At 33.3% G+C, this 58,786-nt stretch overlaps 10 protein-coding genes across 10 annotated transcripts; 2 read left to right on the top strand and 8 right to left on the bottom strand.

Annotated features, from left to right (window-relative positions):
* Positions 1–4,722: 4,722 nt before the first annotated feature.
* OCT59_019105 (uncharacterized protein) lies at positions 4,723–4,962 on the top strand (the record flags this gene model as incomplete). Its single annotated transcript, XM_066135808.1, has 1 exon — positions 4,723–4,962. The coding sequence occupies one exon, from the start codon at positions 4,723–4,725 to the stop codon at positions 4,960–4,962; it is 240 nt and encodes a 79-aa protein (XP_066005064.1).
* A 2,113-nt stretch (positions 4,963–7,075) lies between these two features.
* Positions 7,076–7,591, top strand: OCT59_019104 (uncharacterized protein; the record flags this gene model as incomplete). The annotated part of the gene is made up of 2 exons (XM_066135807.1): positions 7,076–7,263; positions 7,393–7,591. The coding sequence occupies 2 exons, from the start codon at positions 7,076–7,078 to the stop codon at positions 7,589–7,591; spliced, it is 387 nt and encodes a 128-aa protein (XP_066005063.1).
* Positions 7,592–20,791: 13,200 nt separating this feature from the next.
* Positions 20,792–22,927, bottom strand: OCT59_019103 (uncharacterized protein; the record flags this gene model as incomplete). Its single annotated transcript, XM_066135806.1, has 1 exon — positions 20,792–22,927. One exon carries the CDS (start codon positions 22,925–22,927, stop codon positions 20,792–20,794), a length of 2,136 nt encoding a protein of 711 aa, XP_066005062.1.
* A 2,621-nt stretch (positions 22,928–25,548) lies between these two features.
* On the bottom strand, positions 25,549–25,941 carry OCT59_019102 (uncharacterized protein; the record flags this gene model as incomplete). Its single annotated transcript, XM_066135805.1, has 1 exon — positions 25,549–25,941. One exon carries the CDS (start codon positions 25,939–25,941, stop codon positions 25,549–25,551), a length of 393 nt encoding a protein of 130 aa, XP_066005061.1.
* Positions 25,942–26,050: 109 nt separating this feature from the next.
* Positions 26,051–26,521, bottom strand: OCT59_019101 (uncharacterized protein; the record flags this gene model as incomplete). The annotated part of the gene is made up of 1 exon (XM_066135804.1): positions 26,051–26,521. The coding sequence occupies one exon, from the start codon at positions 26,519–26,521 to the stop codon at positions 26,051–26,053; it is 471 nt and encodes a 156-aa protein (XP_066005060.1).
* An 82-nt stretch (positions 26,522–26,603) lies between these two features.
* Positions 26,604–27,095, bottom strand: OCT59_019100 (uncharacterized protein; the record flags this gene model as incomplete). Its single annotated transcript, XM_066135803.1, has 1 exon — positions 26,604–27,095. The coding sequence occupies one exon, from the start codon at positions 27,093–27,095 to the stop codon at positions 26,604–26,606; it is 492 nt and encodes a 163-aa protein (XP_066005059.1).
* Positions 27,096–32,250: 5,155 nt separating this feature from the next.
* OCT59_019099 (uncharacterized protein) lies at positions 32,251–33,581 on the bottom strand (the record flags this gene model as incomplete). Its single annotated transcript, XM_066135802.1, has 2 exons — positions 32,251–32,665; positions 32,788–33,581. The coding sequence occupies 2 exons, from the start codon at positions 33,579–33,581 to the stop codon at positions 32,251–32,253; spliced, it is 1,209 nt and encodes a 402-aa protein (XP_066005058.1).
* Positions 33,582–35,488: 1,907 nt separating this feature from the next.
* On the bottom strand, positions 35,489–36,172 carry OCT59_019098 (uncharacterized protein; the record flags this gene model as incomplete). Its single annotated transcript, XM_066135801.1, has 1 exon — positions 35,489–36,172. One exon carries the CDS (start codon positions 36,170–36,172, stop codon positions 35,489–35,491), a length of 684 nt encoding a protein of 227 aa, XP_066005057.1.
* A 5,543-nt stretch (positions 36,173–41,715) lies between these two features.
* Positions 41,716–47,035, bottom strand: OCT59_019097 (uncharacterized protein; the record flags this gene model as incomplete). The annotated part of the gene is made up of 15 exons (XM_066135800.1): positions 41,716–42,155; positions 42,216–42,302; positions 42,411–42,603; positions 42,711–42,802; positions 42,869–43,091; positions 43,168–43,557; positions 43,634–43,732; positions 43,795–44,025; positions 44,098–44,469; positions 44,548–44,925; positions 44,996–45,373; positions 45,449–45,823; positions 45,897–46,289; positions 46,369–46,761; positions 46,832–47,035. 15 exons carry the CDS (start codon positions 47,033–47,035, stop codon positions 41,716–41,718), a joined length of 4,248 nt encoding a protein of 1,415 aa, XP_066005056.1.
* A 7,943-nt stretch (positions 47,036–54,978) lies between these two features.
* OCT59_019096 (uncharacterized protein) lies at positions 54,979–56,505 on the bottom strand (the record flags this gene model as incomplete). The annotated part of the gene is made up of 1 exon (XM_025332946.2): positions 54,979–56,505. One exon carries the CDS (start codon positions 56,503–56,505, stop codon positions 54,979–54,981), a length of 1,527 nt encoding a protein of 508 aa, XP_025165002.1.
* Positions 56,506–58,786: the final 2,281 nt, after the last annotated feature.

Below are 58,786 nucleotides of genomic sequence, written 5' to 3'. Positions count from 1 at the left end.
TACAAAGAATGTGGGACCTAAAAATAAGGATAGAATTGATATTAACAGAAGACTTTTTAGGTACATTTTTCGAATTAATGGGACTAAGTGATGAAAAATTAAAAGATGAAATAAATGAATGGTTAACAAAAGAAACATTAATATGTGGAAATTGTAGAAATAGAAAGTTACCTGATATGATAGCAGACATTGGACAATGTAAAAATTGTGAACAAAAAGAATTATTAAAATTAAAGGATGACTTAGAAAAACTAGGATACGAATTAAATGTGTCAGAAATAGAGAGAATAAGAGAATTCAGGATAAGCAATAGTATAATATTAACAACGGAATTTATGGAAAAATATCTCCAGGAAATTGATACGAATGACAAAGAATTAAGGATAAAATTATATGAATGGATAAATGAAAATACCACATTTTGTGATGAATGTGGAATAAGATGGATAAACAATAAATTCGACGAAGGAAAAACCAAGTGTAGGGATTGTGAAAATGATGAAAATGAAATTGATACTAGGGTCGAAAGATTGAAACAAATATGTGATGATAATAAAATAGAAATAACTAATGGAGAGTTATTGAGGTTAATCAGTATGGGATACTCTGATGGAGAAATACTGGATCAAGAATTTATTGAAGTATTCCAGGAAAATAAAAATGATTTGGAGAAAAATTTGAAACGGATACTGGATAAATTCCTGAAACAGCAAGCTGGAATTGAGGATAGTGAAAGTAGTGGAAATAAATCTGATGATGAAGAATCGGATGGGTCTGAAAAAGAATCAGATGGATCTGGAAAAGATGGAGAAATTTTAAATCCAAATGATACCGATAGCAATGAAAATTTTGAAGAACCTTATGAAGAAAACATTATAAATAGACCTGGTTTTGACTCAAGTGAAAGTTCAGAATTAAATTCTGAAAATAAAAGCGAAATATCTGATTATAATATAGAAAATTTATTTGAAGCACCTTTAATACCACCAATACCACCGATAGTACCAATAGCACCAATAATTATGGGAGCAACTAGAGCCGAAGTTAGGGAAGATCTTAGGGCAGTTTTAGCAGCAACATTCGGACATGATGTAGGAAATAATTGGGCTGGATTAGTCGCAGCCAATCCATTAGCAAACGCAATTGAGGATGCAGGAAACGCAGCTGGAGGAATAATTAGTTTGCCACACTTTTATGGAAAAGAAGAAGAAGATGTTAATGATTGGGTAAGACAATTCGAAACAGCATTTACTGCCATAGGAAAAGCAGCAGGAGCAAATGGAGTAAGACAAGCGGCAATGGCAGCCACTTGTTTGAAAGGTGCGGCAGCACAATGGTATAATGAAAGGAAGGAAGCAAATAATGGACATTTAGTAAATTGGGCAGACAATGATGATGATAATGATTTGAAACATAGAGTTAAACAAAGATTTACTAGAGAGGATGTTAGAAAAAGGAAAATGTTAGAATTAAGGAAAATAACACAAGGAGTAAATGAAAATGTTGAAGCATATACGACAAGGTTCAGACAAATATTAAGGATAGCAACTAGAGGCCATGCATTAGATGATGAACTACAAGTAGACAATTATATTGAAAAGTTAACGCCAGTATTGGGGTACCAAGTCAGGAGACAAAACCCAGCAAATTTAAATGATGCAGTAAATACAGCAAGGAGAGAAGAGGAAGCTACTAATGAATTAATGAGAAAAACACTTAATATACCAATTAATACCCAAAGAAAAGGAATCAATATACAAGATGACAAGCCAAAGAATATATTTGAAAAACCATTGGAGAAAAATTATGAGGATGACCTTGCCGACATGTTTAAAAAATTAGAGGTAAAATTAGTAAATCAACTCGGAGGGCAAAAGAGACCACCAAACAATAATAATAGACAAGGACCACCACCTCGAGCATGTTATAATTGTAAACAACCAGGACATTATGCAAATGAATGTAGGGTAAATAATGGTCAAAGAAACTATGGAAGACCAAATAATCAAAATTATAATAGAAGATCAAATAACTATAATGGAAGACCAAATAACTATAACAGACCACCAAACCACCAAAACAATAATCGAGGATTCAATGTAGTGGAATATGATAATTATAATGACCAATATGACCAATATGATTATGATAGTCAGGATTATCAGGATAATTATGATCAAGGATATAGTTATGACGACCCGTATTATCAAGATAATGATGTAACATTTAACCATGTTGATCAAGATTTTTATATTGGTGAAAGACAAACGAGAAGTAACATAAAAAATAGGTCAAGTAATCGAGATATAGATATGGAAATTGACCAAGAACAAACACGAAGAAGGAATAATAAATATGCAAGCCAAGAGGAAAGGGCAGCAGCATTACCAAAAAGAGGATTCACTGATGAAAGTCTGAGGAAAGCACAAGAAGCAAGGAGAAATAATAATACATGTGGAAATTGTGGACAAAGAGGTCACTATGCAAAACAATGTAAAAATGAACGTGTTGAAGGTATCCATAGGACAAGCGCATTTCAGAGGAACACACCAGAATATAACGTAATAGAGGATCTGAAAAATACCAGAGCAAATGCAACCTTTTCACAAATTATAAACATAAGTCCAGAGCAAAGAAAAATATATCATGAAGGAATGAGAAGGTATCCACAAACAGATTGACTACAAGAATCAATGAACAACATTGAAGCAGAACACTTAACTGCATTAAGGGGTAAATTAATAATAAACCAAGAATTAAAGGACGTAATGTTTGATACAGGAGCAGCAGTAAATGTAATAACTAGTCAGATAATGGATGAAATGGACCTAAAAATTGAGGAACCAAGTACAGTAAGATGTGTGATGATAAATGAGGATAAATTAGCATCTAGGGGTACCACGACAATATACATACAATTTGGGGATAAGGAAATACCCATTAAGGTTGAAGTAATTGATTCAGGAAAAAACGAAATTGTGTTAGGAAATGGAGTATTAGATATGTTCAAAGCAAATATAGATTACACAGATAAAACAATAATAATTAGAATGAATGATGAAACTATGGATATACCAGTAAAATACACACAAAGGACCATTAAAGGGTTTGAAGAAACATTTGATGAAGAGGAAATATTAGAAGAATTATACCAGGATGAATTGTATAACATATATGAAGATGACCATGAAGGTCAGGAAGATGAAAATTTTAAAGTATAAGTCTTGGTCAGAATGATACTGAAGAGACGATAAAGAAGCACAAAAGTGACCATGAAAAATTTACTGAAAAATTTAAAGTAGGGGACATAACCAATGAACAAAAAGGTAAATTAAAGGTATTAGTAGAAAAATATAAGGATATATTTGAGTACGATGGTGAAAAATATAATAGGACAAACCTAGTAAAACATGAAATCAGATTAAAAGGGGGTACTGAACCAATAGCCCAAAAGAGGTACAAAGAAAATGATGAAAAAGGTAAATTCATCAGAAAAGAGGTTGACGAGATGTTAAAATTTGGAAAAATTAGAGAATCTAGAAGTCCATGGTCTTCACCAGTGACTTTAGCAGGGAAAAAGTCGGGAAATTATAGATTTTGCATCGACTATAGAAAATTAAATAAAGTTACAATAACAGATGCATATCCATTACCGAGGATTGATGAACAACTAGAAAGGATAAGTTCAGGAAAATGGTTTACCAGTCTAGATTTAGCATCAGGGTTTAATCAGATAGAAATGGCTGAGGAAGATATTGAGAAAACAGCATTCATATGCTCAGCAGGATTATATGAATATAATGTCATGCCATTTGGGTTAACAAAAGTTTTCAAAGGTTAATGGATAAAGTATTAAAGGAGTACCTAAATGAATTTGTGATAGTATACATTGATGATATAATGATATATTTGGAAAATTTTGAAGACCACCTAAAACACATAAAGTTAGTGTTAGAAAAATTAAAGGAAGCCAGTTTAATACTAAAGTTAAAGAAATGTATATTTGGAAAAACAGAAATAGAATTTTTAGGACATGTAGTTGGTAAAAATGGATTAAAACCAAGTCCAGGAAAGGTTGAAAAGATACAAAAATTAACAGCACCTATAAATATAAAAGGTGTAAGGTCAATATTGGGGTTATGTACGTATTATAGAAAATTTATTAAAGATTTTTCAAAAATAGTAAAACCAATAACATCTTTATTGAGAAAAGATGAAAAGTTTGAATGGGGCATCAAACAACATGAAGCATTAGAAATATTAAAAAGGAAATTAACCGAAGAACCGGTGTTAAGACAACCAGATTGGTTAAGGAAATTTATATTAATTACAGATGCTTCAGGAATAGGATTAGGGGCAGTGTTAGCTCAAAAAGATGATAAAGGTCAAGAATACGTAATAGAATATGCCAGTAAAAGTTTAAACAGGACAGAACAAAGATGGCCAATAACCGAACAAGAATGTTATGCAATTGTATGGGGAATACAACATTTCCATAAATACTTGATCAATAGAAAATTTGAGGTAGTAACAGACCATGCAGCTTTGAAGGGATTAATGACTGCAAAAGTACCAAAAGGAAAGAGATCAAGATGGGTCATGGAATTGGAACAGTATGATTTTGAAATAACCCATAGACCAGGAAAAGAAAATAAAAATGCAGATGCCTTATCAAGAATAATATAAATAGATGGGTAAAAGAGTTACTTTTCAAAAATAAAAATGGAACAAGTGGTAAGAAACACAAATCATAAAATAAAGGATATAATCGAAAATTTAGAAGGTATAACAAAGGAATTAAACAGGATAAATTATAACTATAAATTCAAAGCCAAAAATTTTGAAGATAGTGAAGAAAGACCATTAATATTGGAAACTCAAGAGGAAATATTACAAATAGAGGTGATATTAAGTAAAGTAAACAAGCTAAAATTATCAGAATTATGTAAAAATGGGACCTAAAATAATAATCATATGTGGAGTTGATGGTACTGGAAAAACATTCATTGTAAATAAACTTATAAAAGAATTTGAAAAAGTAGGACAAAGTGTGAGGTTTAACACCTTTAAAAGGAGAAGAGAGGACAATGATAAGTATAAAATACCAAAGAAAGGTATAGAATGGGAATTCAGGAAGGAAGTTGTCGAACAAATCAACAGGAGAATGGAAGAACATGATAATGAGGATTGGTTAATATTAGATAAAAGTCCCTATAGTGAGTACTTTTATCAACAAACACCATCATTCGACAGAGGATACATAACAAGATATGAGAACCACCTATTAGAAAAGGAGGTATTTAGGAACAAAAGGATAATTGATGAATCAATAGTGATATTTTTAGAAAATGAAAAATGTTGGGAAAATTACAAAGGTAGAGAATATTCGAAAAAGGATCAAGGACATAAAACATCATACCCATTATTAGATGAAGAAAGATATATGGAGATGGTGAAATCATTTAAAGAATGTCAAGATATTTACGAAGGAGAAAAATATGCTAATATTAAAATATCAAATAATGACACAGATTGGGAAAGAGTATATAATAAAATAATAGAATTAGATGGAGATAAACCACCAATAGAGGTTAAAAATGTTGAGATTAAGGATAACATCAGAGTAACTGATGGTAAAAAGTATATTGAGAAAAATGGTAAAAGCATCAGAATAATAGAAGACTTTGAAAAGATGGGAGCACTATATTTAGCTCACAGTCATGAATTATCGGCACATATGGGAATCAAAAGTACTTATGATAATTTAAAAGATAAATATTATTGGGAAAATATGCTGAATGATGTTGAAAGATATGTAAGGACATGTGACGAATGTCAAAGAAGAGGAAAACCACAAGGGAAAAATGAATTACACCCAATTAAAGTAGTAGAACCATGGTATCAAATCGGGATTGACTTTGTTGGACCATTGAACACAACAACAAATGGTAATAAATACATCATAGTAGCAATGGATTATTTTACAAAATGGCCAGAAGCCAAAGCAGTAAAAGAAGCAACTGCTAAAGAAGTATCAAAATTTATTTATGAAGACATCATTTGTAGACATGGATGCCCAATGAAAATATTGAGTGATAGAGGAAGTCATTTCAATAATGAAATGATTAAAGAATTAATGGAAAAATTCAAAATTAAATGGAATTTTTCTACAAGTTATCATCCAGAGACAAACGGACTTGTTGAAAGATTCAACTGAACATTAGGCCAAGCATTAGCAAAATTATCAACCAAAGATGATTGGGATCAAAGGATAGCACCCATATTATTTGCTTACCGAAATAAAAAGCATAGTTCAACAAGAATTCAACCATTTTATTTAACATACGGAAGAAATGTACGGACAATAATGGATGAAAATATCAAAGAAATTAACCTAAGTAATAGAATAGTTGGATTATTAGAAGAACTACCAAAAATCCGACATGAAGCCAAAGAACAAATACTGAAATCTCAAACAAAACAAAAAGAGTATCATGACAGAAAAATAATCAAAGAACACACCTTTGGAATTGGAGATAAAATACTACTCTATGATAAAGCCAAAGCACAACAACTATCTGGAGTCGTCGGGCTGGTAGTGTGTCTCGCTACGCTCACCCCACCTCAGCCACGCGGCCTCGCAGTACCTACATCCCCCCTTCGTGGGGCAGGGTTACCCAAGATCCGTTACTATCCGTTACTACATCTGTTACTAAAAATATACTAAAAAACAGATAAAATAAGGAAAAAGAGAGGAAAATATGATAGAATCAGAAGGGAGTAACAGATGTAACAGATGTAACAGATATTTCAGAATAATAGGAGAGGACACCCCCTCAGAAAAAAGTTTTGATTTTACCCCCCCAGATCTGTTACATTCGTTACGATCCGTTACTCTTTCAGGATTCCGTTCGTTATCTTATTGGAGGCAGTGAGATAACAAACCGAGTGAACAGGTAGGTTAATAACCCCTAGAAGGCCTGTAGATCTGTAGGAGGATAACCGGGTAGGAGCGCGGATCTTTGGAAAAAACATATTCGGCAATTGAAGATTAGGTAACTATAAGTAACATACAATGATAAACTTACACGCCGCCACTTCTCTTGCCGAAGACCTCGGGCTTGATCTTGTAGACATCTATGGAATCCGTAAATGGATCCAAATTCGGGCATCACCTCTCAATGACCCGGACATAGTAGCAGAGATGGTCAGAAACCTTCCGGTTAAAGAATTCGGAAAACATCTCAAGATTAACAGACTCTGGTATAACTGTTGTAAAGCCGAGTTGTGAAAGCGGCATAAAGAAGCCGAAGAGGTATACAAACAGGCAGTAGACTACTACAAGGAAGCCATTGACAATTTCAATGAAGCCGATCAGAAAAAATACACCAGGTTTGCAGGGATGGTAGTAATAGAAAGAGCACTCCTCAGATGCGGCTTTATAACGCAAGAGTCCGACTGGGAGAAATGGACTCAAATAACGTACAACATCCAATTGCTTAAGGAAGGTCACACTCCTGACGACTCGGATGATGAATCAGATGATGGAGAGGTATCTCTCGATGACTCAGATGATGAGGAATACTTTTAGAAGGCGGTACTAATCCGTCTTCCTCTTTTTTGCCTCCTTAAGGCATTTATCAATACACTGCTTACACGTGTCATCAGAATCTAAGATTTTCTGCCCGAGTTTTTTGCATTGCCGATTGTACGCCGTCTGATGTCTTTTAGCTGCAGTTTCTTTTTTCTTCTCCTTGGTTTTCTTTTTGATAACCCAGTCTATCCCAGTAAAAGTATTCTTATGCATACCACAAACTGTGCAATCACCATGCAGCCGGTAACGCCCATTTGTGGTCATATCTTGTATTTCACTAGCAGTTTCGGTTTCCTTCTTACACTTTAGGCAGTAAAATCGTGTCATCTTAAGATTTGAAGTCCAAAATCTTTCCTTTAATTTGTCATAATATGTCGCATTTAGAGAATTATTACAAATACTACAATCTCTCCGGAGTACCAGCACGAATTCTAAAAGGTGAGGAGCACTACAACCTATACAAAAAGCCCCTAAAGGAGAAGTCATCAGAGCGTCCACGAGTAGTTGTATGGAAACCAAATGCGACGCATCAGGCAGATCTCGCAGAGATGCCAGTCGACCCCAAAGGATTCCACTATTTCCTCGTAGTGGTAGAAGTCGCGGGTAAACGAGTCGATGCAGAGCCCCTAAAGGATAAAACTGCAAATAAGGTTCTCAATGGATTTGTTAAAATCTACAGAAGAAATCGCATTAAGCCACCAACACATCGAATAGAGACAGACTCCGGATCAGAATTCACTAACGACCAGGTACGTGATTTTTTCCTGAACAGCCTAGGGGTAATGATGAGGTTCGGCGAACCAGGAAGACACAAACAGCAATCATACGCTGAACGAGCCATCCAAGCAATCCAGGAACCTCTCCTAAAACGAATGGTGGCACAGAAGTTGAAGATCGGGGTGACATCCGTGGAATGGTCAGAAGATTTCCGTGATGTAGTTAATAAAATAAATGAAATCTGGCAGAGAAATCCCCCAGACATTCCGACAGGATCACCCAAAGTGTCAAAAAAGACGGAACTTCTTTCTGAAGGAACACATGTCCGAGTCAAGTTAGACGAACCTATTTCAGTACTCGGGAATAAACTCCATGGAAAATTTCGTACAGGTGACATAAGATGGAATCCCAATATCCGTGTCATCAAAAAAATGATCCTCTCACCCGAACAGCCTCCTACGTATCTTCTTGATGGGCCACACGGACGACTAAGTGTATCCAGATGTGCGTACACCCGAAAAGAGTTGCAGATTGTTCCAGAAAATGAACATCCCCCACCTGAGTCCGTGATAAGAGGGCAACCCGAAAGATTTGTACCTGAGCGGATACTCCGGCATCGCATCAGGAAGGGTCAAGACCAGTATCTAATCAAGTGGGAACGATACCCAGATACCGAAGCCACTTGGGAACCCGCTAGTAGATTAGAGGAGGATGTTCCCGATTTAATTCGCAAATTTTGGGAATAAAAAATAAATATTCCCTATTTTTTGTCTCCTCGATTCACATCAGAAACTATCGGGATAAAAACATTCTTCTCATTACAAGTAAGGGCGATATGTTCACGTGATTCATGGACATCATAATTGTAACGTTTCAGACACGTCTGGCTCAATCCAATCTCCCTATGCTTGTAATCGCTTAAAACCGCGAGATTCTCAGTGATTACACAATTAGGGGTTAGTTTGATTGACACACCTTTTACCATGCCGAATGTCCTACCAGAACCCGGAGCGCCGGATATGTTATGTGTAATACTCTTGTCGATATCCAACCCTAATTCTTCAGCGGCTTCCCTCTGAATAAAAGACGCGTTAGCACAAGTGTCTGCTAAACACTGAATTGCTATCCCATTGACCTTCCCATCCAGCGCTAAAAGATCTTTAGTATTCTCCAAACGAGCTATGTCAATATCCATCGGGTCATCTTCCCTGATATCCTCTTCTTGTTTTTCCTCAACTAGGTCTTCCGGAATCTCCGTACTTTTACGAGCAGACTTTAATTCTTCCCGAAGAATCTCGCGGAGTAATTTTCTAAAATCTGCAGACCTTAATAAACTTAATGAATCATTTTTGGTGACGGCTTTTATAAGTGTGGGCTTACTACTAGTAACCTTCACAGGAATCTTAATAGGAGTCATTTTAACTGATTTTTTGGAACAGATTTAAGAAGTTTCGAGATACTTACACCCTTATCCGAGTTTACTTTTTTTTGTACTTCGAACTGCACAAATCCAAAAACCACCTTCCTCATCGGGAACAATTTTCAAGTCATCAAAACTCGTGGTATTAGTATCAATATCCATAGCATCATCATTAAGATCGAGGTTTCTCATTGCTCGGGCTAATTCCAGATCATCGCGTCTATCTTTAGCCTTCTGAAGTCTCTTTGGAAATCTTTTAGACGTCTCATATCCCATAATAAGATCAATAACATGTTGATCATCCTCACTAGTCCACTCAGGAGCATCAGGGTCACCAGGGTCATCACCAAAATCATGATCTACATAACCATCATCCCAATCAGGATCCTGAGGATCCTGAACAACGCGTGGCCGTGGCTTTGGCCGAACAGGTTTAATCTGTTGTCTATAGACCGGTGGTTTACGAACTGGCTTAGATGCTTGTAATTGTTTAAATTGTGCCTGGAAATTCTTGGTAAGTTCCTCGGCTTGTGCCTTGAGCAATTCTTGTAATCGTTCTTGAGTAATAACGTCTGTCGACCTTTGTATTACAGCACCTTCGTGTGGAGTCACGGGATGAGTATAGCCAGCCAATTCCTCTTTTTTAGCCTTTTCAATACCCTGGTGCCTTTGTAATCCATAGAACATTTCACCCTTTCATCGCTCAAGATCACTCAATCTATCGATTAATATATTAAGAGGCGCCGCCCCGATTCTGGAAGCTTCAATAACGTTTTCCGGCAAAAGTCCTCTATAGAACTGGTCAGTAACCATAATTCGATTATATCCTACAATATCCCCAGCCCTCTCAACTCGCTTATAGTAAGATCGAACAGGTTCACCTTGTTCCTGGTAAAGATTACTAAATCGTATCTGAAGTCTTTCTTCCACGACAGTTGGAAAATTTGTACGCATATGCATAAATGCTTGATCCAGGAGAATCCCCTGTAAGACTATTGGTTGATTCTGGACAGCAGCATTAAATGGACCTCCATGATTTCCCAACCCATTAACGGGTTGATGAGTAGGACGTCCGCCCGCACGCCTCCACTGCTCTTCAACTTTAAAATTCGTTCTAGCGATATCAGCGCGTGACGGGAAAAATGATTCTCTAACGGTTCGCGCCGCATTAACTCCAATCCTTGAATATGCATCAGCATCAGATCCGGGTAAGTAAGTCCCAACATGTAATCCATTAGCAACTTCAGGAACAGCTAAAGCTCTGAACGCTCGGCGAGTAGCACCGGCTCCACCATTTGCAGTAGCCACTAACCGAATATTCGAGAGTTCCCAATTTTTTCCAGTAAGTTCTGCATCAAACCACCTCGCCGCTTCATCTCTCATACAGCTACGAAGAACCCCCATCGCTCGCACCCGACCAGGAGGCGCACCGGCATCGTCCAATAGATCAATACCAACGGTATTAATATACCCTAAAAAGTTATCAATAAAAAGATTAAGATCTTCATCTTCCCGACCATGAAATATGGGGGCAGCTATACCAACGGCAGCCATATCGTATTTTGTGGATGGTTGAGAGGAGGTGGAGGAAGGTTCAATTGTCTAATCCGAAACCATTGTACTTGGATACGCAGAGCGGCTATTTGTTGGAAAAGTCGATTTCTAAGACGTCCCAATGTCCGAATTCCAAAAAGAACCCGATTATTGGCATATACAAGCCGATTTCGTGCCACATCACGCTCGCCTATAGCTCTATTACGTTCACCTATAGCTCTATTACGTTCTCCTCTCATAAGATTATATTGCTGCTGAAGACGACGATTAGTCGTCCGCATACCACCAAACTCACGTTCCAATTCAGCCAAATTAGCTTCTAAACTAGTAATAGTATCTTGTACGTTATTTAGCTCATCTTGTGTAAGACCTAACAAACCCGTTTGAACCTCGAGTTCATCTTGTAATTCATCACGTTCTTTTCGAGATCGATTACGTTCTGCTTTTAATATATCGCGTTCTTCGTATGTTTCTCTACAGCGATGAATTAATAAATTAAGAGCATGTTTAAGACGATGGTTTGCATTTTGTACATCTCGATTAACAACCATGCGATCACTGACAGTTAAAAAATCTGTTAGATCCTTAATTACCGCAACTAATGGTATATTATTCATATCACGCAAATCCCTAGGAGGCGGTCCAGTAGGCTCTGAAGGAGTATAAATTGCAATTGGTGTCGACATCATATTTAAACTAAATTAGAATAAAATTCAAATGGATCTTTATGTATACAATTTGGACGAGTACACGACCGACTCGAGACAGGGTAATGAGTTTGCCCCATCATGGCCTTTCCGTCTTGCCGTAGCAGGAAGTTCTGACTCGGGTAAAACAACTATGATCATTAATTTGTTAATGGGAGACAAGAAGGCAAAGGAGGATGGCGAAAGGTACATATTATGTGATGCGGTAATTCTAGTTGGCAGATACCTCGATGAACCAAAGTGGGCAGTCGTACGTAAGGTTGCTTGCCGAAACCTAGGGGTTTAGGCAAGATAGCGTTTCGCCGAAAAGCGAAATTCTGCTGAAACTATATTAAAGTTATATTAAAAAACTGGCGAAACTTTGAAGAATGGCAAAACTGCCGAAACTTATTATAAATGCCGAAACTGCCAAAACTCTGCCAAAACTATAATAAATCTATAGTAAAATTTTGACGAAACTAATCGTAGGATTTTGAAGAGGTTTAGACAAGTAACCTTAGTCGTACGTGATTTTTTCAAAGAAGAAGAAATTCCGTTTACCGCAGTATCCCATAGTGAGATTCCAAATGTTAAGGACTTCAACTCCACCCAGGCTACTGTGGTAATCTTCGAGGATTTGATGGATGCGCCTAAAAAAACCCAGGATCTCATCACTGGATTTTTTACACACGGGCGTCACAAAAATATCTCGTGTATCTATGTGGCCCAAAGATTCTTTACCATTCCCAAGGCTATTCGTGAAAATGTGAATTATATTTCCCTACATGGAGGTCACGGAAGTTTGACCGATACTAAGAGGATCATCCGCCAGTATACAGAAGAATCGGAATCACTAGCTCCAGTAATCGATGACCTTACTTTACAACGCAAATTTATAGTATTTGATCTTAGAAGATCCAAGAGCGATCCGTTATCTATTCGGGTTAGATGGGATACTAGTCTCAGTTCGATCACCGATCAATCTCAGTTCGATCCTAGTTCGATCTCAGTTCAATCCCCGTTCGATCCGAGTTTGAACCCAGTTCGATCCCCATTCAATCTGAGTTTGAACCCAGTTCGATCGAAGTTTAGTCCTTATGGCCAGAAAGCCGTAGCTGAAGCAAAAAAGTCCTCCCAGCTAATCGAGTTTGCTCAGGAATATCCATCGCCTAAAGAGAGAAAACACCTTCTCGTATCTGGTGTTATAGCTAAGAACGCAGATACCTGGATTAAGTACGTCTTTCGGGAAGCCTACGGATTATCTGGTAAGACCCTGGGATCAGACTTCCAAAACTTCTTAGCAAAAGTACGGGATAGGACCACGAAGACTGAAATTCCAAAACCTGAGACCGTAAAGGAGTTATTCTCCCGATATGAAGTCCTGAAGTCTAGTCACCCTTTGGATAATAAAAAAATAATAGAAGGCATCGGGGTCCTTTTACAGATCTTTTCTAAGGGTCATATGGACCGTCGAGCATTACGAGTAGGGATCAATAGTATTTTGTAAGAATCTCGCAAAGTTCTTCTGCAGAAGCCCTAAGAATCATGGCGCTTTTTTTACGCCCTTCGAAGTCAATCCGTAGCATCCTAGCTTTTAACCCAATAGCTCCTAAGGCTCGAGAAGCAAAGTTCTTAGTCATCAGATTTCTTACATGACTTACATAGTTCTCATAGAATGTAGTAAAGGGTTCGTCAATACCATCCGGGTATGTATTCCGTAAGAACTGATATAAGGCAATTTCCCCACTGTCACATCCAATGGCTATAAGCTGTTCAAGAAGCCACTTCCTAGTATCCTCGTATGAATCTCCGTCCATAATTTTCATATCCAGTCTTTGTGTGAATAATTGCGTAAAATCCGCATTACTTGCCCGACAGATAATCTGGACCAACTTATCCCTGGCAAGTCCCAAGGCTTGTAAAGGTTCACTCTCGTCGCCAATCTTCTTTATAATCTGTCTATACAACACGCTGGATAATCCTCTATATGCCGCTTTTGCAGAGAATACTCCACAGTTCTGACACTGGTTTATTACGATTGATGTTGACATGGCTATCTTTCTTTGATTATTCGCTCACTTAGTATCCTTCACAATCTTTTTTATATATTGTTATCTTTAAATACCTGTCATTTGTATAAAAAAAATAACTGGCATTAAGGGATCGACTGTTGGAAAGACCGGAGGACCGGAGGACTGGAGGACCGGAGGACTGACCATTAGGAAGCGCAGTCCTTGCACAACTTGTCCGTTAAGTCACTTGGGCTCACAGGCATGAGACATTCCCTACACAACTCAATATTAAGCTCTGCAAGTCTCGGGGCATGGTCCTCCAAAGTTCGTGGATGACCGGAAGGACCGGAGGAAGGTGTCCCATTAGTCGTATCTTGCTGTAAGATAAAATCATCATATTCATCTTGGTCAGCCTGAATAGTGGCCCTGATTTGTTGTATATCATTAAAAGTTAACCGCTGGCCATCAAGATTTTCCTCATTATAGCGCGTTTCATTGATGATTTCCTCTATAAGCTCCTCCTCTTCAGAATGAACAAGGTAGTAGTCCTCAACTACCTCGTAGTCACTCTCAACCAGTCTATGATACGTTCTAGTACCGTGTTGAATATAGCGTCCTGTATCTGTATTTAAATATACAGGTTGTTCCTGGGGTGGAGGCGGTACGGTTTGTCTACGGACAAGCCTTCCATCGATATAATCATGGGATTCCATAACTATTCGATTAAAGGTATCTCCACCAACACGGATTGGACGTCCGGTTATAGGATTAGTTATATAAGGGTATGACATGTCTTTTTTCTGTACGTGTCTACATACCTAATTGTTATCTTCAATTTACAATAACCAAGTGACATCGTCATCAGTCCTTGTCAAGGCAAACATGGCATAGTAGCCTTTATCTTTATTAAATTTATTTAACGAACTTACAAAAATAAAATAAAATTTTCAAAGTACAAAAAAGAAAAATAAAATTAACTAAAAACAAAACTATATAGTCTCCAAAACAGTAATAAAGCTATAAAATAATTCAAAAAGAAAAATCGCATAACACTAAAACTATCCTGATCCCCCGCCTAAATATATTTCAACCTAAGAAGAGGCAACTATGCAAACAAACCAACGAACAATGCGCCCATTGTTAAAATCGACACACCACCCTGCTAAAGCTGTTAGTAAGTTGCACCGTTAGACGACCCATAAAACCCGAATAGTGATTAAACCAAGGCAAACCATATTTCATCGAGTTCTTCAAATAATCAACATCGGAGTCACGTGCAGCGTCGGAAAGGGTCGGAGGAGGTAAAGTTGAGAAAGGTAAGTACGTAGACTTTGGCAAATTTGAAGGCCGAGAAAGTTTGAGTTTATGAGTAATATTCATCGCGTCTTCCCATTTAGATTTATCATAGGAGCGCGGTAGCCAAATTCGTTTTCTAATCTTTTGGATAAAGTGATTGTGGATAGCAGAGATAACCTTCATCGCAGAGTTACGTGGAATAGAAAGTTCTTCAAAAAATTCGACAAAGGATTTCGAAAGGCAGCCACGGACAAGGCTATATGAAGTCCAATTTGAAGAAGAAAAGGACCAACAAGGAAGAGATTTAAATTTGTTAATAATTAAAGAGGGATCTTTCTTAACGAGATCACCAGCTTCTTGAAGTTTGTTGATAAAATGATGTTGGTAGGAGAGGAGAATCCGTTCCATAGCGATTCGTCTACATTTGCACATAAACAAGTGCATGAAATCTTCCTTGGAGTCGAGGCACGAACGACACAATAAGATGTCGATATACAAGTCCGGGCGAATTCTTTTAAGATGTTCCAAGGTAGGCAAATCTTCCAAAAACAGTTTGAATTTGAAGGTGCGATGAGAGGAAGCATGAGCACGAGTAAATGAAGCATCATGCTGAGGTTCAGAATTTAGCGAGAACCAGGTAAGATCCCAATCAATCACGAAATCTGAGATGGAGGATAAAGCAATGGTAAAGTTAAAACGCAATAAACGCGTTAGTCTATGCATCCACAGCATTTGCGAATATTGCTTAAATAGGCGTCGTGGGTTGGATTCGCATAAAATATCATCATATTTTAATAAGAAATCGTGAGGAGATACTTGATCCAGATCAGAAAGAAGAATTGCTGATGAAGAAGTATGCGCAGAGTTGGCCAGAGAGTCCGCGTAGTCATTATAGAAATTACCAGAGTGACCTTTCACTTTAACAACCGTGACGGATAAAGATTTGGAGGAAATGAGATGTTCAATAATAGCCCAGAGTTCAAAATTGGTGGTCTTATAATAAAGCCTACTATTGGAATAAGAAAAGGTAGCACATAGACAAAGACCATCTATGGCAGATTGAGAGTCAGTATGAATAGTGACCGTTGAAGACGGAGGAGTGACTGTAAGAGCAGCATGTATAGCGGCGATTTCAGCTCTTGTAGAAGAAGGCCAATTGTGAAAAATTCCATGAGCGTGAGCAGCGATAGATTGGAAAAAACCAGCACCATCAAGGACTTGTACCCAAGACCAACCCATAGAAACATCAGGAGTGCCAAGGTTAATTAAAGAACCATCAGTATAAAAACAATAATGATTATCAGGAGGAGTCGCTAACGGTGAGGCAGCAAAAGCAAGAGAGGCAGCCGAACCCAAGGAGGGAGAAGGAGAAGGAGAAGGGAGAGTAACCACATCTTCTTGTGAAAAATTAGGTAGAATGTCCAAACGACCATAATAGGATCTAACAATCTCGTCGAGATCCGCCCAAGTAAAAGGAGAAGTAATAGTGGTGGTGTCATGTCTAATACGCTCCTGCGTTGTTGGGAGAAGTAAAGATCTAAGAGGAGAAAGTTTTGGGATGATACATAGAGGAGTAACATCTGTTGGGTTGCTTTTAGTATGAGTAACCGGTACATGTTTAGAACAACCGGGGCAAGGAGTAAGCGTGATAACATCATTAGGTCGAATCACACAATCAGAGGTCCAATGGACAATCTTGCAGGAATATTGTTGTTTGCTAAGTTGTTTTCCAAATAGAGGAGAGCCATCTTCGTTTAAAGTCACGATCCATTTCATGGATTTTCTAGAGGAACCAAAGGCTGGAGCCAAATCAATGTTTGAAGGGATAGCTTCGGAAGAGAATTGATCCAAGAGCAGAGAATTGGAATTTGGAACAGTGACGCATTGGTGGATGTCATTGAACCATTTATGCGGGAGGACTCGATGGCCTTTCCTACTTGATAGATTGGATAAATAAACATTCCAAGTGATCATATGGGTTCCTTGAGGCGTGATGAATTGAGATAGGTAATAGAATTGCAAACTTCTTAAACGTCGGAAGTAGGATATAAAAATTTTTGGAGTCATCACTTCAAATAAAGGCGTGTGACCATCAGGTACAGTGAGGTCAGACGAGGTTGAAAGTTGAGATCGTGACAACTTGAAAGGAGTGGTGGTCAGGAGAGCAATAGTGCAAGCGATATAATCCTGTTTAAAAGCAAAAAGTTTAGACCATAAAGTCCAATCTTTAACTAACAATGGAGAAATGGGAATCAAAAAAGAAAATTGAATTAAACGTAATCTATATAGAAATAAATTTTTCATAAAAAAAGAAGAAGAATTAGCTAATAAAAACAAATTAGTTAAGTGCGTTTGTGATTGGTGAAAAAATAAATTAATCAATCCCAAGCCTTGAGACAAAAAAAGAATAGAATCAGGAAGAACACGTGAAAAGTTGGCCTTATGTTTAACCAAGGAACGGATACTGCTGGTTGCCGAGGCACATTCAGATTCAGAGAGGTGAGTGACTTGCATGCGATATTCCAATTTCGGAATAAGGACAGTGTTGTGTAAATAAACTACTTGTTTAGCAGATAATTTGGCAGGACGAACGGTAGCAGCGAAAGAGTTACATTCTCGAGCAACTTGCTTTCTGACAAAGTCACGAGATCCAGCGACATTGAACCAGACGCCCAGGAAGCGGAAGGAACTATACATGGAAATAGGCACAATAGAAATGGAAGGAACTTTGTTCAGTCCAGATAATTGCAAGTCAAACACGACTGGAGAAGGCGAAGGAGCTGAAGTGGGAGGCAACGAATTAGTAATTAAAACATATTTGCTGTGATTAGCGGAAGTATTATTGATCTGATAAAATTCTTCTGTAATAGAAAGCATCGATTCCATTCCAGATTTAGATGACGAAATTAAAGTGGAATCGTCCATAAAGACCAAGTTGTTGATGCGTAATCCATCTGGACTTGTCTCAGCCAAGGGATTAGATAAAGAAGGAGCATGAAGTATATATGGATCCATCATTTCATTCTTAAGAACAGTCAATAAAGGGTCTATATATATAACCCAGAGTAAAGGAGAGATAACTTCGCCTTGATCTATACCAATACGAACGCGGTAAGAAGGTGTAGTTCCATGAGCAGTAAAAACGCGATTAGAGCGTTTCATAAAAAGGGATAAAATAAACTTGGTAGCAGAAGCAGGAAGCCTAATGCGTTCTAGAGCAAAACGCAACATCTTGAAATCAACCGAGTCGAAAGCCTTCGAAATATCTTGTGAAAGGATCCAAAGCGGCGATTTGTTGACATGAGCATCATGGATAATAGATTCCAGAACGACGATAGGGTCGCGACAAGAGCCACCAGGGAGACCGGCGAAGTTTCCTCCTTTGAGAACTTCATTCGAAGCCAAAATGGAAGCGAGACGATTATAAAAGAGTTTGACCAAAGATTTTCTAATTACTTCAAGTAAAGTAATAGGTCTTGTATTCTTGAGTTGACATTTCCATTCGTGAGGTTTAGGGATAGGAAAAACCATAGCTTGACGCCATAAATCAGGAATGTCTGCAGTGTGGAAACATGATTGGACCAGGATTAAAACCAGAGCAGAAGCGTTTGAACCCAGATGCTTAAGCATCTCATAAGTAATCATAGAAGGACCAGGAGCTTTGTCGTTAGGCATAGAAGAGACCGTAGACAACCATTCTTCAAGAGTAGGAGGATCCAACAAAGAATCATAAATAGAAGAATTCACATCATCCATAGGGCGATAAGCAGAAGACCATTTTGCAGGAAGAGCTGAAATGTTATCAGGAGGAGATGATTTAATAGGTACGGAATTCTGGAAGTGGTTGATAACAGCGTCATCAATATCATGCAGGTTTGTTAGAAGTTTAGGTTGTGTAGGGTGGTCGATAAAGACACGATCCAATGTGATACGACGTCGAGTCCTTGAGAGAGCTGAATTAATGAATGAGGAAATATCAGATTCAAAATTGTTATCCCTATCATCCAATTTGGCGCGAATGGAAGAATCTTGAAAATCTTTTTCTTTGAGAAGAAGGAGGCCATAAAGGGCACTGGAAATAGTCTTTAAGGATTCTAATAAAGAATTAAAACCGTCTTGCCTACATGTGGTTAAAGAAGTAGGTAAAATAGGGGGGAAGGAATAACCTTCTTATAAAGATGAAGAATTTTTTGAAGTCGAATGAAATGAATGGACCAAACATGTTCATATCTATTAAAATATATGGAAGGATATTTGCGCAATAAGCGTATCGAATGCAAAAGACGGCTGAGAAAACGATAATGTTGAGTTAAAGCTTCCAAATCTTTAGGCACCGTAGGTGTGTGTTGATTACCAACCGTGACAGATGGAAGAAAAGCAATAGCAGCTTTCACGATACGAGAATGTAAGTATTCACATTGTTGATTGATGTGCCATGTTGAAAAAGTAGAAGGAAGAACGTCGCAAAGAGAGTCAGTGTGAGTGGAAAAGGATTCCCATTGTTGAGTAGTGACTGAATCAAATTTGAAAATGCGGCGAGTTCGACGTTGAAGTTGTTTAGCACGAGCAACCTTGATAGACGCAGCCAAGAGTGAATCATCAAAATACGTGATGACAGGATTGTGATCAGAAGAGCAGGTATCATGGGCGTCGAATATGTAGGAAGTGAGAGCAAAGCTTTTTAACATCGGGCAGGACCAAACATAGTCTATGCGAGTAATCTGGTCATCACGGTGGAAGGTGCCTAGGGAATCAGAAGCATTAACAGGAATGGTTTCTTCATAACCATGAGATAAAAGATGATGCAACAAACGATAAGACCGTTGGGAAGCAACAGAAGGGCGGTTAAAATAAATAGGGTAATAAGTGTCTAAATGCATATTAAAATCGCCACAAATGGCGTGATAAAAATTTTGTTGTTTAGTTTGCAATAATAATTGTAAAAGGAGATCAATGGTTTCAGATCGTAATTTAGAATCGGAAATAGGAGGGATATATATAACAAAAATACGCAATTTAATGTTGCCTTTAAAATAAAGGTCAACAGATAAAATGCGTGAGGAATGTGAAACAAAATCTTGTACATGAGAAGCAAGAGATTTTTCAATAAAAAGGGAAACGCCACCAGTAGATTTGACTTGTTTAGTTTTATCTATGTCAGAGGAAAAGACAGTATAATTAGGAAGGCGTTTAGATAAAAAATGAATTTGTTTGGGGGATAAATGGGTATCTACGATACCACCAAAGGAAATATGTTTGAGGTTGAAAAAGTTTGAAATTTGTTCAATTTTAACTTGACTATTATGGCGAAGGCCATTAATATTAAAGGATGAAATATTAAAGGAATTGGGGATAGGAGAAGAATTTAAGGTAGTAAATAAAGATTCATGTTCTGAAAAATTATAAATATCTATAGGGTTGGGTGGGTTCCGAACAAACGTATCATAATTAAAATTGTCAATCATTAGAACACAATGATAATAAAGTACGGGGAAAGGAAGTGAAAGATCAGTTATTGCGAAGGAGCAGAAGCTCGATCGGAGGGAGAACCACCAAGAGAAGCAATAAAACCTTGGATGGAACCAGTGAGCGATTGTAAGGTATCTTTAATCGCTTTTTGATCTTGAATAACTGAGTTCAATTCGTCTTGCGGGGAAGGGTTAGGAGTGGAAGTGGAAGCAGAATGCGGAACATTATTGAGTGTAGATTTGGGGGAAGAGGATTTCTTTGCACCAGAAGATAAGGGAGCATTAGGATGTGGGATTAAGGTACCAGTAGTTTCAGGAGGGTCTTCTTCCATCCGATCAGGTTCAGAATTGACAACAGGAGCGGAGGGAGGATTGATGCCTAAATGGGCTTCAATAGCAGATAGCCGTTGATTGTTAAGTTCAAGATTTGAAATGCAGGATTCCACACGAGCAACATCTTGTTGAAGATTCTTTAAAACATTAAGAATCTTAAGGGCAGCCTCAAGAGCATTAGGAGAATTCGGATCCGGGAGTGGAGCACGATTATTGGACGAAAAGGAAACAGATCTATCTTTGCCTTTTCGAGTATTAGAAAGCGTGCGTCCATGAGCAGTTGAGGAGGAGTGAACTTGACCAGAGGAGGAGGGTTTAGTATTGTTAGAGCTATTATTATTATTGCTAGAGCGGTTGGGGTTTGAATTCGGACGTTGGGCAGAGGCAGAACGATCTCGGGATTTAGAGCGAGAGCGAGACCGAGAATTATTACGTGGAGCTCTTTGTTGAGCAGGTCTTTGGCCAATGTTGAAACGTTCTTTAAGGGCGGCAACAGGATCACGTGTACGTGAGCGTCCGCGGCGTTGATTGAGCGGGCAGGAGGTAGGAGCACAACCGAGCTTACCACATCTGTGGCAGAGGGCTTTCAAATCGTTGGAAGTACCCCACCGAAGAGTACGACCTTGGAATCCAATTGTTTGTTCCATAGCGGCATCCATTGTTGCTTGTGAATTGAAAGTAACATAAGCCCATGGTTTAGGTTTATAGGAGTTTAGAGAAAGAGGAATGTTAATAGCTTTAGCTCCATGTTCTTTAACTAACGGAGCAAGATGGATATCTTTAGTGTTAGCAGGGAGTCCAGAGAGGACAGCAACAAATTCATGACGAGCAGCTTTTTGTTCCACTGAATAGTGACAGGGAGTAACGCGCAAACAGGTGGAAAAACAATAAACTGCCCACTGGGTGGTAAAACGGGCGATGGCATCGGCATGATCATAAACGATGCGGGCTTGTTGCATTTTGGCACCTTTCCTTGAATAGAGATGAAGGGATAGCAGGTTGCCAAATTTCTTGAAATAGGATTGTAGTTGGGATTTAGTAATAAAAAAAGGGATATCCGTGACTTGAATTGCACGGAGGTCTTCATCGGACCGGAGCTGTTTGGGATCGTACAGGTGGAATTGTAGGTCCGGAAAATCGGAGTGTGTGGAACCAATACACAAGTCTCGAGCTTCCGCGGTATGGAAGTGAATGATGAGACGTTTAGCGTCCCCTGAACCAGTCATACGAGCCCGACCGGTATATGATTCATATGTTTCTAAAAACAAATTGTTAACGGCATCAATGATTGCCTTATTAGTTTTAAGTTTCTCTAGAGTTTGGGGAGCGGAGTTGGGCGCAGCCGCAGCCAGGAAATCTTGACGATTAATGGTAATGGTAGGGGAGGGATCGACAGCCTGATCGGGCGATGTGCCATCATTCACGTCCATATTAAGGGACACGTTAGGGGATGAGTTATTTTCTTTGTTTCGAGGTGCATGAATAGACGCGTTAGCTCCAGAGGACGCGTCTTGGCCAGGCGCAGTAGGCGCAGCAGAATTATTCGGGGTAGAAGCTTGAGTATTTTCTTGGGCAGTGCTGCGGGAATTATTTTGTTGAGGAATAGCGGTCGAAGTTGAACCAACTAAACCACCGTCAGCCAGCGCGTCGGCAACGAAATCTTCATAGTCTTCATCCATGGAGTCTTTTGTAAGTATACGGGAACGTTTTTGAGTATTGTTATCACTATCAGAACCAGAATTATCAGAGAGTTGTTTTTTGTTATTTTTCTTTTCTTGACGAGCAGCCTTATTACTATTAGGATTATAGCTGCCGCCACCTCTTCTAGCAAGGTTTCTACTAGTCATGTTAGAAGGTATGAGATGGGTAAAATATAAGAGTTGTTAGTACGAAGATATAAAATTTTCTTTCCGAAAATTTTTGGTTAATAGATCGGCGGTAAGAGATCTATCATCAGTCCTTATCATCAGTCCTTGTCAAGGCAAGGCAAATATGGCATAGTAGCCTTTATCTTTATTAAAATTATTTAACGAACTTACAAAAAAATAAAATAAAATTTTCAAAGTACAAAAAAGAAAAATAAAATTAACTAAAAACAAAACTATATAGTCTCCAAAACAGTAATAAAGCTATAAAATTAATTCAAAAAGGAAAAAATCGCATAACACTAAAACTATCCTGATCCCCCGCCTAGATATATTACAACCTAAGAAGAAGCAACTATGCAAGCAAACCAACGAACAATGCGCCCATTATTAAAATCGACACACCACCCTGCTAAAGCTGTTAGTAAGTTGCACCGTTAGACGACCCATAAAACCCGAATAGTGATTAAACCAAGGCAAACCATATTTCATCGAGTTCTTTAAATAATCAACGTCGGAGTCACGTGCGGCGTCGGAAAGGGTCGGAGGAGGTAAAGTTGAGAAAGGTAAGTACGTAGACTTTGGCAAATTTGAAGGCCGAGAAAGTTTAAGTTTTTGAGTGATGTTCATCGCATTTTCCCATTTAGATTTGTCATAGGAACGCGGTAGCCAAATTCGTTTTCTGATCTTTTGGATAAAGTGATTGTGGATGGTAGAGATAACCTTCATCGCAGAATTACGTGGGATAGAAAGTTCTTCAAAAATTTCAACAAAGGATTTCGGAAGGCAGCCACGGACAAGGCTATATGAAGTCCAATTTGAAGAAGAAAAGGACCAACAAGGAAGAGATTTAAATTTGTTAATAAGTAAAGAGGGATCTTTCTTAACGAGATCACCAGCTTCTTGAAGTTTGTTGATAAAATGACGTTGGTAGGAGAGGAGAATCTGTTCCATAGCGATTCGTCTACATTTGCACATAAAAAGGTGCATGAAATCTTCCTTGGAGTCGAGACATGAACGACATGATAAAATGTCGATATACAAGTCCGGGCGAATTCTTTTAAGATGTTCCAAAGTAGGCAAATCTTCCAAAAAGAGTTTGAATTTGAAGGTGCGATGAGAGGAAGCATGAGCTCGAGTAAAAGAGGCATCATGTTGAGGTTCAGAATTGAGCGAAAACCAGGTAAGATCCCAATCAATCACGAAATCTGAAGTAAAAGATAAATCAATGGTGAAATTAAAACGTGATAAACGCGTTAGTTTATGCATCCACAGCATTTGCGAATATTGCTTGAATAGGCGTCGTGGGTTGGATTCGCATAAAATATCATCATATTTTAATAAGAAATCGTGAGGAGATACTTGATCCAAATCAGAAAGAAGAACTGCTGAAGAGGAAGTATGCGCAGAATTGGCCAATGAGTCCGCGTAGTCATTGTAGAAATTACCAGAGTGACCTTTCACTTTAACAGCTGTGACAGATAAAGATTTAGAGAAAATGAGACGTTCAATAATAGCCCAAAGTTCAAAATTGGTGGTCTTGTAATAGAGCCTACTATTGGAATAAGAAAAGGTAGCACATAGACGAAGACCATCTATGGCAGATTGAGAGTCAGTATAAATAGTGACCATTGAGAAGGGAGGAGTGACTGTAAGAGCAGCATGTATAGCGGCAATTTCAGCTCTTGTAGAGGAAGGCCAGTTATGAATAATTCCATGAGCGTAAGCAGCGATAGATTGGAAAAAACCAGCGCCATCGAGGACTTGAACCCAAGACCAACCCATAGAAACATCAGGAGTGCCAAGGTTAATTAAAGAACCATCAGTATAAAAACAATAATGGTTATTAGGAGGAGTCGCTAACGGTGAGGCAGCAAAAGCGAGAGAAGCAGCCGAGCCCAAAGAGGAAGAAAGAGAAGGAGTAGGGAGAGTAACCATCTCTACTTGTGAAAAATTAGGTTGAGTGTCCAAACGACCATAATATGATCTTACAGTTTCATCAAGGTCCGCCCAAGTGAAAGGAGAAGTAATAGTAGTGGTATCATGTCTAATACGCTCCTGCGTTGTCGGGAGAATTAAAGATCTAAGAGGAGAAAGTTTTGGGATGATACATAAAGGAGTAACATCTGTAGGATTACTTTTAGTATGGGTAACCGGTATATGTTTAGAACAACCAATCAGTCCTTGTCAAAAAATGCGAGGATGCCTGATGATGAGGTTACATGGTCATCAGTCCTTGTCGCAAAACACGAGGATACCTGATGAATAAGTTATTGGATTATTGGCCTAAAAAGCATTCATGGAAAAACTATGGATTATATTACAGAAAATGTGAACGGAGTTCATGTCACGTGATACCCTGAACAAATGTGTAGAGTGTCACGTGATTTCATGCGGTACGTAGATCATTTCCTTTTTGGGCGATACCCGTTCCACAAAAAATCGATTTTGGTAAAAATGCGTTTGGAATCTTGTGTAACATAAATTTCCTTTTTCGGTAATTCGGGATTACGTGGTAATGCCGGCCGGATCTAAAAAATATGACTCTGCAGGGTAATTCCTACGAAAGTCAAGTACAAAATGCTTACTCCTGTTGAGTCCATTCATACCACTCCCAGTCCCCAAGGATCGCCTCCCCATCTTTGTTCACTTAATGCATACTCTATGGTTTCCCTCTCTTGGGGGTCCACGACCATCCCATTCCTAAGCATTTTCTCCATAATATAAAGCTGATCCTTGGTGAGGCGGTCTATCCATCTTTTATAGAAGTCGTTTACATCTTCAAATGTTATCCAGTCAACATTCCCTTTTTCGAATGGCTTTCCAAGAGCTCGGACATACCCGATCGTAGTGGCATAATTTTTCCACCTCTTATATGCCTCTTGACGAACTTCCTGCCACCACACTCTATCTACCTTACTCGCTGCAATAAGGTCAGTATCCGGGATCTTTGCGACAATGCGTTCGACTATTTCTACTGGTAATCGGTCCAACATGATGTTATGTTACTTATACTATAGCTATCTTCAATTACTGTATGCCTATTACACATGGATAAAAAATATAGACTAAATTCGTACAGGATCGTAGGACCACAGGAGCCGCTTATGCAAGAAGTTCTGTTAAGGTTTTCTCAGCCTCGTTTTTAGTAATAGCTCGCTTTGGGGGACCGGTTGATGAGTCCTTAGTCGCATTATAATACAATTCGAAGAGGGCCTCAAGCTTATCTAGGAGAGCTTGTTTATTCTTGTATGATTCGCGGATTTTTGCTATCTTAGCAGTATATGCCGCATTATCTGGGAAGAGTTTTCTGGCCACGAACTTCACATATGATACAGGAGAATTTGCCGTCTGGATTCGCTTGATATACTTCACGTGGTCCTGGATGAGGTAACTGGTTTTGCTAAACCCAGATACTAATGCGACTACTATAGTATCTTTTAATGCGCGGATAATCTTGGGGACAGTTTCGTCAGAGATAACACTAGGCTGAATGCGTGATGCCTCGTAAATAACCTCCTCACTAGTGCTGTCAGTGCTGTTAACAATGCTTGTGAATTCGGTATATGTTGACATGATTCTTTGTACTTTGTAAAAAATATAAATCTTCAGTTACCTGTTCATTCGAATGAGAAAAAATAAATATGAACCTCGGGGTTTACACTTGCGATACTGCGAGGCAGTAGAAGTGTCGCTCGGCCTTTTGTATCAATGGAGAGCCTGGTCTATATAACCAGGGGATAGCGACTTTCTGGATAATCCTAGCCGCTTTATTGTTCCTTCTTTCTATATATCTCCTAAAGGCTTTCTGGATCATTTCAGCATGATGAGTATAATAGTCGAAATTAAAATGCTTTGGGCAACTATATAAATGTAGTCGTACCGCTTGATCCATGGAAGCATCGGCTCCCCATCCGCGATCAATAAAAGATTTACAGTAGGTACAGTACCACCTATTTGGTAGTCGTGATACTATTCTCCTAATGTGCACAATATAAGCATATACAGCTTGACGAGACCTTGGATAAGGTGGCCGCTTATAACCTATTCTACTACAAGTATCATAATATTGCACAGCATTCTGAATGCGCCTAGCCCACGTGTGGAAACTTTCGTCGTCTTGTCTACCTAATCCGTCGGTGTTTTGCATTTGGGTATCTCGTAAGATTACATGTTTTATAGGTTTATTCAATTATGCCATCACGGTATGTCGGTAAAAAATAAACCTACCAGTCCCTAGCAATCATGTCCAGATAACCTTGTTCACATTTTTCACATGGCAGTATCCCGCGGTTTCAAACTTGAAAGTCTTTAGAGTCGTATCTGCATTCTCTGAACAAGTGAAAAGCGCGGGGCTATCTGGCTGTTCTTCTAAAATAAATCCATCTGTATGGATACGTCGTACTTTATCCTTGTATGGTTGAATTGCCTCAGATGTGATTTTGCGACCACGTGCTAATAAGAATGGGGCGATCCTGGGATACTCACCTTTGAAGGGATTATCCGGGTTTGTAAACTGGAATCGCCACTGGTCAGATCCTACTGGTATGATAGAGTCGAGTGTATGGCCCTCTGGAAATGTAAATGGGTCTGTTTGATCTGTGGTGAGTGTCTTGTAATTTATACATGGCCTGGTAATTCAGTATTTTCGTATAAATACGTAATTCGTAATCCTGGTAATTAATTACCAGATTACTTGAAAAATACGTAAATACGTAATTATTTACGTATAACGTAATTATTTATATATGACGTAATTAAATTAATATAAATATATATATATAATTAATAGATAATATAGTGCGAAATTATTTTGATCAACTTCCAAATTAATAAAACTATCTAAACCATAAATAGTAATTTATTTATTAAGTAAAAAAACTATAAAAAGTAATCATTCATTTTTTTTTTAACATTTAAAAAAGAATTTATAATTCTTTCGCGTTATAATATACTTCTTTTAAATCTTTTTAAGATATTTTAAATATGGATGACAGTAATGATAATCAAAATACAATTATTAATCAAAATAAAAAAAAACGTGGTCGTCCAAAAACTGATATTTGGGATTATTTTAAGGAAGGGCCAAGAAATAGAGGGCATTGTTCAGCAGAATGTAATTTTTGTGGCTGGAAACAACAAGTAGGTCAGCCTATTGAAATGCAAGGACATATTGCTTTAAATTGTTTAAAGGTATCACCTGAAGTAAAGTCTTTATTCCTGGAAAAAGTAAAAAATAATGGACATCTCGGTTATAATAAAAAAATTAAAATTAGCCACAATCAGCCAAAAATAGATGAGATATTTGATTCAACCAAAATTGATCAAGCTAAAATTGAAATGGCAAATCGTGCTATTGTAAAATTTTTTGCTTGCTGCGGTATCCCTTTTCATATAATTGAAAACCCTTTTTTCATTGATCTTCTTCGTACATTATGTCCGGGATATAATCCACCATGTAGACAAACTCTTACAGAAGATATGCTTAATGCGGAAATTTCACATGTTATTACTGAAATAAATCTTAAATTAAATAATGAAAAAAATCTTACATTGGGTACGTAATAATAATTTATTATAAAATATAATAAATTAAATTATTAATTGTAATTTCTTAATTTTTAAAGGAGTAGATGGTTGGACGAGTACTAGTGGACAATCACTTTATGCATTTGTTATTATTACTGGTGAAAGAAAAGAATATATTCACTCAGTTCAAAATTTATCAAACTATTCACATACGGGAGAGTTTTTAGCAAATAAAATAATTGAGGTAATTGAAAATGTTGGAGTTACAAAATTTGCAGGAATAGTATCAGATAATGCATCTACAATGGTCATGGCAAAAAAGCTAGTTAACGATCGATATGGATTTATAATGCCAATTCGGTGCATTGCACATCATATAAATCTATTAACCAATGATATTTGTAAATTAGAGTTTGCCCAATCAATATTAAAAAAATGTATGAAATTAGTTCATTTTTTTAAAGCATCTCATCGGGCAGGTGCAGAATTAACAGATGAAATAAAGGAAAATATGGTTAAAGGTGGTAAATTAAAGGGGTATTGTCAAACGAGATGGATGACTGCATGTGATTGTGTTTCTTCAGTTTTAAGATGCGAAGAAGCTCTAAAAAATGTTGGTATTTATTGATTATTTTTAATTATTTATTTTTAATTAATTTTAATAAATTTATCTAATTTTAGATAGCAAATAATAACCCGAATTACCTAAAGCAAAATATCAAAGAAATTATTACGAGGCGTTTTTTTATGGATATTGAAGAATTACAATTAATTCTTAAGCCAATAAAAGAAGCCATCAAATATTTAGAAATGAAAAATGCAACGTTAGCAGATTGTTTCTTACAATTAATAAAATTGTCATATTCAATCAAAAGCTTATCAGAAACTCATACTACTTTTCGACAACAATGCATTAAAGCATTTAATAAAAGGTGGATGCAGTTCGATTTTAGGTTATATATGTTAGCCTATTTACTTCACCCACTATACCGTGGTACGTATTTGATAAAATAAAATGATGATTTTTACCTTATTTAACAATTAATTAATTATTAATTAATTAAAATATCATAGGTAAAGGATTCCGAAATCAAGTATGCCGTAAAGTAGTTTATTGGGCAATTGAAAATATATGGATAAAAATGGGAGGCGGAGAAAATTCCAGTTCCAAATTAATTGGGCAAATTGCTGCTTTTCGTGATAATCTTCCTCCTTATAATGATGAATTTGTTCCTAAATATTATACAGTTGAGCGTTGGTGGAGTTATGTAGAACAAGATGAAGGAGAAGAAAATTTTATCCAACAACTTGCATTAAAAATATTTTCAATAACTCCACACAATGCAGGATGTGAGAGAATATTTTCCGTGATGGGTTGGTATATGAATAAAAGGAGAACACGGTAAATATTTATTTTATTGTTGCTAGTTATTAATTTTTTTTTGAATTTTAAATTTTAAGTAATTCCTTTCAATTAGATTAAGTGTGAATCATTTACAAAATCTTACGAAACTTCACACATATTATGTTTCAAACGCGAAAACTGAATTAAAGTATACGGCTAGAGATATGAATGTCAAGAATGATGAAGAGTTTTATCAATTGGTAAGAAATGGTATATATCAAAATATTAATGATGAAATTGGAGAGGAAGAATTAGATAATGAAGACGAAGATTATGGTGATACAGAAGACGAACTTGTTGACATAGAAGAGTATGAAAAATTTGGGCATAAAAGTAACGATAGTGTTTTACAAAGTGAAAACTATTTTAATTTTGTATCAAAGGAGCTAGTGGAATTATTAAAACTTCAGGAGCCGCGAGTAGTTATTGAACCCGTAAATGTTGATCATATTGTTGACCACGGTAACGAAAATTTCGATATAGAGAAATTATTAGACCAACAATTTAGTGAAGATGATGATGTTAACGTTTAGATAGTCCATGACTCATATTCATTTGTTGTATATTTTGATTTGTTTTATTTCTTTCAAAATTTTGAATAAAAGCTTCTAACAATTTTGCGTTCTAACATGAAGAATTTCTTCTTAATTTATTTTAAAGACAATAATTTAATACATTATTTCATTTAATTTATTTTTAACAATTTTGTATAATTTTACTAATGTTTAACAGTTTTTATTTAATGCTTAACGAAATAGATTAATAATATTTAATGATCTAATTTAACAATTTACTTTAATAATGCTTAAGATTTTCAGAAACTGAAATCTACAAAAAAATAAAAAGAAAGAAACGTACGTTTCTTCAAATTTCAAAAGAATCCGCTCTCATACACGTACTTGTGTTCTAAGAAACCGAATCTACAAAAAATAAGAAACGTTAGTACGTTTCTTCAAAGTAAATTTCAAAAGAACCCGCCCCTATACACGTACCCGCGTTTCTTCAAAATAAATTTCAAAAGAACCCGCCCCTATACACGTACCCGTGTTCTTAGAAACCGAAATCTACAAAAAAAAATAAAAAGAAAGAAACGTTAGACGTTTCTTCAAAGTAAATTTCGAAAGAATCCCGCATACACGTACTTGTGTCTTGTGTTCTAAACCGAAATCTACAAAAAAATAAAAGGAAAGAAACGTTAGTACGTTTCTTCAAAGTTAATTTCGAAAGAACCCGCCCCTATACACGTACCCGTGTTCTTAGAAACCGAAATCTACAAAAAAATAAAAAGAAAGAAACGTTAGACGTTTCTTCAAAGTAAATTTCGAAAGAATCCCGCATACACGTACTTGTGTCTTGTGTTCTAAACCGAAATCTACAAAAAAATAAAAAGAAAGAAACGTTAGTACGTTTCTTCAAAGTAAATTTCGAAAGAACCCGCCCCTATATATGTACCCGTGTTCTTAGAAACCGAAATCTACAAAAAATAAAAAAGAAAGAAACGTTAGTACGTTTCTTCAAAATAAATTTCAAAAGAACTCGTCCCTATATATGTACCTGTGTTATAAAAAACCGAAATCTACAAAAAATAAAAAGAAAGAAACGTTAGTACGTTTCTTCAAAGTAAATTTCAAAAGAACCCGCCCCTCTACACGTACCCGTGTTATAAAAAACCGAAATCTACAAAAAAATAAAAAGAAAGAAACGTTAGTACGTTTCTTCAAAGTAAATTTCAAAAGAATCCGCCCCTATACACGTACCCGTGTTCTTTATAGAAACCGAAATCTACAAAAAATAAAAAGAAAGAAACGTTAGTACGTTTCTTCAAAGTAAATTTCAAAAGAGCCCGCCTCCATATACTTACCCGCAGATTCCTGGAAGCCGAAACTTATTTATTTATTAAATAAAAAAAATACAATCTAAAAAAAAGAGTACATTTTTAATGATTGGAATTGATAATCTAATCAAATCTATTCCGATCAATTACGTAATTACGTACATCGTAAATAATTACGGTAAACGTAAATTATTTACGGGTACATTTGATTAATTACGAAGTCATAAATAATTACGTTAAACGTAATTATTTACGGTAAACGTAATTATTTACGAAATACGTAATTATTTACGGTAAACGTAATTATTTACGAAATACGTAATTATTTACGTATTTCGAATTACGAATTACGTTTTTGGCCAATGATTTACCAGGCCATGTATATTGTAATTACGCTTCCTCTGGCATAATGCTCCCCATAATGTGTTGAGGACTCGCTTTGCCACGCGGCCAGCTATGCCACCCTGGTTTTTAATTTTGAAGAGGAAGTGTACATACTCACCGAATATTACAGTTCCAGGGATTCTCGCTTCTCTATCATATATCAATGCATTTGGCTTCCCATCCTGTATTAACTGTATATTGAGACCAAGTTTTTTTTGCTCGTTGTAAGTTGATGAATGTATAGATTCCCCTTTTATTCTGTCGGAAGAGAATATTATTCCCACTTATTTTGGCACGGAATAATCCATACAAGGCATAACCCCTGTGGTCGACAAAGTCATTAAGTGTCTGGAATTTACCCCGTCTGATTGGAAAGTTCGCGTTTGATTGTTGGATACTCGGGTATAAACTTGTTGCGTCATACTGTCTTCCATAGCCCTTCCACTCGTTATCTGCCCAGATTAATCCTCCCATCATTGCATCACTTAACCACTCCGCTTCTATCGGGTCAAGAGGATCATTGGCTGGAATTCCTACACTTAATCGTTCGAATAACCAGAGAGCTGTTCTTTTGTAAGACCAGTTATGGTATGATAAGTCGATTCCTAAACCGAACTTCTTTGTCTCCTGTAGAAAGGAATTCCGCTCCTCGTGGATTCTCTGATATGCTTCTTCGAGAGTTTCATATACCCAGTCTTACGGTTTTTCTCGACGGGGATGAAAGAACTCTTGGAATTCTTAGTTTTTTGAAACTGCCCAATTGTGCAAGACTTAACTGTTTTGCCGTTGTATATTGTGACTACATTATTGGTTCCATCTTCATGGTATACAATGGGTAAATTACGCTTTTTATCTAATTTACTGGGGTGGAGTCTTCCGGGATTTAACATGAGGGAGTAATGGCCTTCTGATAGGATGAGTGTTACACATCTATCGGACTTACTTTTAGAGATTCGGGTAATGTCCCCCACAATATTAATTGCGAGACTTCCTGCGAGTTGTTCGACCTTGTCCATGCATGAAACTGGGATGGGAGCATCGCGATTGAAACCTAATGCCTTTTTGATATACTCGGGCTTTTCGATTGACTTTGGCATTTTAGAGAATGTGCCGTAGATATGTTTCAGGCATTCATACAGGCAATCATTTAGCTTCCCGTTGCATCCTCCTGCGGCCGGTGGGGCATCTCTCACATAAATTATGAATCGTTCAAAATAATCAGGGTCTGCGTCATCCGGTAGTTGTACTTCGTCGTAGTGGTCTAAGAGTGAGAAGAAGCTGGCTGGTTGGTTTCCTGATGTCCATCCACCGGGTTTCCAGTTTTCATAGGGGAGCAGGATCTGAAATTTATGTGTTGGATACCGGGATTGGAGTCGCTGTCCAAGTTTTGCTATTGCTCCTCTGGAAAATCTTGCGCCTGAATACTGTAATTCTTTGATATCCGGTCTTGTAGGTAAAGCACGGACAATCTCTGAATAAACCATTTAATGTATTTATGAATTGTGTTCAGTTGTAATATAGGTTTTTTATACAAAAAAATATAAGATAACTAAGAAGTGCTTATCTTATTAAAAGGAGTCAATCTTGCTGCATACACGATCAAGATCCTCTTCATCCCAGTCGTTGATGAGTCCATTGGCGGCTTCCCATTCACGTTCCATATCGGTTTTTGGACATTCCTCGGGATCTCTCGCGCTTTACCCTTATCTGCCCTCATAGTTTCATAACCAGAGGGGTGGGAATAATCTCGGCATCACGATTATCCTTGTATATTCTTATTAAATCTGCGAGTTCTTTACGGCTAGGTATTTTAGGTAAGTATCCATTATATTCGATCCAGTCCTTGAAGCGGTCTACTACTTCCTTAAGGTAATACTGGTACTCGTCCTCAATACGCGTTGTGGGACATTCCTCTATTTCAAACGCGAGTATTTCCCAGTCATAGTCATCTGACGCGTCTTGGTACTTGGCCCATAATTCCTTACTTGTATTGTAGAGATCATCGAAGGCCTGGTCCTTTGAATTTTTAACCCACGGTTTGCGATCCCATCGGTGTCTTTCATGCCAAGCCCAATGCGCTCGAGTGCCTTCCTTTGGTTCAGGATCCCGGTCAACTTCTGGTTCTGTGTCGGGTTCTGGGATAAATTGCTCTTCAGGAGCCGGTTCTGGGTCAGGCTTAGTGACAGATACAGAAGATTCTGCGGGAGACTCGGGTTGTTGTTCAGAAGTTGGGTTCACGGTTGTAGAATCCGAGTCTGATAACAAGTCGTCTAAGACGTCGTAGTCATCATCTGATTCAGGGGTGGGTTCTTCTTGGTCAGGTTCCTCGTCAGATAGATAACAGTCTGAGAAGTTATCTATAGGTTCATCGGTGTCTGACTCATTAGTATCTTCATCGGGATCCGGTTGTTCTTCCCTTAACTCTTGTTGACGTTCTTTTAAGTGGTCAGGCTTGGGTGGAAGCGGTGGAAGAGTCTTGCGAATTACAGGTGCGGGTTTTTCCTCAGCGGGTTTGGGTTTTTTCTCAGCGAGTTTCTTTTATACGTCTTGTGGATTATTAGCAGGAATGCTATATATATTTGCCAAGAACTTCTCTAAGGCTTTGGGATCAGATGCGGGTTTCTTAGAAGTCTCTACATCTATTCCTTCTATGTCTATCTCGTCTATTTCATGAATCCAGTTTTTTCTGAGGAATTTCTTGTAAAGGTCCTCCCTGGATATACTATAGACACGGGTCGGTTTCTTATCTTTACGAACTAATTTGCTATTTATAGCCAACTCATTTGATAGGATTCTAGAAGCGTTTATCTTTGATAAGGGTGAAATACAATGTGTTTCGCAATATGAAGTATATACCCTATAAAATTCTTGAACAGGCAGGTCGGTCATATAATTTTTCATTACGAGGTATGTGTCCTTTATAAATTGGAATAGCGGTGGAAGAGTTGAGATGATATGTTCCTGTTTGGATGTTGTCATAGGTGGCGGATTTCCATTGAAGTCTGGGTAAGCATCCGCGATGGCTCTCAAATAAGCATAGAACGCCTCACTGGCGCCTGGGTATTTCATAGCGTCACCGAGTTTTTTGAAATAGTTGAGGTCTCCCTTGCGGGATGGTGACACATCCAAGAACACTGTGCGCCTATCGTCATTCTCCACTCTGAGAGCATTTTCGTTAGTAAGGATGATAGTTGACATAAAGTTTTTGTAATGTGTTGGCGTCTTGTATTTTTCGTGGATTTCCATTATATCACTCGTTACTTTATCTTTCAAAGAGCGATACAGAGAATTCCACTGGCTTTTTTCTGTGGGCATTTCCTCGAGAAGAAGAAGAACCTTACCCTGTAATTGCCCATTGAAACTTCCAAGAATCGTCTGAGGATCGCTGGTCTTATAAACAAGTTGAGTGCCTACTGCCTAGGACGCTGCGCTGAATGAAATCTGTTATAATACCTTTGCCCCAACCCTGTCCGGATTTTAGATAGAGAATCGAGTACATCTTCCTTCCAGCTGCCACACCGGCTAACCACTTGATGATATACTCAGTGAGATTCCAATCACCCGAACACCAGATTTCCTGAATGTGAGAGAAGATAAATTTAACCACGAGGTGAATTGTAGACTCAAAGGTGGATATTGGACGCAAGACGTGGAGAAATCCCGGGAAGATATTTAGATAGAGTTGGCCGGTTAAGGATCTGAAGATTCGCTGTTTATGGGGATCACAGGTTGCATTACATACATTGGTATTCTCAACCATAAACCACTTGTAGATGTTGAACTCGGTCTTTTGAGAGGGTCCTTGTTCAGGTTGTGTGTAGAATGCCTTCGTGATTGGACGGATAAGTTTACCAATATTTTTGTCAATAACGTGTTTCAAACTTTTACTATCCGGGTCCCACCAGAAAACCCCATGAGGATCTGCACAGGTAATGAAATAACTGCAAAGATACCTCTTGGCTTGATCGAGGTCACTTATACTCTTTGCAGCGACAATAAGCCGTTTAAGCTCATCGATACTAAAGGCTTTCTTTTGTTCACCGAATTTAGGGATAACTTGAGCTTGAGTGGTCATTTTTTCGTTCTGTCGAATCAGGATCTAATTTATAGTTACCTAATCTTCAATTGCCGAATATGTTTTTTCCAAAGATCTGCGCTCCTACCCGGTTATCCTCCTACAGATCTACAGGCCTTCTAGGGGTTATTAACCTACCTGTTCACTCGGTTTGTTATCTCACTGCCTCCAATAAGATAACGAACGGAATCCTGAAAGAGTAACGGATCGTAACGAATGTAACAGATCTGGGGGGGTAAAATCAAAACTTTTTTCTGAGGGGGTGTCCTCTCCTATTATTCTGAAATATCTGTTACATCTGTTACATCTGTTACTCCCTTCTGATTCTATCGTATTTTCCTCTCTTTTTCCTTATTTTATCTGTTTTTTAGTATATTTTTAGTAACAGATGTAGTAACGGATAGTAACGGATCTTGGGTAACCCTGCCCCACGAAGGGGGATGTAGGTACTGCGAGGCCACGTGGCCGAGGTGGGGTGAGCGTAGCGAGACACACTACCAGCCCGACGACCTGAAAAATTAGAATCAAAATGGTTAGGACCATTTTACATTCATGAAATACTACCGAATGGAGCGTATAGAATTAAAAATATTAAAGGTGTCATCAAGAAGATACCTGTAAATGGAGAATTATTAAAGACTTACCATACACCGATGAGTAAATGATAACTATCATCAATGGACTTAGAAAAATAAAGATAATTTATAATCATGTGAAATAAAATCACATGACATAAAAATAATTTTCGAAAATAGGAAAAACTAATGAAAATTTCCTAAGAAAGACCGAAGTGAAATCCGGTACAGGAAAACCGTAGACTTAACAAACACATGATAAACCGCAGATGTAGACGCAGCAAAAAGGAATATTTAAAACGCAGCTGAGTCAAGTGACAATGCATGTTTGATTTAGTGGTATAATTCGCACCTACCACTTCGAGACACGAGTTCGATTCTTGGAATAAATTTAATGTGGGCATTAAATTTTTATGCGGGGGATAGTTGTAATGCCGTAGTATACCTAGTAAATTTATTAATTGTGGGGCGCAGTATTACATTTAGTCTTAGTGTATAAAATTTTAACTTATTTTTATTTTTATTTTAATTGGACCGAGAAGTCGTTAAACTAATAATCACATGGATTAAGGTAGTTGGTCCGTGATGACCTTAAACTATTAGTCACGAGATTTAAGGATAAATGAAGATCCGAAAGATACTAAATTGAATGAAATCAAGTGATCTGAGGTGTCAAGTGATTAATTTGTTGATCACTACGTTAATATTATAAATCATAATTCAGGAGTTCATGATGATCAAATGGATACAAAATTAAGATAATGGAAATACTTTAAAACAATGGAAATACTTTAATAATTTAAATCCATGAATCGAAATTATGAATTTAGTTACACAAAAACAAACATAAAAGGGCGTGAAGATCACCTTTTGGAAAAGGAGAAAATGGGACGAATTTTGTTATGAATTATTTATTTTATTATTTAATGTTATTAAACCAAGCATATTATTGTATTTATTTATATTATTAATAAAGAGTCATTTTGTTAATACCTGAGGTGGCAAACATAATTCTCTATGGGCTCAGGTGTTACAACGGCTGAGCTGAGCAGCTGAGCCACACGTTGCGGCTTATTATTTTTCGGCTAACTACACCACCATTATTTATTTCACGGGAGTCATGAATGTTAATGATTTTCATGGCGCTGCCGTAAAAATCATAATATTTATGCTAACTCTTTGATCTCATGGAGACTAACGGGAAAGAGTGGAAAAGACTGTAAAATCACGTGAGCATGAAAAATATCATCAGAAAAATTACATCAAAAAAATCACTGGCGACCAATTAGTAAACATGAGATAAATATTTGATATACTTCCTTGAAAAGGAATAAAGGATATCATATGATGTCAAATTGTAATCAAATAGTACATTATTGTAATGTAAATTCTAATAAAGGTTTATCACATGACTGATTTGGAATGTCGTTCTTTCAGGATCATTCTCCCCCTATAAAAAATTTTTATCCGAATATTTCCATTATTTCTCCGTGTCTTCCGTAAAAATTCTGTGAAAATGATACATTCACAGATATCCGTGTTAGCGTGATGAAAATTTCCATAATTTAAGGCTATAAATTCCATTAAAATGATACATTCACGGAAAAAATATGGAAAGATAAAACACAGATCAGATTTTTTACAGGGTTCTGGTTATATAAACTCACTTTTCTTATTTAAATAACGACTACCAAAAAATTAGTTAATGAAATAAATACTATTATATTTATATTTAGGATGCTATAATTTTATTAAATTATATTTAATATGTAATTTAAATTATTTATAATATATCTTCCCTGTTGACCTTTTAAAGATCGTAACGGAAATAATGACTCAAAGAAACTATCTCTTACTGAAGCGATTAAATCAAAATTAGGAACTACCACATATCAACATTTCTACATAATTATCCTATACAAAAGATGTAAATTTTAAAAGTGATACGGCATCTTTTACGAAAGTTTTTTTTAGTTTTTCTGCTGAACTCTAAATATTCATAATCCTTCTTTCTTGAATCTCATAATAAAAGAAACCCTGTAAAAAAAGTTGATCTATTTTTTATATTCCAACTTTTTAACATAAAAGGCTAACCTTATATCACAGAAATAACGGATAAAATTTTTTATAGGAAGGTTCAAACAAATATGTTTGTTAGTTAACACTCGCTCTCGAAAAAAAAAAATTGAAATAAATCTACTCTCCCTCAATAATGTTAAAGAAATTTGCGGATTATACTATTTATGTGCATAAGTTAAATTTCTTTGTGCTGTTGTAAATTTTGGGATATAACAACTTTTATAATTAACATATTTTTTCTTCTTGAGTTGTGAATTGATTCCAAAGAGTAGTTTGGGAATTATAACTATTTTTTATATTAATTATTTACTTTGGTGTACTTGAAAATAACATAGAAAAATGTATAAAAATACAATACATTAAACAAACAAAATTTACGTATTACTCGAATTACTATCTTTATGAATATAAAATCTGTATTCAACACTAATTCATAACATTTTTCGCCATATCTAAGGGAATCCCTATAAGAAATATGTATACGGAAAGGAAACGTTTTGTATACATTTTATGTACGTTTCTATAGATTCCGTATACAAATTCCGTATATTTAATAATTGAACATTTTTTAAAAAAACTAATGTATATGAAATGTATACGGAAAAAATTAATCATACGGAATGTATACGGAATTTTTAAACTTAATATTTTTAGAAGATAATTTTACAAAAATCTCGTAACATAACACGTGATCACGTGCGTGATTGTTTATTGTTTTGTTATGATACGTTTTTTGTTTTTTATATAAACCCTTACTTTGATGAGTTTGATCTTCCGATCTTCCTTTCTGTCTTTCCCTTCCTTCTCTTTTCTCTTGTTTTATTTTTGTTATTTTTTCTAAATTTTTCTTCTTTTTTCGTCACCCCCCTTTTAAAAAAAAATTTTTTTTTTCGTACCTCACTTTAAAAATTTTTTTTGATTTTATTCTTTTATTCCCACTATTCCCACTCTTCTTTTTTTTAAAAAAATTTTCTTCTTTCTATTTCTATTTCCTCTTTATAAAAAATTTTTTATTTTTCTAACTTTGACGTCCTCCCTTTAAAAAAAAAATTTTTTTAACTTTCCTAACTTCGTTACCCTCTTTTTAAAAAAATATTTTTTTTGATTTATTCTTTATTCCCCTTTCTTTTTTATTTATATATATCGCAGATTTTTTTTTGTGAGAAGATTCAGTTTCTTTTTTCTTTTTTGTAGATCAGTTTGGGAGTCCTTTCCTTTTTGTAGGATTGTTTAGGATTTTTTTTTCTTTTTTTAGGTCAGTTCAAATTTTCTTTTTTTTTTTGTAAGTTGGGTTCAAATTCTTTTCTTTTTGTAGGTTGTTTTAGTTTGTTGCTTCAGAGTCTTCTTTTTTTGTAGGTCAGTTTTGGATTTATTTTGTTGTTTTGGTTTCTTTTTCATCAGATGCTTCATAATTCTTTTCATTTATGTAGGTCAGACATTCTGGAGTTCTCTTTCTTTTTTTGTAGGAATGCTGACCTTTGGTGACTTGGACGATTGCAGATACTATATGAAGGGGGGGGTTGTTTCCAATTAAGCTAGACATTCTTATGTTTCTTTTTTTGTTGTTTGACTCCAAATGAACCTGAACTTATAGATAATTTTGGTTGCAATAGGTGGTTTTAATAAGGAGGGAATTTTCATAATGTATTTGTATTTTGTTTATTTTTTATTTTTTATTTAATTTAATAAAGTAAAATTAGATTTATGTAAATATAATTATAGTAAACTGTAATACAAATAGTAAATTCAGTGACCAAATCGTATAAATTTTGTGATAAAATCAGTGATCAAATCATGTAAATTCCATATGAATTCCGTGCAAATTGCGTATCCAAACCATATTTTTAATGATATGGAATTGTGCATTTTTCCGTATCCTATTATGATACGTTATTTCTAAGGAAAAAAATCGTATAAAAACATTATAAAAAACGTATCCCAATTTTTTTATAGGGAATACCTCCAAAATCTTCTGCAATAAGCCTAATTGCAGATTTGCAGTTCCAGATACTAGGATTGTGGAGCATGAAGGTTTTCGGTCAATATTTTAGCCCTATAAAAAAGGTAGATACGTTTTTTATACTGAAAGATACGTTTTGTATACTGAGAGATACGTCTAGATACGGTTTGAGATACGGAAAAATGCACAATTCCGTATCTCACATGATACGTTTTTTTAGTGTCTCCGTATACAAAACGTGTCTTGCAAGATACGGAATTGTGCATTTTTCCGTATCTCAAAACGTATCTAGACGTATCTCTCAGTTATCTTTCACTATAAAAAACGTATCTACTTTTTTTATGGGTAGGTTGAACAAACATTTCATTAGAGGTCTTTAAGATAACTTCTAAACCCGTAGAGCGTACCCGCAATCCCTTAAGGAAACTTTTTGAGCCAATTAAATACTTTAAATTCCTTCACTTCCAAAATATAAAGAATTGCAAATAAACATAAAAATTCATATAAATTAATAAAATTTAGATTTAACAAATGTGTTTCTATAAAGCAATAATCAGAAAATAATTTAGCTGGCAAAATCTATATAATTAATAAAATTTGTAACGTTTAGATTACCTGCATAAATAAATTCTAAATTGTGCAACATTACTTCCATTGGCCAGTTTATTACGTGACGACCGTGACGTCATGATGTTAAACAAATTAAAAAAGCAAAATTTATGTGACGATAATATAATTCCAGCTAGCATTACAGCCAATCCTGGTGCGAAGCAACAGGTTACAACTGTTGTTAAAATATTAATATTACTAGTATTTGTTTATTATATTATCCAATTGATTTTATTTATATAAATAATATTATATATTCATATTTAATTTCTATAAAATAATAGTTATACGAATGTTGAACAAGTTTTATTATACTAATATTAATTGAAATTAATTGGAAGTGCACAATCGTCTAAATATTGAGAATTATAATCATCATCATATTTTGGAAGGTCTTTTGTAAAAGGATTAAGTAATCGAGATGTATAAATAGCTTGTGGATGAGTAACTGTTTTGTAATTTTCAATAGATGAAGGATTTTCTTTTCTATATTCTTCTGCTATCTTAAATTGCATTTCAATTTCTTCATCTTCTACAATGAAAATATCTCCTCCATATGACTTATGAAATGAATTGATTAATTTATCTATTTCAAAAATATCTGGTCTATTATTTTTGTCAATATCCCAACACTTTTTCATTAAATCAATATAACATCTTGGTGCTTCTGGTTCACTTATTTCAGGTCTAACTCCTTTGCAAATATCTAATGCTAAATTATGATCATGTGCACAATCACCAAAAGGTTGCTTTCCAGTTGCTACAAAATACATTATCATACCATAACTATAGATATCTGCTGCTTGTGTATAAGGTTTACCTCTTAATACTTCAGGAGCTACATAAGGCATAACTCCATAAATTTTTGTTTCATCTATATTACCAACTTCTCCACATAATCCCATATCTGAAATTGATATACAATTACCAAAATTATCTATATTACTTAAAAATAAAATGTTTCCTGTATGAAAATCACGATGAACTAAACTTTTTTGATGAATTTCTTTAATACCATTAATAATATTAAGCAATGCAGATAATTTATTTTCCCAAATAAAATATTCATAATTTTCTTTTATCCATTGATTAAAATTGCCATCTTTTGCATATTGAAGAACCATAACATATTCTTTTGTGTTTAGATTTTGAGATATTCCATATATATTGAGGACATTACTTTTTTTATTTATTGAGTATTCTTTAACCTATTAATAGCAAAAATTATTATTATTACATTGTACTTAAATTAAATTATAAATTAAACCCATAAAAAATTATTCTATTATAATAATTTTTTAAAAAAAATTCATACCTCATTTAAAAATTTATTAGTAATATTTTGGGAATTATGTAAAGATTTCAAGGCAATTACTCTATTTGGGTCCCTATTATATATTTTTCTATCTACATCATATTTTAATATACCATTTTTCCAATTTGCAGAATATACTGTAGCAAAGCCACCTTTACCTATTTCCTTAATATTATTAAACTGATTATATGGTATCCATTCAAATACTATAATGTCATCATCATCGTCATTTATTTTTGATTGCATTTCTTGAATAAAATCATCAATTTTTTCATTTCCACTTGTCCAGATAAGAACTAAAATATAATATCCTGTATCTGGATTTTGAGATATACCATACAATACTTGAAATGATTTATATTTTGTTGGATATTTCTTAGCCTAATTATAAATAAAAAAAATTGTAAATATCTTAACAAAAATAAAAATATTTAAATATTTAAAAAAAATTTCATACTTCATTAATTAAAGAATCAATGGATCCTTGTGAATTATGTAAACACTTTAAAGCAACTTTTTTATTTGAATTTCTTTTATATTTATATTCCTGATGATCATAATATAATGGACCATCCTTCCATATTGCTGAGTATACTGTTATAAGGTCATTTTTACCTGTTTCTTTAATTTCATTAAACTGATTGTATGGGATCCATTCAAGCATTATATCATCATAATTATCATCATTTATTTTTAATTGCCTTTCTTGAATGAAATCATCAATTTTTTCATTTCCACTGATCCATATACTATTTTTTTGAACCAATATATAATCTCCTGTATGTTGGTTTTGAGATATACCATACAATACTTGAAAAGATTTATGATTTGTTGGATACTTTTTAGCCTAATTATAAATAAAAAGAGATTGTAAATACATTAATTAAAAAAATGTATTTAAATTTTTAAAAAAAATTTCATACCTCATTTATAAGAGAATTAATGGATTCGTTTGAATTATATAAACATTTTAAAGTAACTTTTTTATTTGAATCTCTAATATAATTTTTACTTTGCATATTCTTTTTGCACAATGGACCATCCTTCCATATTGCTGAATATATTTTCATAAAACTATTTTTACCATTTTTTTAATTTCATCAAATTGATTGTACGGTATCCATTCAAATACAATATCTTCATAATTATTATCATTTATTTTTAATTGTCTTTCTTGAATAAAATCATTAATTATTTTATTTTTACTGATCCATGTACTATTTTTTTGAACTAAGATATAATTTCCTGTATTTGGATTTTGAGACATACCATACAATACTTGAAATGATTTATATTTTGTTGAATATTTTTTAGCCTAATTATAATATAAAAATTGTAAATTTATTAATTAAAAAAATGTATTTAAAGATTTAATGAAATTAAATACCTCATTTATTAAGAAATCAATGGATCCTTGTATATTATATAATTTTAAAACAACTTCTTTATTTGAATCTCTTGTATAATTACTCCATTTAGTCATCTTGCATAGTGGACCATCCTTCCATACTGCTGAATATACTGTTATAAAATCATTTTTGCCTATCTCTTTAATTTCATTAAACTGATTATATGATATCCATTCAGGCATTATATCATCATAGTAATTAATATTTAATTGCTTTTCTCGAATAAATTCATCAATTTTTTCATTTCCACTTGCCCAGATAAGAACCAAAATATAATTTCTTGTGTTTGGATCTTGAGATAATCCATATAATACTTGAAATGTATTATACTTTGTTGGATATTTTTTAGCCTAAATATAAATGAAAGAGACTGTAAGTATATTAATTAAAAAAAGGTACTATTTAAATATTTAAAGAAATTTAAATACCTCATTTATTAAATAATCAATAAATTCTTGCGAATTATCTAAACATTTTAATGCAACTCTTTTGTTTGAATTTCTTATATAGTAATTCCTCCAATTATCCGTCTTGTATAATGGACCATTCTTCCATATTGCTGAATATACTGTTATAAAACCATTTTTACCTGACGCTTTAATTTCACTAAACTGATTGTATGGTATCCATTCAAGCACTATATCATTATAAACATTAATACTTAATTGCCTTTCTTGAATGAAGTCATCAATTTTTTCATTTCCACTTGTCCAAATAAGAACTAAAATATAATCTCCCGTATCGGGATCTTGAGATATACCATACAATACTTGAAATGATTTACGGTTTGTTGGATATTTTTTAGCCTAATTATAAATAAAAAAGCAATATATTAATTAAAGAATATTATTTAAATATATAAAAATAATTAAATACCTTATTTATTAAAGAATCAATGGATTCTTGTGAATTACATAAACATTTTAAAGTAACTTTTTTATTTGATTCTCTTACGTAATTTTTATTCTGTACATTCCAATATAATGGACCATCCTTCCATATTGCTGAATATACTGTTATAACGTCATTTTTTTCTGTCTCTATAATTTCATTAAACTGATTATATGATATCCATTCAGGTGCTATATCATCGTCATAATTATTAATTTTTAATTGCTTTTCTTGAATAAAATCATCAATTTTTTCATTTCCACTTGTCCAAATAAGAACCAAAATAAAATCTCCTGTATTTGGATTTTGAGATATTCCATATAATGCTTGAAAAGAATTATGTTTTATTGGATATTTTTTAGCCTAAATATAAAATAAAAGAGATTGTAAAAATATTAATTAAAACAAAGTACTTAAATATTTAAAGAAATTAAATACCTCATTAATTAAACAATCAATAAATTCTTGCGAGTTATTTAAACATTTTAAAGTAACTTCTTTATTTGATTTTCTTGTATAATTCCTCCAATTCTCCTTCTTGCATAACGGACCATCCTTCCATATTGCTGAATATACCTTTACAAGGCCATTTTTGTCTGTTCTTTTAATTTCATTAAACTGATTGTATGGTATCCATTCAAGCACTATTTCCTCACAGTCATTAATATTTAATTGTCTTTCTTGAATGAAGTCATCAATTTTTTCATTCCCACTTGTCCAGATAAGAACTAAAATATAATTTCTTGTATCTGGATTTTGGGATATACCATACAATACTTGAAATGATTTATGTTTTGTTGGATATTTTTTTGCCTAATTATAAATAAAAAAATTGTAAATATATCAACAAAAAAAAAGTATTTAAATATTTAAAAAAATTTCATACCTCATTAATTAAAGAATCAATGGATCCTTGTGAATTATATAAACATTTTAATGCAACTTCTTTATATGAATTTCTTTTATATTCATATTTCTCATGATCATAATATAATGGACCATCCTTCCATATTGCTGAATATACTGTTGTAAGGCCATTTTCGCTTATCTCCTTAATTCCATTAAACTGATTGTATGGTATCCATTCAAGCACTGTATCATCATAATAATTAAATATTTGCCTTTCTTGAATGAAATCATCAATTTTTTCACTTCCACTGATCCAATTTGCCAAGTTTATAGAACTATTTTGAACTAAAAAATAGTTTCCTGTATCTGGATTTTGGGATAATCCATATAACACTTGAAATGCTTTATGTTTTGTTAAATACTTTTTAACCTAGATAAAATAAATTGTAGTAATTATGATACTAATTAAAAGAAGAAATATTTAAATATTTAAAAAACTTCATTCATACCTTATTCATTAATGAATCAATGGATTCTTGTGAATAATATTTTAAACCAACTTTTTTATTTGAATTTCTTGTATAATTTTCATCCCGCCAATGCTTCTTGCATAATGGACCATCCTTCCATATTGCTGAATATAATGTTATAAACCCATTTCTGCCTGTTTCTTTAATTTCATTAAACTGATCATATGGTATCCATTCAAGTACTGTATCTTCATAATCATTTGCTTTTAATTGCCTTTCTTGAATATAATTATCAATTTTTTCATTTCCACTGATCCAATTTGCCAAGTTTATAGAACTATTTTGAACTAAAATATAATTTCCTGTATCTGGATTTTGAGAAATTCCATACAATACTTGAAATGCATTATGTTGTATTGTATATTTTTTAGCCTAAATAAAAAAAATTGTAATTATACTAATTAGAAAAGAAAGTATTTAAATACTTAAAAAAATTTCATACCTCATTTATTAAATCAATAGATTCTTGTGAATTATATAAGCATTTTAAAGCAACTTTTTTATTTGAAATTCTTGTATAATTATTCCATCTTTCCTTCTTATATAATGGACCATCCTTCCATGTTGCTGAATATACTGTAATAAGGTCATTTTTGCCTGTCTCTTTAATTTCATTAAACTGATTGTATGGTATCCATTCAAGCATTATATTATCATATTCATAGTCGTTTATTTTTAATTGCCTTTCTTGAATGAAATTATCGATTCTTTCATTTCCACTGGTCCAATTTGTAAAATTGTTTCTTAAATATTTCAGAATATTATTTCTTGTCAAAGGTATTTTTTGAGAAAACATTGTTTTTTAAAATTCCAACTTTTTTTTTTTCGAATAAAAACTTATTTATAATAAACTGTGACGTACAAGTAACAGGTAACACACAATTTGCATAAATTACTATGCATTACGAAGTTTTAAAATCAAAATTATTCCGTTTTCAAAATGTTTGAAATTGATGTCGATCATGTAAGGTAGTGACAAACAAATACACATACTGTATGTAATGTAGCAAAATTAATTTGTACAGTATGTCAATCATTAGTAATTTCTTTCTAATACCCGATTTTCATTTCTTAAATAATACTCTTTATGTAAAACCATTCAACACCAACATATTTTAATACATAATATTTGTCCCAAAGTTTCAAATAGCTTGCTCTTATTTGACGCCACGCCAGATTCCCATTTTCTGTTAATCGTTTGCAATTGACTCGTGGATCACGAATTAAAAAAGGTTGAAGATACAAAAACCAATGATTTGATCAGCTTATGAGAACGTAATAAGATTTTTAGCACAAAAAATAAATGTTCTATGATTTTACATTATTTTACACATATTACATATATTTTTTCTTATGTGTTTTTTGCCACAACCTTATATGATCGACAACAATTTCAACCATTTTTGAAAACGATAATAAATTGTTTTATAAATATCTATTTTTAGGTTTAAAGGAGCTAATTGCATCTTTAATAATTTCTAGTACAAATTGAAAAATGAGTTTTCCCGAATCGCCGTCCGCCGAGCGATATTGTCGCACAATTTGTTTTAATTAATTTGTGTAACATGCTTAACATGCTTAATAAATTGACGTGTAACAAAATTAATTCGTGATTTACGAGTGTATGGCAAGCCGAGTTGGACTAAACTATCGCGGGTGAAAAATCAAAGCATGGATTGACAAAATGTTACACCGTGCCTGACATTTTACCTGTTCATGCTTAATCTGATATTTATCTGTACGTGCTTGAATCAGCTTGATATTTTTATCTGTTTATGCTTGATGTTTATCTGTTTATGCTTGATGTTTATCTGTACGTGCTTGATGTTTTATCTGTACGTGCTTTGATGTTTTATCTGTATGTGCTTGATGTTTTATCTGTATGTGCTTGATGTTTATCTGTATGTGCTTGTTGTTCATCTGTACGTGCTTGATGGTTTTATCCGATCATGCTTGACATTTTTATCCATCTTTGCTTGATATTTTTGTCCGTCTGTGCTTGATGTTTTTGTCCAACTGTGTTTGATTTAATCCAACTACACTCGATAATTTTATCTTTGTCAAAATTAGTTTCTTTGTCAGCACAGGGTTGATATTTTGTTGATCACATGTTTTTAAGTTTAGCGTAGTTTTTAAATAATTTTTTTTTATTGGCTTTTTTTTATAAACAAATTTTGTAGAGAATTTTTATTTTTAATATAGGCAAAGGCTTTGTGTGATAGAATTTCTTTGGGAATTTTTTTAATAAAAAGATTTTTTTTTGATAATAAATTTCGTTAGAGAATTTTTTTCATTGATAGGGACATTTCTGAGTTTTTTTTTTGATGGATAATTTCGTTAAAAACTTTTATTTGATAGAAATTTCATTGGAGAATTTTTTTTTAATAAGATTTTTTTTTTTGACATATACTTAATTTGTTGAAACAATTTTTTTAACAGGAGAGATTTTTTTTTTGATAGAGAATTCATTGAGAATTTTTTTTTTTTTTGTAGAAAATTATTTGAAGAATTTTTTTAATAGGGAAGATTTTTTTTTGATAGAGGATTTCATTAAAGAATTTCTCCTTAATAGATATTTCATCATAGAATTTTTTTTTTTAATAGGTAAGATAAGTATATCAAGAATTTTGGCTTGAAATTTTTTTTTTTTTTTTTTTTGAGATCTTTTTTTTTTATAAAAAATTGATTGAAAATTTATTGGAAAATTTTTTATTAAATTTTACAATTTTAATAAATTTTTACTCCTCTTCATCTTCCCATTACTTCTTTTCATCTCCCATCGCTCATTTTCGTCTCCCATCACTTCTCTTCGTTTCCCATCACCCCTTTTTGTCTCCCATCACTAAGGTTGCCTGCCTAAACCCCTCCAAAATTCTACAATTAGTTTCTCCAAGATTTTACTATAGTTTTATTATAGTTTTGGCAAAGTTTCGGCAGTTTCAGCATTTATAATAAGTTTCGTCAGGTTTCGCCTTTCTCCAGAGTTTTGCCAACTTTTTAATAAGACTTTCATATAGTTTTGGCAAAGTTTCGCTATTTTGGCATTTCGCCAACTTGCCAAAACCCCCTAGTTTCTCCAGCAACCTTACCCATCACCCCTTTTTGTCTTCCATTGCTCCTTTTCGTCTCCCATCTCTCCTCTTTATCTCCCATCCTCTTCGTCTCCCATCACTTCTTTTTGTCTCCCATCACTCCTCTTCATCTTCCCATTACTTCTTTTCGTCTCCCATCACTCCTTTTTCATTACTCCTTTTCATCTCTCATAATGTCCTATTTCTCCTTTTTGTTTCCTATCACTTCTCATTACTCTTTTATACTCCCTTTCATCTTCTATTACTTTCCATTACTCCATTGTTATTTCATTTTTTTATTAGCATCTTTCTCCTTGATCATTATAATTTACTTATCTTTTTATTTATTGTTATTGTTTCTTTTATTTGTACACTTCAATAAAAATAAATATGGTGATCTTTTTCTTTAAAAGCGTAAATGTGTTACTTAAATTTTAATATTTGCAAATAAAATTTCATTAAATAAGATTATTTTGAATAAATATGTTTGCAAAAAAATTTTTTATAAAAATATCTTTTGCAATAATAACCAGTCAAAAATTAGATACATCATATGACATGTTTAAAAAAACCAGGCGATGTTTAGCAATCCCCAATTTTTATTTATATACTGTACTATATTAAAAGTATTAAAGTATTTAAAATAGTAGATTTTCAAAAAAATGTTTTTATGCCAATTATTTAATATCATTATGATAAAAAGAGAAAACACTTCAAACAAATTTCTGCTATATACTTTATATGAATATTACATGATTATATAATTTATGAAATTAAAAAATATTAAGTTAAAAAAAAAATGCTAAAAATTAAAGTTAAAAATGGAATCAAAAATTACCAAACTAAAGAAAATTATTAAATAAAGTAAGATAAATTTTTTAAAAAAATACCATAAAAATAAATTCTAGAAATCTGAAATTATTAAAATGAAACAAAAAAAAAAAAAAAAAATACTAAAAAGAATTAAAATTAAATATTAAATAAAAATGAAATTAAAAAAATACCAAGACTAAAACTAATAATAAATTTAAGAAAATAATTATAAAGATAAAATCGATAAAATTAAAAAAGCATGCTAATCATATAGATATTATATTAATTAAACAAAGAAATACAGTACTATAAAATAAAATATTAAAAAAAAAAGCTGAATCATATACTAAGAATAAAATTAAAAAATATTAAATTACATTAATAAGATTAAGATAAAATTAAAAAAAACTATGATAGAATCCTAAATAGTATAGTAAGGTAATGAGCTGAGCCGGCTTGCAAGCTGAGCCATACTTAAATTGTCTTGATGCTTGACAAGCTGGCTCGCCTACAAAGTAAAATTAATCATATGACTTTCCGATATTTCGATCTACCAATCCAATCGGTTGATTGATAATGTCACGGGATATTTTTTTTATTTATTTTTATCTTATAGTTATTTTTAGTTATTTTTAGTTATTTTTACCTGTAGTTGTTTTTAGTTGTTTATAGATTAGATAAAAAGTGGAAGCTTAGCGATGTAAAGTGGCTGAATATAAGTGGCTGTATAGACAAATGTGCCCAGATCGCCACAATTGGCCGGAAGACGATATTGGCCAGGAGACAATTATGTCCAAAGAACAGATTCGTCCTAAAAATTTAACATTATATAAAGGGATGATGTTGGAGGATAAAGTTCTAAGTTCTAGTTCATGATAAGTTTAGATATCGTATAGTTTTATTATTATAAGTAGACATACGGATATTACAGAGCGCCGGTTGAGGCAATAATATCGTATTTTTTTTAACGAATAAACCTATCGATTTGCTTCTGAATTATTTATACACGCTTATCATATTTTATCACATTGTTTATTATTGTTTCATATCGTTTATTATCATTATATTTTATTATTATTTATTTCTTTTTCATTATACATTGTTGATTATTCGTATGCATCACATTATTAACTATTTTATACACACCCTATACTTGTAGCCGAAACCTTTTCACGTGATTTTCAGCCACGTCTTTAAATCAAAATTAAGTTAATAAATGATAAAAATTAATCTCTACATCCAGCCGAAACTATAATATAAAGTCTTTGGAGTTTCGGATGGATTTCTGGATAGTTTTTAATAATTTATTATAATTAAATTACTGAAAGTCTGAAACCCTGTCCAGCTTCATAGAGGTTTCGGCTACATGTATAACACATCCACTAAGGTTGCTTGCCGAAACCTAGGGGTTTAGGCAAGATGGCATTTTGCCGAAAAGTGAAATTCTGCTGAAACTATATTAAAGTTATATTAAAAAACTGGTGAAACTTTGGAGAAAGGTGAAACTGCCGAAACTTATTATAAATGCCGAAACTGCCGAAACTCTGCCGAAACTATAACAAATCTATAGTAAAATTTTGATGAAACTAATCATAGAATTTTGAAGAGGTTTAGACAAGCAACCTTAACATCCACTCTGATCTACCCTTAATTTGTCACATTGATTATTATTGTTCACTATTGTTTGCTATCGTTTATAAATAAATAATGGTATATAACGCAAGGTTAATAAACACTTTTACCTTACCACTTGTTATATATATCGTCATATTATTTTATCATTCATTAACCGATCCTTATATTTATTTCTGTTACTACCTACCAAACGTTATAAACCGGTGGTAACAATAATCAACTTTTTGTATAAAAAAAAATATATTTTTTTTTTTACCGATCATTTTTAAAATAATAATTTTATTATTATTTAAAAAGATGACAGAAATGTAAGTTAAGGAAAGGGTACTTGGTTTTTTTTTAATTTGGGAATGTTACTAACGTTCCTTCTCTTTTTTCTTTAGGACATTATTCTAGACATGAATTCCGTTGAAATGAAGCAAGAACAGCCTTGGAGTTATACATTAAGTAGTGTAATGTATGGACAGTGATGAAATTTCTATCAAAAAAAAAAAATTCTCAGCGAAATCATTTATCTTACTATTAAAGAAAAATTCTTTAATAAAATCCTCTATCAAAAACAATCCCCCTATTAAAAAAAATTCTCTAATAAAATTCTGTCAAAAAATATTTTCACTATTAAAAAAAATTCCAAAAAGAAATTCTTTATCAAGGAAAACTCCCTCCTATTAAAAAAAAATTCTTAACGAAATTCTCTATCAAAAAAAAAATCTCATTTGTTAAAAAAATTTTTGACAAAATTAGTCTTTCATTAAAAAAATTCTCCAAAGAATTTTCTACAAAAAAAAATTCTCCAATGAAATTTAAATTTTTTAACAAAATTATCCATTGAAAAAAAAACTCAGAAATGTCCCTATCAATAAAAAAATTCTCTAACAAAATTTTTATCGAAAAAAGTCTTTTTATTAAAAAAAATCCCAAAAGAATTTTATAAAAAAAAGCCTTTTCCTATATTAAAAATAAAAATTCTCTACAAAAATTGTTTTATAAAAAAAAAGCTAATAAAATAAAAAAAATTCTTCGTGTAAAAACTATGCTAAACTTAAAAAACATGTGATTGACAAAATATCACCTCTGTGTTGACAAAGAAACTAATTTTTGACAAGATAAAATTAAAGTCAAATACAATTGGATAAAAACATCAAGTACATACAGATAAAACCTCAAGCATGGACAGATAAAAACATCAAGCATGAACAGATAAAAATATCAAGCACGTACAGATAAATATCAAGCACGGGACAGATGAAAATCAAGCATAAATAGTGTAATGCCGCAACTTACCTAGTGAATTTATTAATTGTGGGGCGCAGTATTATATTTTGAATTAGTATATAAATTTTTAGTGAATTTAAAATTGTATGATGTTATAAATGTTACGTCCGAAATGACATAAAACTAGAAACATGTGATTTGTGTAATAATTTATATTTGGAATTATTGAATCAATGAGGGGGTACGTTTTATATTAGAGAATATAAAAAGGGGCAAGGAGAGAATAATACAGGCATTTTATGATTACAAATAACATTTTGGGTTTAAAACATGATTTTACGAAAAAGTTTTGTTAAGAGGAAAATTCAAAATTGTAAGAATTGAAAAAGTATAAAATGTTAAAATGTGAAATTTACAGAAGATTTGTTTCTTAAGGAAGATTTATCATCAAGTTATCTTTTTAATTAAAAAGGGGCAATATTCGACTCGATGAAAAGGAGATACGAATTTTAGGGATTTATTTTTATTACAAATGAAGTATTATCCTGTTAAGACTAGGGATTGGAACCGTTCAAAAAAACCTTAACCGGTTAAAAACTGGTTAACCAAGGGTCTTAACCGGTTAATAACCGGTTAATATTAAAAATATTTTAAAAACTTTTTTTACTGCAAATTGTACCAATTTTTGATTTTACTTGCATATTTAGTTATAGGAAGACTATATATCACTAAAATTACTATAAATAAATAGAAAAAAATTCGGCATTAAAACTTCAAGTTTAGGAACACGTGGCCGCAATTTACATATCTCTGGGCCGCATTATATAAATCTGACTAGGATTATGATAAATATAGTTTTAACCGGTTAACCAATTTTCAAAATCCTTTAACCGGTTAACCATCTTAACCGGTTCCAATCCCTAGTTAAGACTAAGATTCATTACGGGCTTAGGTCTTACAACAGGTAAATGTCAGACACGGGGTGACATTTTGTCTAGCCCATGCTTGATTTTTTACCGCACAATGTCTGATAATTTTGTCCAACTCGGCTTGCCATATAAAGGATCTGAGAAAATGGGAGGCGTCAAACAAAAATACAAAAATAAAAAATTATGTGAAAAAATTGTGATCCGTTCAACTCGGAATCCCGATGGTACAATATTCCAACATTCTAAACCCTGACATTCTAAATCCCGATACTCAAAAAATCTTAATCCCAAAATGTCATGATCCCAAAATATCATAATCCTGAAACTTTATAATCCTGACACTGATATTCTTTCTTTTATTAATAAATTTCAAGATTTTTCATTTCGGTACTTTGAATTTCGAGTTTATGAAGTGTCGGGCTTATGAAATGTCGGGATTATAACATTTTGGTATTTAGAAAAAAATTACTAATGATTGAACATAAATTTTACTTAAATCATATATTTACAGTTAACTCACGGATCACGAATTAATGATGCAAATACAGTGATACTAAAAGGTTTCTCTTTCAAAACCTTTTTATCACTGTTATTAGTCGTAAAGGTAAACTCAAAATATAAGATGTAATACGATATGGCGAATTAACAAAATAACTGAACTCAAATATGGAAATGTAATGAAGAAAAATTGTTTATTTAATATTTAATAGTTAGATTCTTTATTAATCAAATCGGTCCACTAAGATCAACATTCTCCCCAATTATGCGGAGGACAGATTGCGTGAGAATTGAATATTTACATTGTAGATAAATTGCAAAGTATAAAATAAAACATGTCAAATTATAGTATAAACTAATAAAAATTTTGGGTTTTTATTTATAATGATGAATGTTAATATATAATAATTTAAATCGCTATCAAATAATTAATAAAGCTCCTTCATATAATTATAAGAATAAATAAATATGGCATAATAATATTGTAATTTAATATTATATAACTCAAATTCCTTTGCTTCATTTTCAAAACGACGTAATTCACCATCATTAGAATTCCTTATAGCCAAATATTTGACTCTTTTTTCCTTCATAATAAATTCCTTTATACAATGTAAAATATCATCACTACCTTTTTGATTTATTAACAATTTCTTAATAAAAGTTCCTTGAGAATTTCTTAAGAAAACTTTAAAATCATTTACTTTAAAGTAAAGAACTAAATTTAAATATTCTAATTTAGGAGGAAGGATTTGTCCTAAATTTTGTAATAATATTGAATTAGATTCGATATTACCATTTTGATAATCTACACCGATCGAAAGATAATTAAGATTTTGTTTAATATTTTCAATTAAATTGAATATTAGAGAAGTAAAATGATTTTCAAATCCATATATATCAAGAAATTTGATATTTTTACAATATTTTGTAATTAATTCTAATAATCTTTGTTCATCATAATTAAGTTCACATTCAAAATTCTCTAAATAATCACCAGATTTTTGTAACAATAATGGTAATAATTCAATTCGTAATTTCTCATTTATAAATAAAGATTTTAATTTAAATGGTTTAGGTAAATTAATAATTTTTTGAATAAAACTATTTAAAGAATAACAAAAAAAGATATGAACAGATTCTAAAACATTTAATTGTTCAAATAATATATCTATATTAAATATACTCCCAAAATTGATATGATAAAACATGATAGTATTTAAAGTATTTGAACAATTAGAATTTTTTGATAACAATAATGATTGATATAAAGGTAAATAATTATGACATAATAAAATTATTTTAAGATTTTGATGTGTATCAATTATTTGTGATATACGATTTTTAAGCAACATATCTTCATTATCAAATGAACTATGAGTACTAGTACAAAATTTTAAATTTTTAATATTATGAATGAAATTTGTACCATTTTGTAAAATTAATTCAAAAATATCATTAAAATAGGAACAATAATAACGATGATCGCTAATATCAATATCAAGTGTATGTAAAGTTACTTCATTTTCAATAAATATTTTAAATAATGATATACTAATTAATTTCATAAATTCAGTTTTTGAATATTTATATGTATCATATATAAAATATCTTTCAGGTTTTAAGGTTCTAATAGCATTTCTAGACCATATTTCAACACAAATCATAAATTTCCATATATTTAAATATTTTAAAAAACTAGGATAATTGAACAGTGTGTTTGAAGGCTTTGTTTCAAAATCATCATTTAAACTAAGTAAGTAAATTTCAATAAATTTGTAATTTTTTGTAGGAATTGAAAAAGGATTTTCCCATAATAATGGAATCGCTAAACGACACCATAATCTGTTAACTAAAATGCATGAATGTAAAGTTGAAAAATCATCCAGTAAATATTTTATAATATCATATGTTAATTCAGGTAAGTCTCCTGATAATATTTTTGAACATGCCATATTATAAGCGAAGAGAAAAAAGAGGAGGGGTATTTATTTACTATGGTGTGATGATGTCGACCATATAATAATTTTCGGAACGGTGATTCCGATAGTGTTTCACAGATTCATTTTAACTAATGTGTGTAACGTGACTAATGATTAGATTTATTAGAGAATATTCAATTAGGCGCGGTGGTGCATAATGGAAAAATGTCCCGAAATCACGTGACTTCTTCATACTGACGGAGGAATTTTTTAGTATTTCCAGCGTAACCTAAAGAAAAGATGTTGAAATAGGTGTGGCACATATTTGGCAGATACGGGCGTTACGAATAGGATTTTTGTTACAAAAAAATTCACAAGCCCCACAGATACATCTGAAAAATTGAAAAATGGAAGTGTAAAAGTCACGTGATTTTCAGACTTTTTTAGGTTACGCTGGGAAATTGCTTAGTAAATTATGGTGCTACTATATTAATTTTAATTAACAGGATATTAAACAAAGAAAAAAAACTTAAATTACGAACTAACAAAAATTGGAAAAAAAATTGATCAATTCGAACCAATATTTTATCAACAATTTTCATTCTAATCAAGAAAGGCTTAGTTTCATTTCCAATAATAGTCTAAAAAAAGATAGTACTTTACTTAATAAAGTCATATTGGCAAACCTATGACGAAATGAATTTCCGAAATGATCAACAAAATTTTTTAGTATGCAGGTCACGCGGTAAAAGTCAAATATTGCAGTCACGTGCTCAGATCAGGGTTTTTACCTATTGAAGAGAATAAATATTACTCCATATAGATTAAATAATTATATAAGAGAAAAAATAAAAATAAGCATAAATCCACGCTCATGAATATACCTAACGAAATAGAAATGTCAACATTATAAAAACAAAATATAATTTTGGTGGTTAAAACATGTTACGAACAAGGTAAGGTCTCACCAATTTAAAAGTTCGTTTCCACTGTTGGTCAAAAACCATGAAATAATCAACAGTAAAACCATAGTGTCACATGGTAATGTGACATTATTGTCATATAGCACAATCTATACATTTTTTTTTTACGCTTTTCTTTTGAAATTTTATTTCCATTTTTACTGTTGATTATTTTTCCTCTTAAATTTTCTTTCCAGCGTTATGTTAAGCATACTTTCAAATTGGTGAGACCTAACCAGTATAATATTGTCATATTTAGTTGTGATGAAGAGTTAGCAATAAAAAAGAGGCTCAAATCAATAAATTATACGTTATTAACAATATTTTAGAATAATTAAGAACTGAATTTGACAATAATAGGTTTAAAAAACTATTGTATTTTTTGTAGGATTAAAAGACATATATGACAATATAATAATAAAGAGAATATTAATAATAATTACATTATTTTTTTGAAAAATTTTTTCGTGGCCAAAGAGAATAACAAATGGAAAAAATACCAAAATGAAGAGACAATGAATATAGGAAGGATATAGAAATAACAAAAGAAGATATAGGACATCTGTATGGAAAATTTAAATTTAACAGAAGCTACAGAGACCTTATTTGGACTTTTAAAGTCAATGAGATGACGGAACAAGAAATGATATAAGAGAGTTTAATAGAATTCGAAAGTGAGAGGAAGAAGAACTTGGGATTATTAAGTCTATAGGGGGTTAATATGTATACTAGATCGTACAAGAAACTCAAATATTCTCTCAGGCCAGGACTAAGGGGAATTTATAAAATCAAGAGAAACTATGGAATCAAAGATTTAATATTAATATTAGTGGATAGTAGATGCCATAATATATTAAAGAGAAAAATCGGAAAAAGAGATGTAACGATATTATAGAACTAGAAAAGAGTCTATTATTAATAAATTTGATAAAAGAAAAAAAGAGATTAAAGGAGACATATTAGATAATACAAAACAAAAAAAAAAGAAAACAGTGTAAATATATAGGAATACATAGTATATTGTATATTGTGGACGTAGAGAATACAGTAGCTAGAGGACATAATAGAATGTATGTGATGTATTTCCATATTATGCCTTAAAAAAATGTTTAACAAACTTTTAAATTGTATCAAAAAATCAAGTCACGGTAACAGAAAAGCGTATTAGATATTATGTATTAGATATTACGGACCAATTTTAGTCCGTCTACGTTAATTTTTATTAAAAAAATTTAATAATAGTGATGTAGACTAAAAGACCGGTCCTGACCGGTCCTGACCAAAAAGTCCGATCTTTTTGTGGGATCAGACCAATTCAATCCTAGTTAGATAGTAAGAGTCAAGCGTTCAAG

The sequence above is a fragment of the Rhizophagus irregularis genome, chromosome 28 (genome assembly GCF_026210795.1).
Source record: "Rhizophagus irregularis chromosome 28, complete sequence".
Classification (NCBI taxonomy): domain Eukaryota; kingdom Fungi; phylum Glomeromycota; class Glomeromycetes; order Glomerales; family Glomeraceae; genus Rhizophagus; species Rhizophagus irregularis.
Note: the sequence above shows the minus strand (reverse complement) of the source record. Positions and strands in the feature narration are given on the sequence as shown.